The sequence below is a fragment of the Lytechinus variegatus genome, chromosome 13, assembly GCF_018143015.1.
Source record: "Lytechinus variegatus isolate NC3 chromosome 13, Lvar_3.0, whole genome shotgun sequence".
NCBI classification, from domain to species: domain Eukaryota; kingdom Metazoa; phylum Echinodermata; class Echinoidea; order Temnopleuroida; family Toxopneustidae; genus Lytechinus; species Lytechinus variegatus.
The window spans coordinates 3,834,940-3,907,028 of record NC_054752.1 but is presented as its reverse complement, the minus strand read 5'-3'; the positions used below and the strand labels follow the sequence as shown (position 1 = coordinate 3,907,028).

At 36.5% G+C, this 72,089-nt stretch overlaps 4 protein-coding genes across 5 annotated transcripts in view; 3 read left to right on the top strand and 1 right to left on the bottom strand.

Moving 5' to 3' along the window:
* Positions 1 to 23,179, top strand: part of LOC121426442 (hypoxanthine-guanine phosphoribosyltransferase-like) — a 27,993-nt gene extending 4,814 nt beyond the window's left edge. The window contains exons 1-7 of one of the 2 annotated variants that reach the window (XM_041622741.1): positions 3,420 to 3,527; positions 11,453 to 11,559; positions 12,859 to 13,045; positions 13,575 to 13,658; positions 17,666 to 17,795; positions 20,474 to 20,550; positions 21,472 to 23,179. In XM_041622741.1, coding sequence (XP_041478675.1) covers positions 3,453 to 3,527; positions 11,453 to 11,559; positions 12,859 to 13,045; positions 13,575 to 13,658; positions 17,666 to 17,795; positions 20,474 to 20,550; positions 21,472 to 21,519 — 708 coding nt within the window. In that variant the 5' untranslated portion in view covers positions 3,420 to 3,452 and the 3' untranslated portion in view covers positions 21,520 to 23,179. Of the gene's footprint in view, positions 1 to 3,419; positions 3,528 to 11,452; positions 11,560 to 12,858; positions 13,046 to 13,574; positions 13,659 to 17,665; positions 17,796 to 20,473; positions 20,551 to 21,471 lie in introns of those variants that run through there. The other variant, XM_041622742.1, reaches the window with a different exon arrangement.
* Positions 23,180 to 29,117: 5,938 nt separating this feature from the next.
* On the top strand, positions 29,118 to 31,562 carry LOC121426441. Its single transcript, XM_041622740.1, has 2 exons — positions 29,118 to 29,241; positions 31,280 to 31,562. The coding sequence occupies exons 1-2, from the start codon at positions 29,118 to 29,120 to the stop codon at positions 31,474 to 31,476; spliced, it is 321 nt and encodes a 106-aa protein (XP_041478674.1). The 3' UTR covers positions 31,477 to 31,562.
* Positions 31,563 to 34,860: 3,298 nt separating this feature from the next.
* Positions 34,861 to 47,777, bottom strand: LOC121426576. The gene is made up of 5 exons (XM_041622928.1): positions 47,622 to 47,777; positions 43,268 to 44,622; positions 41,861 to 41,920; positions 39,338 to 39,509; positions 34,861 to 36,521 (listed from the first exon to the last, which is right to left on the bottom strand). The coding sequence occupies exons 1-5, from the start codon at positions 47,775 to 47,777 to the stop codon at positions 35,040 to 35,042; spliced, it is 3,225 nt and encodes a 1,074-aa protein (XP_041478862.1). The 3' UTR covers positions 34,861 to 35,039.
* Positions 47,778 to 49,909: 2,132 nt separating this feature from the next.
* LOC121426439 (kelch-like protein 1) lies at positions 49,910 to 55,284 on the top strand. The gene is made up of 2 exons (XM_041622739.1): positions 49,910 to 50,048; positions 53,747 to 55,284. Exons 1-2 carry the CDS (start codon positions 50,025 to 50,027, stop codon positions 55,160 to 55,162), a joined length of 1,440 nt encoding a protein of 479 aa, XP_041478673.1. The 5' UTR covers positions 49,910 to 50,024; the 3' UTR covers positions 55,163 to 55,284.
* Positions 55,285 to 72,089: the final 16,805 nt, after the last annotated feature.

Below are 72,089 nucleotides of genomic sequence, written 5' to 3'. Positions count from 1 at the left end.
GCGTGCTATGGGGGAATGGATTCAAAACACATTTACATTGATTATTTCTTATTCAAAAAAAGGTTCATCAGAACAGTTTGTAATGCACATTTCAGTAGTCCGACACAAACAAACTTATTTCTTGATCGTAAAATATTGAAAATCTGTGACTTGGCTCTTATGCATACTTATATATTTATGTACAATTACCATTCAAATATCTTGCCAAATGTTTTTAATAATCTCTTCAACACAAATGCCTCTTACTATTCATACTTTACGCGTCATTCAGCAGATCTTCACCATTACCTTCCAAAAACTAAAATTACCCAAAACTCTACGTTGTAGAGGAATTAAGCTGTGGAATGATTTGAATAATGATATTAAACAAAGTAAAACCCTAAATAAGTTTTAAAACTTTTGAAAGATGAACTTTTCGCTCAGTATAAAAACTCCTGCCAATATAGCACACTGTAGGTCACTATGATACATAATCATTACTTCTAGTTTGCTTGTTTATTTCCCCTATATTAGCCCATTGTTTTTTTTATTGTATTTCAATGTTATTTGTTGTTCACTCTTTATGAATGTGTTATATTAATTTGTATTTAATTGTATCATGGTGGTGCCCCACCCACAATTTTTTTAAATGAAAACTTCTAGGGGTTCCCCGTGTTTTTACCTAATTTGTATATACCTGTATTTTTATGATTGATTTAAATAAATTTTGAATTGAATTTGAATTGAATTGAATATGAATTTGAATTGAAGTGATATTAAAAAGGGTTGTAGATTAAATGGGACAAACATCATGCACCATAGTCTTGGATGTGGAGGGGTAAATCTGAGAAAAGTTATTTGTTCTTTTTCAAGATCTACGTACCCCTCTGGGATTTACGTCCATGGGGTTTTCCCCGTTTATCTTGGGCTTATGTCGAAAGGGTGGGTGCTGTCGCGTTAGGGTGCGTCAACGCGAGCGCGAAGATTCGTCCAAAGGCCCCCCCCCCGGTTTGGCCGAAAGGGTGCGTTGGGAGCGCCACGTCGCTTCGCGTTCACTGGAACGCGCCCTTTCGTCCAAAGCCCCCCCCCCACCGGTTTGGACGAAAGGGTGTGTTTAATAATAATGAATAAATAAATACAAATATTTTATAAGAAAGCTGAATATAAGGTATTTTGTCAAACATTGCCAATTTGCACGTAAAATAGTGGATTTTCAATCATTTAAAGCATTGACAATTTGAGGAAAAGAAAGAAAAGCTCAACTAAGAATAATGATAATAATAATGATGATAATAATAATAATAATAATGATAATAAAATCAGATACCCACCCTTGCAATAAGCCACTTGGCGCCAATTTTTCACTCCAAATTCATTTCCATTCACTCTTTGGGGTGAAAATTATTATTATCATTATTATAAGTATTATTATTATTATTGTTATTATTTTTATTATTATAAGTATTATAATTATTATTATTATACAAACAACACGCACATATTATTATTATTATTATTATACACACAACACGCACACATACACAACAGATAAATCTCACAAAATATACTGAGGCAGGGTCTCAAGTGTAAAATATAGTAAGGTAGGGTCTGAAGATTTAAACGTTGTGAATGCTGACCCGACATCAATTTTGGCCTTGCCCTTCCAGGACACATCTGCCGTAAGTTTTATAATTTGGGGGACACCAAATATCTCCAGGTATACGAATGTTTTCCTTTGTAATAGAAAAACAAAACCCTGCAAAGTATAAAATTAAAGGTAAGTTACTTTTTTTATTTGAAAGAACCTTGAAATCAGTCATAATTTTTACATGTATCAATATTACACCATAAAACATTTCCACCGAAAAATCCTCATGCAGCATGCCGTCATAATAACAATGATTGTTTGTTTTTTTGGCTTAAAAAGAATGTTTGTGCCATATGATAATTTATGTTCCTATGCAAATTTCACATATCACTCGTCTTTTTTGTTTGTTCAGCTTTCTTATATTTGTATTTATTTATTCATTATTATCAAACACACCCTTTGGTCCAAACCGGGGGGGGGGGGGGGGGCTTTGGACGAAAGGGTGCGTTCCAGTGAACGCGACGTGGCGCTCCCAACGCACCCTTTCGGCCAAACCGGGGGGCTTTGGACGAATCTTCGCGTTCGCGTTGACGCACCCTAACGCGACAGCACCAACCCTTTCGAAATAAGCCTTTATCTTGCCACCCTTTTACTCCCGTTTATCTTTCCACCCTTTTGAATTAATTGATTTATTGAAATTAATTTATTCACCACTGGTAGGATGGAACACCCTATCAACAAAAGTTGTTTCTCGTCGGGGTCCTTTTATGCCATGTGTTAAAAATTATATACATAAACATTTCATTCTTTTTTTATCTTGAACCTCCACCCATCTGTTTAAAAGTCCTGGAAAAGAATTTTTTATTTAATAACAATAAACACAAATTGCGAGGGAAACAAACTGATTGATGGCATATACTATAATAATCACTATAATCATGATCAAACTTTTCATTTTTTCATCATCATTATTATAATTTTGTTACCGTAAATTATTGGGTGGGCGGTGATAATACAGGCCACCCCCTTGAAATATTTGGGGGATATATCCCCCCCCCCATTCCCCCCCCCCCCCCCCGTGAACGACACCTATGTGCTCACGGCACAAGTAAGAAATGAAGAAGAAGAAATCTAATTCAAAAAGTTTGAGTGGTAGTAACGGCGGGCTTTCAGAGAGAATCTAATATTGCGGAATAATATAGCTAGGCCTATACTACATGGAGCACCGCGGGATGCAGCAGAACTGCAGTCTCATTTTCCCGTCAAACAGGTTGTCAAGTGGATCGATCCGATCAACTTACCCCAGTCATGCTGGGGTATTAAAGTGGAATATGTCAAAAAAAAACAGATTTAAAACAAATTCTATAACAACTAATTGATAACGGTAAGAAATGCATCAAAACTTAATTAAAAAAATATATATAAAACTTTCTTCCTTGCTGGGTAATGGAAGTCGTAAGAATGATAATTTTGAGTACCAAAAATATATTTAATTCCTGAAGAGGACTGGGATGGGGAGGGGATTAATAGTTCTTGTTGAACTGATAGAAGCTGCAACTGAGAATGATCCGCGGTAGATATCGAGGCGAAAAGCGCGCGTAATGGACTTCCGGTTTTTAAGCACTGTAGGGCTTATTCCATTGTACAGGGGGGGAAATATGATATCAATGACAAAATATCTAAACTAAATTTGGGACAAAACAGATCACGAAAATAACAAATATTGACTGAATTAATCATAATGTATATTTCATGAATTAATGTCATTTAAAAAATTCAGGATAAGAAAAAATATCAACATCCTTTGTGTATCTAATAATTATACCCTACAAAAATGAAATCTCGCCGTAATTAGGTTCAAAGGTCAAAACATTTTATAAACACGATGAACGGGGAAACGCGCGAAAGATCTGACGGTGAGCCTGCAACCAAAATACGCAAAATGTCTACAATAATATCAGTAAGTTACTATGTCTTTGTGTGAAATGTACTTTTGTGACCATTTTGTCAGGTTTCTAAGGCGATTCCGGTCCAACTTATATTGATCCGAACTAAATTCTAGTTAAGCTCGGAAGCCTACTCGGAAAACAAGACCACATGATTTCGAACGGCGCGATCCTGGCTCTGCAGACTGTACACATACACAATGCAAGCAGCTAGCCGTAGCCATTCGGGTGGACGTGGACAATGCAATGTCATGAATGGGACTTTTCAATGATGATAATTGCAAATGCATTGCCATTGGCAATGGCAGATGTGATTATTGTTAACCATTCTTGCGTGCTACATGATGTAGGCCGTGCCATGTGCTAACTTAATGTCTTTTTTATGTCGGGTTAACTTGGGGCTGGCAATGGCATGGCATGGCCTGGGCTGGAACAGTGGAAGTGGAAGCTGTGCCTGTGGACAGTCACCAGTAGAGGCGCACGGCCAATATGGGAGACTCTCTCCAATAGGGGAGACAATCTCCCAGTTTTTGGAGACTTGCTTTGCAAAAGGACAAAAGAAACAACACCAACAAAAGCATGATTTTTTCCACCCAAAATTTTGTCTCGCTGAGGTCAGAAGCCCATTTGTTTCGTGTGTGATTGACAACAAAAATCCTTATCAAAACAAAAGTAGATGGTGAATTTTTAAAGTAGACAGTGAAAAGGGGTAATTTGTCATGAGGAATCTGCTTATCACATTTTTATTTGCCGCCAAGGTAATCCTTTTGCCGCAAATGTAAACAAAGGAAATTAGTCTCCAAAACTGGAGACTGTCTCTGAAATTGGATACCCAAATTCTTTACAAAAGTCTCTGATATTGGAGATAATTTCCCACGTTGGAGACAGTCTCCAATATTGGCCGTGCGCCTCTACTGGTCACAGTGCCAGTGGAAGCACTCATTCAATGAACAAGGTTATAATATAACCTTGTTCTCAGTTATATGTCCATGTGTGGCAAAATAAGGGTGGCAATGTTTGGCTTATTTTCTCTTTTTTTTTTGACAAATGCTTGATTTTTTTTACACTGACAGTTTCCGGCAACTTGGCTCTTAAGTAAATTTGATTCTTCATTTTTTTCTTAATTAAAAATAGAGATCAAAAAATGAAAATTTTCTTGCCATATTACTTTCCACCAATAGAGGGCATACACAAAAATATGCCTAAAATTCAAGTTTTTGAGTGCTCTGTGAATACAATAATTTTTCCCAAGTTACTAATGAAAAATAAATTGCAACTGTATGAAAATCAGTAATTTTGGTCACAAAAGTGATATTTTAATGATTTTTTAGAGTATGTGCTCAATACAGCATTGGCATGCCATAGTAGTCCTACCTGTAGTTTCTCCACAGGCAGAATGGTAGCAGTGAACAAGTGAGTGGAAGTAGACAGCTGGCAGCCGTCTGTTTTGAGGAGTTTTTTAACATTTCTTTTTTTAATTTCTCGTACACAGATGGCTCGCTATCCTGCAGCCACCATTAGCCTTAGGGGACTTGCAATGCAAAATCCCCCCTTCGGGGCCCTTCAATTTTTGTCTTTAATGAATAAAAAAAATTGACAATTATTGCGACCAAAAATGGCAAAATGCAAATTAATATTCCCTCTTGGCATGCTTGGCATTAATTGCCAAAAAACAGAAAAATCAAGTTAAAAGAAACAAAAACAGTGACTTACCTCGGCTGTCACGCAAATTCACTTCCCCGTTTTGTCCGATCTTAAGTACATAAACATATGGCCATTGAGTCCCCTGTACAGATCGCGCTAGAACTTCGGTCTCTGTATTTGGTGAGTGAAGCCAACGGAGTTCAGCTGAACAACCAGGGTGACCAGACGTCCCGTATTTTGTCCTTTGTCCCGGCGTCCCGACAAACCCTTCCCGGGACGCCTTTTTGTCCCGCATTTAAGAATATTGAACAAAATGTAGTTAATGCATTTAAAAGAAGTGAATTTTCATCAATAACCAACAGATGACGAAGCAGAGATAACAATGAAACTAATTTGGAGATGTAATTGGTGGAACAAATTATTGAGTTTTCATAACAAGATCTTGTTGTTTCAGCTTTCGATTTGAGTCTTGTTGTGTATGATGCCGCTATGTTTCATCTAATTTTTAATTTTGACAATGTTTCACTTTAAAATTTTACTCATTTCTAAATAATTGTAGTTTTTTACAATTCTGTAAATATATTAAAAAACACCAAACTTCATTATGATTTTTGTTAGATGACTTGATTTTTTTGTTTGCTTGAAGTTTGAACTTTTTTCCTCTTTCTTTTGTAACATTCTTTGTTCATCCTTATATCCTTCCTGCTTGCCCTTTTTTGTTCCATCTATCTTTATTTCCGATCTTTTGTTCCTGAACCTTTCTCTCTGTTCATTTGTCTTTCTTTCTGTTACTTTTCTTTATTAAATTTCCATTTTTTATTTCCTGAATTCATTCTTTCTTTCCTTAAACTTTTCTTTGCTTCCTTCTCCCTTCCTCTCTCTTTTTTGTTCTCTCCTTCCATTATTTTCTCTTTTTGTCATACTCTCATCTCTTCATTCTTTCCTCCTTTCTTTCATTCTTTATTTTATTTTTCCTTCCAATTCTTTTCCCTTATCATTTCTTTCCCTTCCTTCCTCCCTTCCTATTTTCTTCTTTCTTTGTTTCTTTCTTCCAAAGAATGAAGGAAAATATTTCTTTTCTTCATTCTTTCTTTCCTTCCCTTTTTTCTCACTTTCTTTTTTCCTTTCCTTTATTTTGTCTTTCACACATCTATTCATCTTCCCTTTCTTTTTTTGTCTTTCTATATTCATTTCAAAGAATGACGGAAACCTTTTTTCTCTCTTTTATTCTTTCTTTCATCCTTCTTTTATTCTAATTTTCTTTAATGTTTTCATTTTCCCCTTCAGTTCATATTTCCTTTCTTTCTTCATCTCTTTTCTTTTATCTTTTCTTTCTCTCCTTCATTCTTTCGTTTACCCTCACTTTCAGTTCTTTATATTTTTCACATTCATGTCTAACATTGTGTATCTTTGTTTATCTTTTTTGTTGATTGTCCCGTATTTCATTTTGTGAAATCTGGTCACCCTGTGAACAACCAACATAACAGAGACCGAAGCTTTTGGTCTACAGTGGAAGTAGCCTGGAGGCGTCTGGGGAGTGATGTTTAATACTCTACGTATATCACTCCCTTAACGCCTGGATTTGCTGTACATGCCTTTCTGTAGAGGCCAGGATTACCCGTGTTGAACCTAGACCTAAATCACCAATTTTAGTTTTAGTTTTTTGCCCAAAGTTATGTACATGGGCAAGTTTTATGTTTACTCCCATTTTTAAATTCTTTTGTAATTTTCATTCACTAAAAAGTATTAAAATTGAAAGAAGTTAAAGAGCAAGAGCGTTCACTTACCCCGTCTGTTTACGTCGCCATCTTTATTTCTTTTGTTATTGATACCTAGATACACACGCGGTAACACGCGTGCAGAGCTGCAACTTAGATTTAAAAATACTTGCATTTGCCAATTAAAATCACGATTCGTAAAATATTTGTTTCAGTTGATAAATATAAAGTAATTTATATGATATTTATTGATTAAAACAAATGTTTTGCGATTCCTGATATCTATCGGCAGATGCAAGTATTTTTTTAATCCAAGTTGGCAGTCTGTCGGTGAATGGGGATGACTAGAATGTCATAAATTGTTAAATAAGACAGTAACATTAAAACAAGTTAAATAGTGTATTACTGTTACTTAGTGTGAGCCTGCAATGCATGTGTAATCATGGGAATGAGGTCCACGAATACGGCAACTGGGTTTTGTCTAGGGATAGATCTAGGCCTAGATTTTTAATTTTTTGAATTGTTTTTGTTTATTCTAAATGACATTATCTTGAACGAAGGCCCACTATCCTTAGACTCTAATCTTTTGATATTATACATATTCCAAGAAAATATCTAAAACATACGTTACCAATGATTATTATTTAGGCCTATTCCTTATTTTTTAATTTTTCTGTCGGAGAGGAAGAAATGGCAGCCGTGTGTTGCTGCTCTTTACTACGTTCAATGAGTTATGCCTTTATCAAGGCTTTCCAATTAGAATTTTTGATATCCTGGCAAGTCAATGTGAGCGACAAGTTCCGAACGCACACACATCTACATGTTCAAGCACAAAGCAGCAGCACAAATCGCGATTTGATGTTATGTGATGAGACATATTTCTCAGTTATACACTCATTTACACAATCAATACTTCTACAGGAAGTAGATCTATAACAGGAAACTATATGTTTACCAATTCCAACTTTCTAAAGTCTCATTCATCTTCCACCTAAACTTCTTACGCACACACATTCTATGGGTTTCTATCTCACTACATTTCATGTTCTCCCTAAAAGGTCATCTCCCCAATTCAGAGTAAATTTATGACATACGGGTTGTTTTGATCAAGCGTCCAAGATTGACCAACTACTGTTTGGCTGTAACAGACCAATAAAGGGGTTCACTTCTGAACCCAAATCAGATTACAGAATGCAGAGCTGCCAAGTACATGTAGTACGGATTTTCAGTATTTAGTACTGAAAAATGAGAAGAATACTGATGGTTTCATGCAAAATACTGATTTCTCAAGGTTCAGTATTATGTGTTGTCCTATGGTATTTCTTTGAAAATACTGATTTCCTTGCCAAAATACTGATTTTCAGCTTTAAAAATACTGAAATGTTCTTGTTCAGGTTGGCAGCTCTGAGAATGGTTACAGAATAGAGAATAGAGATCAAAGTTTAGAGCCACAGAAAAGTATTCTGCATCAGTTTGCAGCATTTATATTATCTTCACATTCAGAGTATAGTCACCATCAGACTTACTCATGTATTTATCATCATCAAGTTATCTTTAATAAATTTTATGTGAACGCTACATCTTGCATTGATTCATATAATTTAAGTCTGGTTGAAAGTTAAAGTGCAATATCGATCCAATGACAACACAACATGGTTTTTTTCCCACATTTGCTTATAAAAGATATTGAAATATTTTGAATTTCACTTAAGATATTTCAAGTTGTATGAACTAATAAAATTTCACCATGATTTTGTTAGCATATTAGTGTATAAAAGAAAGCAAAAATTGATAACTGATTCTCTATACATGTATATTGCTATGAATTAATTCAGTTATTAGTATACATTCCATAAAGGTCGGACGTACATTCGGACACATTTATGAGCTGTATCTCCTTTAATTTGATAGCAGTGTTTATTTTCTTTTAGTATATCATAATACTTGACCTAGGTTATCATTACACTATGACAGGACCAGGCTGCAATATGAAGAATAGAAAATATGGGCAAAAATATGAGGGGTCGGACGTACATCAGACGAAAGCAGGTTTTATGCTTTTAGAGTTCATGTCAAAATCTCTGTGATTTTTGTGATGCAGGTACTAAAATTCTAATATGAGCTCTTAGCTAAAGGATGAATCTTAAAAGAAATGAAGCAAAGAAATTGATAGGCATTGCCTTGTTTTAGTTACAGGCTGATCTATTTGGGGTCGGACGTACACTTTGAAGGGGTCGGACGTACATTGTGCAAAATATTTGCACACTGTACGTCCGACCCCCTTTGAAGATCAGTTACACAAAACATAGACATTCTAAACTGGATTTATTTTCATATACATACTGTTTGGTTAGTTGTCTTTCACATAAGACAGAATTAACAAATGAATCTGATGCTGGTGAAGAGTTATGCTTGATTAAAGTTGACATGCATTCAGACAGTGTACGTCCGACCCCCATACTGATTTTCTTACAGTCAAGCAAAATGCTCCTCATATCTATTACAAATAAGTCAGTGGGGTTAAACTGTTTCCATTTTGATATCTACATTTTTAGATCACATCAATAATGAAACAACACAACTATTCACACAATGCAGGATATCTTTTTACTGTTAAACTTCAAGTAAAATGTATCTTTTTTAATGGTTTGCGAAGGACATCACAAAGAATTTCTTCAACATAAAAAAACTTGTCCTGTTACAAACTTTGTTTAAACAAGGTGGGTTACGAACCATGAGTCTTCCCTGATGTTGCAATCAATAAAACATGGAATATGACCTTTTGACCCCTAGATGACCTTTGATCTCTCCATCCTCAAGAACACATGTAATTTTTCCCACTGATCGTTTTGTTCCAAGTTTGGGCAAAATTAATGCAAAAATATGTCATTTGACATTTTTACCCCTAGATGACATTTGACCTCTCCATCCTCTTTAACAAATATGTGGTACTACCCACTGATAATTTGTTCCAAGTTCGAATACATTCGAATACAATACACATAAAAACTACCGGTATCAAAAGTTAACTATTGACCTTGAAATAACAAAATGAGCAAAAGTGACCTTTTGACCCCTGAATAACCTTAGAAATTTTGTGTTACAAGTTTGAACAATATTGATGCAAACAAAAAACTTAATTTGAACAAAATCTTTTTAAAAAATGACTGAATGGCCTCTTATCTTATGACCTTTTGACCCCTAGATGACCTTTGACCTCATCAACACACACATGGTATCAACCAAGGATCATTTGTACCAAGTTTGAACAAGGTTGATGCAGAAATAAAGAAATGAGAACAAGTCAAAATTAAATGAATAACCCTTCACATTTTCATAACTTACACCCCTATAGGCAAAAGTAGAATAGTCTAGACATCCATGTACATGTATGTATCATAGCAAATTGGCAGATCTATTTCCCATAGAGGGGCAATTGCTGTACCTGAGATTGAAGGAAGGGGCAATTTCTTCTTTAATATGGAACTTCTTTGTTTATTAAATTTCTCATGTATTTGTATATTTTTAATTTTGATTTTCTTTTTTAATTTCCTGCAGGCTATTATTCAGTCATAATTACCACTAAATTCATTAAGTTATGTGATAATTTGAGATGAAGGAAGGCAGTTTCCATTGAATATGCACACAAAACACAACTAAATCACCATTTCTTGAAGATGATATCATATAAAAAGCTACATATTGTCGAAGATGTGTGGTATTCTTTGTGAAATTGGTCTCAAAACTTGTGCAAGACTTCAAAGAAAAATACCTATGAAACTGTACAGCAATATCAAGGTGTGTTAAAGATCTATCATGCAAAATGTTAAAGATGGAAGGTGAATTTTGCCCCCGGTATTTGTTGGGTAAAGAAAATACAAAAAAGGTCATTTTAAACTAGGTTGAAATTGAAATTTGTATTCAATTTTGAAAGATTGATATGAGTAAAAGATGTTATGATATTAAACTGTTGCAAAAAACATCTAAGCAGTGCAAGATAACTTCATAAAAAAAAGTTTCAAAGGGGTCGGACGTACAAAAAAGTTGTACGTCCGACCCCCATTTAACTTGAAATCCCGGACTAGTGGTGAGCTACCTTCTGGTGTATATATTAAACAAACCGAGCTTGCTTTGCATCCGACTTTGGGAAAATTTATTTGCTTTTGTTTTGCTTGTAAGAAAAAAAGTGTATGTGGAAAGGGGTCGGACGTACATTTCGAAGTGCCTGCTTTTGATACATTTGGTTTAAAAAATATAAGAAAAATAGAAAAAACCTAACTCATTTTTTAGAAACCTGACGTAATAACAACTTGGACAACATCCAACTTTGATTATTTCAAAGCTTATGAAAGGTTTAAAATTTGTTGCAAACTTGACCTTTTAAAATAAGTAAAATTCTATTTTGTTGCTATGGTGACTTCAATGCCTTGCCAAAATGAAACGATACATTGTTTGAATGAAATTATTGTCTGAGCTTTCAAGTGATACCTAATTTGTTCTGTTTGTAGGATTTTAAAATTTTGACCAAAAGGTTTACTATTTGGTGAAACATTCCTTTCTATTTTGCTCTTTTGCAGATACCTGATGAGTATGAGGGCTATAGCCTCAACACATTTTGCGTTCCAAGGCATTATGAACAGGACCTGGAAAGGATTCTTGTTCCCCAGGGGGTCATCGCTGATAGGTAGGTTTATACCCCTTTCATAAACCCAATTATGCGGCTAATAGCAGCATAATTTGGTCATAAAATCCGAGGACAAGAGTTATCCGCATTATTTTGATGCTGCAATTATTCGCATAATAGCAGCATCGGGACCAGATTTGACCTTATGAACGCATTTCGAAAGTAATGCGGATAGTTGCCATGGAGCGGTCACAAGGTCACCCATTCCAACGCAACCGCATCGGAGGGGGTGTGTGCGGCTGCCATGAAGATTATCCTCCTTTTTCAGGACGGGCACTGGTAAAAATAGTGCGGATTATTTTCAGAGTTTATGAACGCAATTTTTATTGAAATATCCGCATTACTCTTAGGCGGCTAATTGGAGGATAGGTTTATGAAAGGGGTATTAGTGAGCTCTATAAGCCAGTTCACGGTTACCTCATGATCAACTTCTCTCAAATGACCTTTGTGATTTTTCATTAGGATGAGCGCTATCATTTTCAAATGTAGATGTTGCGTAAGCTTTACCAGTAGAGTATTCAAATTCTAAGAACAAAACGCAATGTATAGACCAGATGACTAGAATAGTACATGAGGGATAAAGTTTGGAAATCTTTTTTATTTGTGCCTTTGGCACATTTGACTATTGTTTAGGCTACTGCCAAATACCAGTGATTGTGAAGGCTCTATTACTCTTCAGCTTGGATGTGATAAAATGAATATTTTGAAAGGAATACACGAATAATCAAATCACAAATGCCTGTCAGTGAATTTGAAAGCCACCTTCATAGTTTATTTCCAATGGCCTTTTTCTGCCCGTGCACAGTTTACAATCGTGAACAGGCTTATAGTCCCAGTTTCTTAATGGACAAGTCTTCCCGAACAAAAAGTTGATTTGAATAAAAAGAGAAATATCCAACAAGCAGAACACGGTCATCAAAATCAGATTAAAATAAGTCTAATGACATTTTTAAAAGTTTCTCTATTTCACAAATTCTTGTTCCCCAGGGGGTCATCGCTGAGGTAGGTTTAGTAAGCTCTATAGTCCCAGTTTCTTAAAGGGCAAGTTCACCCCAGCAAAAATTTGATTTTAATTAAAAGAGAAGAATCCATTGAAAGTTTCATCAAAATCAGATAAATATGTTTTTTTAAGTTTCTCGTTATTTCACAAATCAGTTTTATGCACATGTTGGTCAGTATTCAAATGAGGGAATAGATGATATCCCCCACTCTACATCATGTTGAATGTGGGTCATTGTTGGGATGGTATTTTTCCAGACTTATTTCATTATATATTGATTTTACTTTATATCACACCAGGACAGAAAGGCTTGCCAGGGATATCTGGGATGACATGGGGGAAGCCTCGTCTCTCGTCGTCCTCTGCGTCTTGAAAGGAGGCTACAAGTTCTGCTCCGACCTTCTCAATTACGTGCAAGCCCTCAACCAGAACGCTGGACGTTCTGTGCAGCTGCGTGTTGACTTCATCCGCCTCAAGAGTTATGAGGTAAGTAATTACTCTACCAACTTTTTTCAAGATGAAAGAACGTATTTGCATTAAACAATTATTTCATGAAAAAGTGTTTAAGATCGAGGTTAATTTTCACCGTTATTATCATAGATTTGAAGCATGAATAATTTCACGAGAAAGTCTTTTAAATCAAGGTGTCGTAATATTATCATACATTAAAATCTGGTACATTAGTGTAAACTTATCTTTGTAAAGTCATGAAATCTTAGATCAAAATCCATAATTCTGATGATCAATAACACAGGAATGCATGTGTGGGACAGCAATTATATATTTCCTTCCAGAGCCATTTGGCAAATATTTTTTTATTTATGCTTACAAACACCTTGGTAGTCATTTTATTGGATTCTGTTCAAACTGTTAACCACAACTCGCATTTCTCTTTTAGACCACGGTACAATGCTATTTTGCGAGTTTGATGGAATTAAAATAAATAATGCTGGCTGCTGTTTGATACTGATGAGGCTGATTCATGATTTCTCCTTCCTGTTGATTTTTTTTCCAGAATGACAAGTCAACCGGTCAGATCCATGTCGTTGGAGGAGACAACCTTGAAAATCTTGAGGGGAAGAACATCCTCATAGTTGAGGTATGAAGGGGGTGGGGGCCATTTTTGTGCTTGTACATGCCAAGGTGACGGCACACCTTACGATTGGGCTGTAACTCAATTTTGGAATAAAACGTAGAATTTGATGCTGATATTAAGACTTGGAATATCTGACTGTGTAATGTTCAAAATCATTGTACGAATACCTCTGGGACCATGCTATCATCCTTAGAATAAAAACAAATTTAATATTTAGTCGTAATGACCTCATAGCAGTTGTACAATTGGCTACGATATGAAACTAATTTGGCCTTTACTCCAAAATAAAGGCTTGCAATCTTTCAAAATGGTTATCTTTCAATTGATTTAAATCTCAAATGATATGTTCCATTCACAATGTCAGAAAATGAGCAAAATGCGATTTGTTCCAAAATCGAATCGTGAACAGGTTTAAGGTGTGCGATGGCCTTAAGATTGAACTTTAATTTCTTAAAGGGGAAGTTCACCCTGACTAAAAGTTTATTGTAAAAATAACAGAAAAAATAATGAAAAATATTGCCGAAGGTTTGAGAAAAATTCATCAAAGAATTAAAAAGTTATTAGAATTTCAATTATTTGATTTGTGACGTCATATGCGAGCAGCATTCCTACATAGCGAATGGTAAAAAAATCAATGAAGTGTCATTTTCTCATAAAATTGAAAATGGTTTTTACTGTACCTTTTGTATATCACTAGACAAATCATTTCACACCCGATCATGAATAGAAACCAAAATCAAGTTATCAGGAACCATATAAAATTTGAAATTTATGCGTTTTATATTACATAACACATGGGGCAGCTGCTCGTTTATGACGTCACAAATCCAAAACTTTGAACTCTAATAACTTTCTTACTCTTTAACGGATTTTCCTCAAAATTCACCAATATTTTTTACTATTTTTTCTGCTATTTTTACAACAAAGTCTTCTTCAGGGTGAACTTCCCCTTTAATAGACCAGTTCGTAGTTACTTCATGGACAATTTTGGTCAAATGACCTTTCATTTCTTTCATTATGATAGGCAGATTTCAAAGCAAGATATTACGTAAGCTTGCCTTACATAGCAGGATGAAGAAATTGAATAGACCAGGTGACTAGAATAGCACACCAATGAACACTTTATGAAGGTATTTGTTGCATATCATAGCATGTTGCGCAATGTACTTGGCAAACTGAAATACCAGTCATTCGTGGACGCATTGTTGTTTTTTGTGGATGTAAATGAAAACCACAATTCAAAAGAATATATGAATAATCAAGACATGAAAGTTGGTGCTTATCTCATTAGATTTTAAACCACCATGTCACTTTAGTACAAATGACCTTCCTCTGATCATGCGTAGAATCTTTTGATCATGCGCAGAAAGGAACTACGAACTGGCTTATTGTTCCATATCAGGTTCAACGGATAGTTTTCTATAAACTGCAGATTTTAATTTTAATTATTGTGTTAAATATTTTAGTAGAATTTTGGCAAAATGTATACATTTTCTTGCAAGAAACGACTGCCTGTCATTTTCAGATTAAAGCAATGAATGCCTGCACACAAATCATGTAGGGAGTCGGCATTTGAGGCCTTTACATGACATGCCTGAAATACAATATTCTACCATTGTGACTCAATTTTTTGTCTCACCTGCGAAGCAAAGTGAGACTATAGGTGCCGCTTTTCCGACGGCGGCGGCGGCGTCAACATCAAATCTTAACCTGAGGTTAAAGTATATGGACCTGGTTAATAAAACTTGGCCATAAGGTTAATCAAGTATTACTGAACATCCTATTAGAGTTTCATGTCACATGACCAAGGTCAAAGGTCATTTAGGGTCAATAAACTTAGACCATGTTGGAGGAATCAACATCGAAATCTTAACCCGAGGTTAAGTTTTTGAAATGTCATCATAACTTAGAAAATATATGGACCTAGTTCATGAAACTTGGACATAAGGTTAATCAAGTATCACTGAACATCCTACATGAGGTTCATGTCACATGACCAAGGTCAAAGGTCATTTAGGGTCAATGAACTTTGGCCAAATTGGGGATATCTGTTGATTTCCCCTCATAACTTTGAAAGTTTATGGATCTGATTCATGAAACTTGGACATAATAGTAATCAAGCATCACTGAAAATTTTGTGCACGTTTGAGGTCTCATGATTAAGGTCAAAGGTCATTTAGGGTCAATGAACTTTGGCCGAATCGGGGGTATCTGTTGAATTACCATCATAACTTTGAAAGTTTATTGGTCTAGTTCATTAAACTTGGACATTAGAGTAATCAAGTATCACTGAACACCCTGTGCGCGTTTCAGGTCACATGGCCAAGGTCAAAGGTCAATGAACTTTGGCCGAATTGGGTGTATCTGTTGAATTACCATCATAACTTTGAAAGTTTATGGATCTGATTCATGAAACTTGTACATAAGAGTAATCAAGTATCACTGAACATCCTGTTCGAGTTTCAGGTCACATGATCAAGGTCAAAGGTCATGTAAGGTCAATGAATTTTGGCCATGTTGGGGTTTTTTGTTGAATAACCATCATATCTCTGTAAGTTTATTGGTCTAGTTCATAAAAAGTGGACATAAGAGTAACCATGTATCACTGAACATCTTGTGCGTGTTAGAGTAGTATTCAAAGTCAGCACTGCTGCTATATTGAACCGCGTGATGCAGGTGAGACGGCCAGAGGCATTCCACTTGTTTTCATTAAAATCTAGTCATTAATTGCAGCTGTAAAGTTTGTGGTCCTTGCATGTCTGTAAGTGATCAGATGAAGAGCATGGTGTAGACGTATCTTACAATCACAATTTTACAATGTTTATGATTAGTCTAGTCTTCAAGCTGTTTTTTATTATTTTTTTGGCTAAATCTTCTACCCTTAAAAGTGTCAGCAAAAGATTGTTTGACACTTAAAAAGCTGAGCTGTAAGGTCCTAATTATTTCCTGTGTCTGTGATATGTTTTCAAAAAAGAAAGAAATAAAAGGACTGACAAATTGCCACCTATTTTTTTGTGATAGCACTTGTACAGTACAACAAATTCAAATAATAGGAAGCCTCATTTCAATTATTCCTGGCAGAGATATGATGATTTAAGTCACAAATATCTTTTCGATATCTTGAAAGTACACAAATTGATAATTTTCTTTTTAAAATTTTTTCTTTGTTCATACTTGCCAACTGGCCCTTTTAATATGGACAGTCTCAATTTCCTTATTTTGTTGTTCAATAATTGTTTGTCCCTGTTTTATGGACTTGCAATGTTGACAGGTATGTGTCTATTTATTATTCTTAAAGAAATTGGGCCCTACAGTGACCATTTTATACCTCACATTATTTGAGTTTGACAAATGAAGATTAAAGAGATGCTCTGGGCTGAAAATATTTATATCTGAATAAATAGAGTAAAACTCACAGAGCAAAATGCTAAAAAATTGATCAATATCGGGTAACAGATAACAAAGTTATTGAATTTGAAAGATTTGCATTATTCCAGTGAAACAGTTCGAGACATGTCTTCATGAATATTCATTAGGTGGGCTAATGATGTCACATCCCCACTTTCCTTTTTCTTATGTTATTACATGAAATTGTAATTGTTTCATTAATAATGAAACATATGTAAATGATCTGTTGCCATTATTTTGAAATAAGTTGCAGCAAGAAACAACTAATGCACTTAATCAGTTATCAGTCCAATTGTTTAAGTTCTTGGTAGAAAAAATTTGAATAAACTTAATTTCCTGATAATAACAAAGGAACAAGTAGGGATATGCCATCATCAGCCCACCTGATGAATATTCATGAAGACATGCCTAGAACTGTTTCACCGCAATAATACAAATCTTAAAAAATCAATAACTTTGTTCGTTATCCGATTTTGATCAAATTAGACATTTTACTCTGTAAATTTTACTCTCTTCATTGAGATAGGAATATCTTTATCCTGGAGCATCCCTTTAATGTCAAGTTTCACTGCTAGTCACATGACCTCTCTCTTCCTTTCTAGGACATCATCGACACAGGTCACACCATGCAGAGGTTACTAAAGGTCGTCGGAGGTCACAATCCCAAGACAGTGAAAGTGTGCAGTCTATTAGTGAAGAGGACACCAAGGAGTATAGGCTATAGACCTGATTGTAAGTAAAAAATCAAATTTCTCCTTTTTCACAAGAATCACTGAGGCCGTTCTCATTACGCTTTCTTAAACTAGTTTACTGGAAGCCGATTCAGGAAACCAGTTTGGAAGATCGCTTTGCTAGCGTTCCCACTTGATCACACGAAAGTGGTTTTCGAAATCACTTCACGTAAAGCACTCTTGTTGCTATGGAAACGCTCTCAGTGGGGTGACACGTTTCGCGCAAAATTCGAAACCACAGCATGGGCATTCTACACCTGTCGTGTGGAGTAGCGCACCCAAAATGTGCGAAGATCGCTTCCCGAAGAACGGTTGTGTTCTCACTTATGCTAAAACCAGTTTAACGAGGCAAAGCAATCTTGAAAACTACATCGCGAGGTGGTTTTCCAAACTGGTTTAGAAGTTTGCTTCCAAGACAGCTTTGACCGTTCTCACTACACGTTAAACTAGTTTCCACTAAACTAGTATTAGGAGCATAGTGAGAACAGCCTCACTGATTCATCTGTAACTTGGTATTTGCAGTTTGTGCTGCATATGCTTTAACCCTTATCTAAAGGGGGGGGGGTTAATTTGATCCCTCCCCCCTCAAAAAATTTCATCACTATGCCATCGAGAGAAGGTTTTTGTCTCACCTGCGAAGCAGAGTGAGACTATAGGCGCCGCTTTTCCGACGGCGGCGGCGGCGTCAACATCAAATCTTAACCTGAGGTTAAGTTTTTGAAATGACATCATAACTTAGAAAGTATATGGACCTAGTTCATGAAACTTGGCCATAAGGTTAATCAAGTATTACTGAACATCCTATTAAAGTTTCATGTCACATGACCAAGGTCAAAGGTCATTTAGGGTCAATGAACTTAGACCATGTTGGAGGAATCAACATTGAAATCTTAACCTGAGGTTAAGTTTTTGAAATGTCATCATAACTTAGAAAATATATGGACCTAGTTCATGAAACTTGGACATAAGGTTAATCAAGTATCACTGAACATCTTGCATGAGTTTCACATCACATGACCAAGGTCAAAGGTCATTTAGGGTCAATGAACTTTGGCCGAATTGGGGATATCTGTTGAATTCCCATCATAACTTTGAAAGTTTATGGATCTGATTCATGAAACTTGGACATAATAGTAATCAAGCATCACTGAATATTTTGTGCAAGTTTCAGGTCTCATGATTAAGGTCAAAGGTCATTTAGGGTCAATGAACTTTGGCCAAATCGGGGTATCTGTTGAATTACCATCATAACTTTGAAAGTTTATTAGTCTAGTTCATTAAACTTGGACATATGAGTAATCAAATATCACTGAACATCCTGTGCGCGTTTCAGGTCACATGACCAAGGTCAAAGGTCAATGAACTTTGGCCGAAGTGGGTGTATCAGTTGAATTACCATCAAAACTTTGAAAGTTTATGGATCTGATTCATGAAACTTGTACATAAGAGTAATCAAGTATCACTGAACATCCTGTGCGAGTTTCAGGTCACATGATCAAGGTCAAAGGTCATGTAAGGTCAATGAACTTTGGCCATGTTGGGTTTTTTTGTTGAATAACCATCATATCTCTGTAAGTTTATTGGTCTAGTTCATAAAAAGTGGACATAAGAGTAACCATGTATCACTGAACATCTTGTGCGAGTTAGAGTAGTATTCAAAGTCAGCACTGCTGCTATATTGAACCGCGTGATGCAGGTGAGACGGCCAGAGGCATTCCACTTGTTGACTGAACCACTCGCTGACTTAAATTTTCAAGTCTTGTGCATCTTTTTAGACCAAATTTGCGACTCGGGTACACAGTTACAAAATTATGCAACATTTTGTAAGTGCATATCAGACCCAAAATTGCTCTAAAACATGATTCCATGTACGAAATCAATGCAAATTGTGTTTTTCAACAAAAAATCATTTATGTATGATTATTTTTTACTTTTGTCAATTGAAATGGATTTATTTTATGGTGTTTATGATTGCAAAAGGGTCCCTGACAAAGTTCATCGGAAAAAACAATAAAAACAAAGGTTTGAAAAATATATAAGAATTCAAAAAACAATAAAATACATAAGAAATTTGGGAATTTTTTGGTTGATATTTGTTTAAATGTAGGAATCGATACTCCACCAAAAATTAGCATTCTACTAGCTAAATGAAGTGAGTTAAAGGCAAAAACATTTATTAATAAAGAACAAATTAAGGGCAAATTTCATACGCCTTTAATTTGCATAATTATTTAAAAAATGTAAATTAATTTTGAAAATGTTACTGTACAGTCTTGCAGTTTACATCCAGCTTGGCATGCATGCAGATTTCGCGGCGATCGTGCAATCAGCGACCAAGATCCCCCCCTTCCGGTTTACCCTGGTCAGAATTAGCCCTGTTAAGATAGGGTTAAGAGAAAAATATTATTGTAAAATGTATTGTAATTAAGTGGGAAAGAATTGGGTGTTCTGTTTTTAAACCATGAAAATCGAAGAAAACATTGTCTCATTTTGCGGATAGTCACATGAACTAGACACAGAATTAAGTGGATGGGACTACTTACAAATGTCATTGCTCCAATGGTGTGTAAAAATAATTGTACTGCTTGACTGGTGGCAATTTCTTTTTAAGGCCTGGACAATCCAAATTCATTCCAATGCAATTTTTAATATGATTTTTATGTCTTGTTTTTTTTTTAGATTGCGGATTTGAGATACCTGACAAGTTTGTGGTTGGCTATGCTCTGGATTATAATGAATATTTCCGTGATTTAGGAGTAAGTATGAGATCCCTTGATTTCCCTTGTATATTATTCATATTTTTATTTTTTTCATTCATTTATTTGTTCATTCATTTATCATTTATTTACCTTTTTTTTCATCTATGTTTTTATTTACGTATTGTTTAATCAGTTACTGGTAGTTGTTGGAGGCCCTACATCATAATTACAAATATAACAAGCATTAAAAACAATTGAAGTTAAAACAAAATTTTTTTCGGCTAATGACAAGTAGAAGTAATTAACACAAAAACGGTTGCGTAACAAGTGTCCCTGGCTGATGGCAGAAGTTAGAATTCAATTTAATTCCTAAGTGTAGCCTTCTTCTTTGCATTTCTTCCTGTTCTTGCTGTATTTATCCATAATGGTCATTGCACTTTCTTTCTGAATAATTAACGCACAGTATATATTATGTATTTCCAATTGTCTGCATGTGCAATTGTGTATTGAATTGTGCCTTTTTTATTATTGTCAATAATCCAAATGAGATGGTAGCAATGAATTAACAAATAAATAAGATAAATTAGATATTACCAAGCTGGGTTTAAAGTAACCTTGTGTCCAAAGTTTTCTAATTAATTGGCTGAAATTCAATGTCACAATGGTTTAAAGTGTAATGTATTTTGATGAAATTTGGCTTGATAAGGTAAGATAGTTAGATGTGATTCAGGCACCGTAACACAGAGCTTAACAATGATCGTAGAACATATTTCTACGATGGATTACATTGGCTACAATGTACAATCAATCATTCAAATTAAGCGTACGATTAGTCGCTAACATTTGTGTTACAAGACGTTGGATACAAGTTTAAGCATTTGGCCTAGCCATGTAAAATTCGAAAGAAAATACAATTCTTTTGATTGAATACCAACTCTGGCCTGTCAAACTCAGATTCTTTCTCTTCTTTCCTTACAGCATATCTGCATAATCAATGAAGAAGGAAAGAAGAAATACGCCATCTGAGGTGGAGGAAGATGTGTGCTTGGCGAGAGGCTGGAGACTCGTGACATCATTATATGTTTATTCTACTGTGTAGAAATCTAGGGCGTTTCACAAAAGAGATTGACTGAAATTGCACTTCACTTTCTGTTTGTGTGTAATTGCATTGGTTTCTTGTGTACATAGGTACCTGTGTGTTCATGTGGACACATGGGTACTTATATACCTTTGTTATTTGGGTTAATCATTTACACATTCATTTGTACATGTTTATTTTATATTAAAATATATGCTTCTGTAAATTTTCAGTAAAAGATACATAAAAAGGTTATAAAGGAGACAGCAAGAAAAGCAAAAGACTATAAAAAGCTGCTAACTGGCTGCACTTGTTTATTCTAATGTACATAAGTTCTTATGTATAATGGGTTTTTACATAAGTTATGCACATGGGTACTGGTGTTTATGGGTAGTTATGCATTAGGTTCTTATTTATAATAGGGTTTCATTTTCATGCATTGGATACTACTCATGCCTATAACTTAAGGACCAACCTAGGATGTCCCTATACGGAAAAAATGTCTCCATCTCAAACTTTGGTCCTTAGAGGAAATATAATTTTTCTCAAGGCATAAGGAAACTTACTTTGTCCCGGAGATGACTCTGTCAAAGCTGTCGACAGCAGCAAGTAGCATGGACCGTCCACCATTTGTTGAAGTGCAATTTCAGTCAGTCAAAAGGGGCTTTCGCAAGAAAATATTTGCAATCAATTGCAAATTCATGCTGCAAATTTATGATTGATTGATTGATCAATCTTAGCTTTAGCAAATCGGACTAAATACAGGTTTGTTATGGGAACCAGATCAGGGCCCCGTCTTACAAAGTGTTACGATCAACCGTAAGTCTATAGAAATCCATCAGTGTCATAATTTTTTCTTCATAAAATTTTCAAAATGTCCTTTGTAAACAAAGGTGAACCCACCAAACTGTCAAGAAAACAATGAAATTATGTAATTTACGTCATATCTGGAAAACACTTTGAACATTCATGCATTTCAGATGTTGACATCGCCAGCCGTCCATAATTGTGATTGATCGGATCGATCGCAACTCTTTGTAAAACGAGCCCCTGGAATCTGTTGGAAATTTGCAGTTACTAGGAAGATATATGATTGATTTTGGATCCCAAATCAATTTGCAATGGATTGTAAAGTTTCTTGCAATGCCCCAATTGTTGTTGTGAAACACCTTTCTAAAAATGTAACCCCATGTACAGCCCACCCAGGACCCACCCTTGGCTGCCATCTTTAATCATGATTTCTGAACTTGTCTCGAGTGGCCATCGTGTAATTCTAAGTTCAGTGTTGTACCTTTCGATGTTGGTGTTTGACCAATAACTTGTCTTTAATAACCATTTGGGTAATTCCAAGTTCAGTGTTGACCTTTTGGTGTTGGTGTTGGACTTATTGCTACATGGGCATAGCACCAAACTTGGACAAATTTGGCTTGTCGTTGAATAATGGATAATGTGTTATGTATCATTCTTGAACACTGGCAAAATAGGTATTACTATTAGGGAAAGCAATATTGTTCTTCTAACACCGACACCTCACTTGAAATCATTCAATGTAGTTAAGATCTCCACTTGATGCCATATATTAACAGGTTTAGCAAATGTGATCTGTAGGATGAAGATACCATTAGAAATTACACTGCAAGAACTTCGTTGTTGATTGACCATTAGCCTCAAATGTATATATGTCCACAATGGAAAAATATTGAAGCAACACCCGTTTGGAATCAAACCGATGCTGTATTAATACTAATTGGTTTTATATGAAACACGTATCTGGTGTCTGACCAAAACCAAACTGCCATTGTCTAACCCTTCTCTGGTGTGGAAATATATAGATTCTGGTCTGGTGTTATATCAATACCATGCTTTTTCAGTGTATACCCTAAAAAATTCAGTACTGATGCCGATTTCTGGCCTTTTATATTATTAGTTTAAAACATGGATTCAAGTTTTTCTAGATCATTAAGAATCCGACTTGGCACCTGAGGTCGGGTCACCAGTAATGCTTGCACACTGCGAAAACTCCGGTTTTGATTAACCACCAGTCCGGAATCTGTATATGGTCTAACACCATATAGGTGTTTATATTACACCAATTACTATCAAGTAGTTTTCAAACAGCATCGGTTTGATTCCAAACTGGCGTTAAATCAACACTAGTTTTTGCAGTGCAGTCATGTATTACATATGAACAGCTTAATGAAACGCCACTGCACTATTAACTTGTTGACTTCTGAATTTTGGGATCCCACGAGCTTTGTAGAGGGATCACCCGGTTCTAGTATGCAATGGGTTAACCTGTTGACAACTAAATTCTGTAATATCCATAGGCTTTGTACAGAGATTACCTGCTTCAGGTAGGCAATGGGTTAACCTGTTAACTACTGAATGTTGTGACTCCCAAAGGTTATGTGCAGGGGTCACAGGGTTTCAGTTGGAAATGAGTACACCTGTTGACGTGCTGAATGTGGTAATCCCATTAAATTTGATACAGGAACCTTGTGTTTCGGGTTGGCAAGAGTGTTGGTTAGGACTTTGCCTAAGATCATCCCCAGCATTTTCATTTGGTCATTACAGACAGGTTGGCTATAAGCTCTATTATGCAGTGTGAATGACAAATATTACCCATCATGCAGCTGTGCCCATACCCTTTCCTAGTCAGATTCATCCTTTTGTATAGTAACCAGATGGCAGTATTATTAAGGGGGATGTTTCACAAAGACTCTAGTGTGAGTTGAGGAACACTTAAATTCCCAGTTGCATGCATCACCACATTGATCCGAGAACGCAATAAGTATCATTGTGCATGTCAGTACTAAGCATGTACGGTAACTCACACTTCGCTCTTTGTGAGAAAAAAATTGGGGACTCTTTCACAAAGCTTGAGTGTGGTCAACTTAGAGCTGTTCTAACTATGATGTGCAGACTATACTAGTAGTACGCAATCCCTGATCGCGATCTAACCAATGCAGTGATGTATTGTTTCCCACGTGCAACTTAAGTCAAAGTTGGGTCTGTGAAAATGCCCCCTGGATGAATGCCCATCCTGTTCAGCAGCTTCTCTATGTCGCCATAGAAACAGGAGATTGTGTGTATGTGTGTAGTGTTTCTACGCATAATTCTTTGTTAATGTGAATAGACCAAAATTATTGTCACCCTTGTTGCGACCTTTGACCCTCGTCACCCTACCTCCATTTTAATAGGGAAAAGGTTTTCCTAAAGGCCAGTTAGGGATACACTAGTGGTGTAATCCAATTAAAATCTGTATATATCAGCAGGAATGCAGTGGAGGCTAGCCTCTCGGCCACATTTGGCCGGCCACGGCCTCATGACTCGGAAGTACAAGCCTCGACTACATCCTTGCGTATCGTACCTGGTAAAATTGATTGTATCTCTCAAAATTTATTTTCGTTCTTAGTGAATCACCTTCAATAACTTTTAGTTTCAAACGCAACTATCAGAATCGTGCAAGTCTGGAATGCTTGCTTGTGATCGTTGAAAATCAAGTTTTGTTTTTCCCCTGAATAAACGTAATGATAATTAAAATGAATTCTTTTCTGAATTTAAGATCGATTTGTGCATGCTCAGTTTTGTGCAAACCATTTTCAAATGACTTGAGATATTTTGTCTTCAGAATATTTTCTGAGGAGACTTCCTTTTTTATATGTTCAGATTTATGTGCTGCATGCTAATTTTCATTTTGCCTAAAATGTATTTTTTTCCTTATTCATAGTGACATTATTTCTCAAAAATCGGACACTGTTTTGTGTTAATCCATTTGGAGAAAAAAAATATCTTGATTTCCCCCATTACATTCAGTTGTCTTTGTTCAGAAATATGCCAGGGAGACGTCAAGGGTGGTTGTTTTTTTAAGACATTTATTTATTTTTTACAAGTATACACTTCAAAAAGCTAAAACACCCAACGATTTTTCAACAGTTCAAATTTCGAAGGAATCTGCAAAGGGATTTAATGTGTAAATCGTCCACTCCATAGAAATCAGTGTATTGCCTTACGGATTTCATAGGCCTTCACATGAATATAAATATTGACGTTCAAAGTTGCACATTTTTAGGACCCGATGATTTTCATTAGCAATAAATTCGATGTTAGATTCATAAAGGCTACCATACCAACTTCCAGCATAGTATACAAATATATATTGTAGTCTTCATATCCTACCTCCACGTCGTTTTGTTGTAAACCTGATATGCTTTTTTCAGTCTTTATTTTGTTTTTCCTGGAATGTACTATTGATCTATGCGATGTAAATCATGAAGATAAACGTGTGTATGTGTAGCATATTAAGAAAAGTGTGGCAAAAAGCTATTAAAAAGATTGATGACGAAACTTAAAAACTATTTTTTAATAGTTATTTATATGATGTGGATGGGGATTGCAATGCTCATGGCCATTATGAGCATGATGGTCTGATGATCCTGATGTTATCGAAGATTATGGTTTATGATAATGGTGAGGAAGATGATTATAATTGTGATGATGGTAATCATAACTGATGATGGTGACGTCGATGAGGACGAAGATAATGGTGATGATAGTGAAGTGATGATGATGATGATTATGAAATGGTGACGATGGTGATGATGACGATGATGATTGTGATGGTGGTGGTGATTATGATGAAATGATGGCGGTGATGATGATTATGACGATGGTAATGATGGTGGTGATGATGATGATGTTGATGTTGATGAAGATAATGTTTATGGTGTTGACAATGATAAGTATGATAATAAACAATATGACAATGATGTTGACAAAGACGATGATGGTTATCAAAACTGGTGATAATATTGATTATGTTTATGGCGATGGTGGATAATATTGTAATTGTGGTCGTAATTTACCTCCTAAATTGGAAACATATTCCAATTCAGGAATTTCTGACATGGAAAATTATTTTAAAACAGTTATCTTTTAACTATGAAACTAACTTGAGTTCACCGAAAGCAATTTTGTTAACAAGTTCGATGGGGAAATATTGCACGTTTGTTCAGTTTATGTATCTGTTTTTGTTTTGGGAAAGTAAGGTTTATGTGTGTGAGGGTGTATGTGTGAGAGAGGGTTGTGTGCGTGATGATGTGTGAGAGAGAGAGAGTAGGGTGCGTGTGTTATGATGTGTGTGTTGGTGTGTTTTTTCTCTTTAGAAATCATTATTGTATTAATGAATGATCAAAGTAGAGAACAAAATACAGGGAAAACACAAACAGAAAAAACGATAAAACGAAAGGATATATAGGGAGATTGATAAGATGATGAATGGATGGATGGATGGATGGATGGATAGATAGATGAATATACAGTCAGATAGATAGATAGATAGATAGATAGATGGATAGATAGATAGATAGATAGATAGATGGATAGATGGATGGATGGATAGATAGATAGGTAGATAGATAGATGAATAGACAGACAGATATATATATAATTTAGATAGGTAGATAGATAGATGGATGGATGGATGGATGGATGGATGGATAGATAGATAGATAGATGGATGCTGTATAGGCCCACACATGACCGTGCGTTATTACTTCACCACCACAAAGTGGATTGAAAAATCAAAATCCTAAATGAATATAGATCCCTTTTATTGCAGTACGCTGAGTAATGATTTGAAATTGTTTATGCCACAGATGATCCTTGTATTTTATTCCCACGATTTGGTTTGTCCTTCGAACATAATGGCCATCGATCGATCGGCCAGCAACCTGCTTCTGCAGATAACGCCCAACGATTCGCGCGCTAAATTGTAAGTTTTTGTACTAATTATAACAATAATTATTGTGAAAGAACACTGCGCCTACAAGTAAATTCAGCAGATAATTTCTGGATAATACACAGCTTCTACGATGTAAGTTGATATAATTTTTTTGCATATTATTTCAATATCGAGAGATGATGATTCACGGAGTAAGCCCTAATCAGATTATGTATATTAAGTTAATATAAAGAGGCTTTAATGGGAGAAACAATAATTAGAAAACAAACTTTCGGCATTACTCCGTTGTGTTTTTTCTTTTTATTCCAGTTTATCGTGATTTAGCCGTGAACCAGAATAGCCTGGTGGTTAATAAGACGCTGCCCGGCAAGCAGTATAAATAGCAGGTGATATTCATTACAGATCAAGCATGCGATCTTAATAATGAGGCTTTGATAGGAAAAATTTATAATTTGAAAACAAATTTTCGGCATTACTCCTATTTTTTTTAATTCCAGTTTATCGTGATTTAGCCGTGAACCAGAATAGCCTGGTGGTTAATGAGTCGTTGTCGGCAAGCATTATAAATGGCAGGTTCGAATCCCACTGGTTCCAATCTTTTCTGACTCATGATTTTCATTACAGATCGAGCATGCGATCTTAAAACACATAGTAGTAATGCCGAAAATTTGTATATTAACTTGCATCAAACTGTACCATTTTGAAATCCTGAGTCATATTGCTATTGGCCTACTTCATGGTTTCGAGGAAAATAGGGAAATTCCCTTCTATATCGAATTTCAGCTTTGTGAAAGTGCCCTTAATGTAATTAAATGGAATTTCCCCTTGATACTAAAATGATATCTGTGAATGCATACAGTGGAAGAAACAGAGTGTTGAAAGTTTTAAAGAAATCGGACAAGAAAGACTAAATTTATGGCTGTTTGAAAAATGTAAATCCCTAGGAAAAGACATCGTTCATCAGAACAAATGGTCTGATAAAGATAATCTGGAACAGGCTTATTTTTTTATAGTAAATCAAAGGAAATTTAATTTACTGCATTGCCATTTGTTCTCTTCGCATATCACGTGTCGTAACGGATATAATAGAGCATTTTTAACACTTAAAATGAACACCAGTGCTCGGTTTTCTGAGAGGACTGAACACTCGGGTTTCGAACGTACACCATGCATGGTCAATGGTCTTTGAACATGAAACTAAATAATTGTTATGATAACATAATGTGTTTAATAACGCAAATGGATGAACGAACACTAGCGGTGCTGAGCTAAAATACAATGGCTCTATTCTGAATCCGGGTTCACTGTTTTTGCAGTGTTTGATATAACATTGAAAGGGCATGGATTGGGATTTTAATTGAGACAAGAGTTGGATATTATTATTGCAAAAAAAATGCCGTACGCAGCAAATGGGGGCAGCACCCCCCCCCCCCCCCTCATAAATTGCTTAAATGTTTTTTAGTGAAAAGTTTTGATAAAAATCACCAAAAGTGTGGACGAAATCCTTTAATTTCCTTTTGTAAATACAAATTTTCCCCTTAAGACGGGCTCGCTCCCTCGCGTTTGAATTATTTCAAACTTTTATGTGTCTTGCCACCCCCCCCCCCCAAAAAAAAAGGCATTATGTCTGCGGCCATGATGCTAATACATATTAGGCCTATATGTGACAGCATTTAACATGTATAACAATGTGTATATGAAATGTTACAAGCACGTGGTAAACACTGAGATGAAAGGGGAAAATCACTATAATAAGCCCTAATTAGATTTCCTGTTCTGATTTTTTTTATATATATCAGAAAAATGAAGGGAGCCCGGAGTATTCTGCTCTTGTTGCTTGGATTGATTTCAGCTTGGTCACCGACAGCTCGTTCCATGGAGAGTAATGGAATGACCGCACACGTCCGCACCGGACCGGGAGATTTAGGTATATTGATTGGATTTGTGTGTGAGGGAATGTGTGTAGGATGTGTGCGGAGGGGATGTGACGCGCGGGTCTGTGTTAGCGGGTGGGTGTGGGAAAGTGCAATGTCGTTGATGTGTGAGAGATGTGGGAGATGGTGAGAGATTGCAGGTGTGCGCGCAATGATAAGACATTTCTGACTGATGGTATGCGTCTGTGGTTCTAAAAAAGAAACAAAAATCTTACTGTGAACTTGTTCAGTGGCTCCTGGGGGCCGTTTCATAAAGCTGTTCGTAAGTTAAGAGCGATTTAAGAACGACCGGTGATCCTTTCTTACGGGCTAAACCATCGCCCATTCAATATACCACTTAACGCAAGAAAGGATCACCAGTCGTTCTTATAGTCGCTCTTAACTTACGTACAGCTTTATGAAACACCCACCTGGATGTTTTTAGCTGAATATATTAGGGGGGCTGAGGGGCGAGGATCGAACGTTGTTAACGTATATATAGTATCTCTTCTGCACAAAGGATTGTTGAACAGAATACCCCGGAGCCACTGAACTTAGTTACACAGTAAATATGCTGTTTAAAGTTTTATACACCCTTGTTTACTAAATGAACCTCAAAGTAGTTCAGTTTACACAACCACACTCTTAAAATGTAAGGCAACTTACTGTCCACACAACAGTTGGTTAAAAAAATTATTCAGCTCTGGGTAGTTTTCAACCAATACTGTCTAGTTTTCACCCAAAGCACCCATTATTGGTTATAAAACTACCCAGGATTGGATAAAATTTTAACCAATTGCTGTTTGGACAGGATGTTGCCCAAAATTTTTAAGAGTGCATGTTCAATTTCTTTATTGATAATTTAATATTAAAGAATGAAATATGATGCTTAAGATTTAAATACTTGTTTAAACCGAGAAAACTACAGTAAGACTCACGTGGACAACATTGTGTGAAAATCGTGGAATCTTTATTAGATGTTAACTCATTGAATACAAGTTCGTTCATTTCTTTTTGTAAACTTTTGAGCACGTGACTCCGAAACCTCAACGATTTTCATACACTCGCGGAAAGTGATTTTTGTGGGACTATATGCCTATAGTTTGGGCTTTTCATGCAGTCGTTCATTAAGTCACAAATTACATTTGAACAATCATACCGCATTCTATTTTTCTCTTGAATTTGGTCCAGTCGCATTAATTAAAATCTAAATTAAATAAAAACATACAGCCACGTTGGCACACATAAATATTTTTTTTCAAATAAAACTGTAATTCGGGATTAAACAAGAATTATTTAAGCTTGTCCGTAAGTTCACACTCAACCTATGTAATGAAAAGGGGGTTTTTCATCAATGTCATGGATCGTTTCAGAGGAATATATCTTTGATGTGCATTTTATATTTTCCTTTGAACAAAACATACCTTCCAGGAAAACAAATTATTTTAGAAATGGTTGTTCATCTAAAATCTACAACTACAAACACTTGGATGCAAAATTGATATTTTAACAGGTTTCAATGATGGAGCGTTGTGGCCCAGTGGATTAGTCTTCGGACTTTGAAACAGAGGGTCGTGGGTTCGAATCCCAGCCATGGCGTAATTTCCTTCAGCAAGAAATTTATCCACATTGTGCTGCACTCGACCCAGGTGAGGTGAATGGGTACCCGGTAGGATTTTTCCTTGAACGCTTTAGCGCCTATTAATATGGCGGCTCAGCTACAGCCGGGGTAATAATATGATACCAATTATCAAAGCGCAGTAGAGTATATGCACATAGTAGCTGCGCTATATAAATGGACCTATTATTATTATTATATTGATATGTTTATAGTTGCAAAATTGTATCTTAACTAGTCTAATATTTTCTGAAGCGTATACAGCAGATATGCCATAATTAGGGAAATAAAGTACCCCTCTTTTTCGTTAATCAAAAGTGAATATAAAGAAACATGCATTGTTCAATGGGTTTTCTTCTAAATAAGTAAGGATGATTTCTTGAAATTAATATTTACTTCTGGTGTTTCCTCTTTATCTTTGAAAATACCACCAGTTCGACTGGATTCGTTGCCTCGGTACGGTGTGAAGCAGCCGGAGACGCCCTCCGCCCACCCTATCTACATCAAGAGGAGCCTTATCTATACCAGGGAGGGGGCGTCGTACCAGACAGGGGCGATCCAGGAGGGGGCCCAAGAAGGCGTTCACCACCAGGGGCTAGTCGGAAAGAGGATCCAGAAGAGGACTATCTAAAGACATGACAGAGGGGCCTAGCTAGGATGAGCTTGATTTTTGGGAAGGTCCTTTCTTCGACAAAGTGAACGAACCATTCCAGTCAGGCGAAGAGAAGAAATGAAAACAGCAAATAGATTAGCTTGATGTTTTTTTAAAACGTTTTTTTTAAATAGAGAAGAAAGAACAAGTTGGCCATCTTTGAAGGGGTTATAACGTCTTTTTCTTTGCCTCATTCATGGACCTATAGTAAAGAAGTTCTAATCTTCTATCTTAAAATAAATATACGGACACTACACAGTAAAAGAAAAAAATTATACAACGCTGTTTACTATAATATGAACCTTTTAGTAATTCTTTAAACAGTTTAAACAAGTAGTTAAATCTTGAGCAACAAAGTTTAATTTTCAATATCTAATCTTTAATAAATTAAACATGATTGTTTAAACGGTTAAACAAATACTGTAAGATTCATTTAGTAAACAGCGTTGTGTAAAATCTTAAACAGCTTTTTTACTGTGTAGTATGATGCGCTGTTGGTAAACATTTTATTATAATCATTCACCCCAAAAAGCACAATATTTAAGCCCGTTACTCTAATTTTGTTAAAACTTGAAAGTAGTTGTTTTAAACTCTTTCAAACAACTTGTTTCAAAGTTTAAAGAGTAGTTGTTAGAGCTGGTGATGTGCTGAAGTTTTTAAACAGCGTTTCTTTAGTGCAAACTGATCATCAAAAAATTGTCAGCATTAATCTGTAAATCATAATTATTGGAGAATGTCAGTCATGGATTGAGGTCAGTGTAATTTTTCATCCAAACATTACAATGCTACTGGAGATGGTACATTGAATTTGCTTCGGCTCGACGGCTACGTACATACGCGCTCCCAAAATTACGACAAATTATAACTGGTGATCAATTATTTAAATACATTTTACGATGTCGACTTATATTCTTAGCTCGTAATAACAATCGTTCAAAAAGTTTCGATTTCTGATGAAAGCACTATCGCTTTCAACTAGTTGGTAGATATTGTTAAAGGAGAATGAAACCATTGAAACAAGATAGCTTGTGTGAAAACAGAAACATAAAAGAAACAGATCAACAAAAGTTAGAGAAAAATCGGACAAATAATGAGAAAACTATGAGCATTTGAATATTGCGATCACTAATGCTATGGAGATAGCAAATTGGCAATGCGACAAAGATGTGTGATGTCACTTGTGAACAACTCTCCTTATTACTTTCATATATATTTTACTTGAATTGCCTCTTTTATCACATCATGACTCATGAGGGCATGTATTACATATTTTTTTAAGAATACATCATGGATAGAGTTTGTATCATCATTAGAAAAAGCAAAAAGAGACATTTTGAGGGTATTTTATAGCCCACCAAAGGGAAAGTTGTTCATCAGTGACATCACACATCCTTGTCGCATTGCCAATGGGAGGATCTCCATAGCATTAGTGATTGCAATATTCAAATAATCATAACTTTCTCATTATTTGTCCGATTTTTCTCAAACTTTCTTTATTCTTATTCTTTGATTTTTTCTGTTTCTACACAAGTATATTTGTTCCAAAGGTTCCATTCCCCTTTAAGAGAAGACAACGACATAGTTGATGGTCTCTTTCTTATCTATTTTTTCACGCAGTATATATTCCTCCCGGACATTATGCATAAACGAGAAAGATAAAAGTAAACATTCCTATACATAACGCGACCTGTTTTGATGGAGTAGCAAAATTAAAAAAAATAAACGTTATCCCTATCTTTTATTAGACTTTAATAAAAAAAAAATATGCAAAGGGGCAAATATTCATTTTATAATGTGCACATGAGATAATTATGACTAGAAAGAGAGTTTGATGAATGTTACTATTGCCGGTTTGAAGATCAATGTATTTAAGCCTGTATCGATTAAAATCAATAGAATACACTGTAAAAACTGCGGTGTTAAAACTGACACCACTTGGTGTTAATAGAGGACCACACCCTTAGGTGTTAAACTTGCACCCTAGAGATTAAACATAACATCAAAGAATGTAAATGTAACAGCAAATGGTGTTGTAATAACACCTATAGGTGTAAAACTAATACCACCGATTTAACACCGGTGTAGAATATCTGGTGTGGTCATTTATGTACACCGGTTAACACCACAGTTTTTGCTGTGTACTAAACATCTCACGAAAAAAATGAATTGTAAACGATTTGTAAAGTTTCAGTAATAATGTCTAATATTAAATCATCATAATATTCTAATGATACAAAAGTTTAGTGGCTGTTACATTAGTTTTCACTGACTGATTTTAAATGGAATTTCCCCACCCTCCACGTATCCCCACCCCACCATCACTACCACCAATCAGGTCCGGTGTGTTCTTTCGCACCTGTTCCAGTTCAGTTTACTTATTTCAATCATACAAAATAAAGTTGCCAAAGTAAAAGAAAATTAATCTTAAATTCAGGAAATAAACGAAGAAAAGGGACTTGAATAAATTCTGCATATCATCTGAATATGAATATTTCCGTAACACATTTTCAATAGATTGCCTGAATCACATTTACAAATACATGATGTACTTTCTGTTATAGGCACAATTAAACCTGAAATATAGATCTGCAAAATACAAAAACAAAATATAAACACAAATACAAACACACACAAGCAAATTCAGTTACACACACATTGTTTGGACTTACAAATACAATACTCATTCATCAAATACACACAGCGAACTTATACTTACACACGCGCCACATTCTACGTTAATTAGTATACGTGCATTATAAAATGAAATACACACGCACACAAAACATGTTATTCGCATGTTAAAATACAACTGTATCTTCGATCGAATCTCTAATATGGTGAAAAAGGTGTGAATGAAATCGATTCATAAGATAATTCATTCCAAATACAGGGACCATTATTTCTGACCGTTGCGTATTAATGAGCCAAAAAATTGAAGGGCCAGACATGGCCTTAAGGGGCAAAATTTCAACAACAAAAACAAATGTGGAAGAGGGAAGCGAGCGAGAAAAAAAATTGACATTTTGTTTATACAAAAATGTAATATTGTAACAAATTCTTACTTTTTAATATTCAAATTTAACCCCTTTACTTTCACTTTTTCCTTTCTTCTTTTTTTATTGTTATTATTAGTTCTTTTTTGTGAAGGCGGGTTTCATGATCACCAAGCCCCTCCATCTGTACGCCAGTAATAACAAGTAAACTTACAACCAGGGGTGGGTTCATGAAACGGCTTGTCAGACGTTTATCCGACAAAATATATCATATCCGACACTTACAATTTTATTTATTTATTTATTCATGTTTTATTTATAACAAATGATAAAATGAGGTGGAGGGTAGTTCGGTTCAGTTATAAATTGACGTGTGCTTAACAGCCAATCAACCCCCCGAGACGAGGAGAGTTATCAGACCTGACAACTTGTCGGATGAAATGTGTCGATGATTAGAATTATTGGTGGAGTCTGATCTACAAGCCAAGTCCAGAAAAAAAGGCCTACTGGACTGGAGGAGGGTTTCGGGTTCTCTTCCGGAATATTTTCCTAAGTTTGCCCCTCGTGATGAACATGATGGATGACGGCAGACACCCTCAATTTGATATTCTGTAGACTTGCCCACGACCGTGTGTAGAACGATGTTTTGAAAGAGAAAATAGCCTTGCCATCTCTTCTTTGAAAATCTTTACGTTGGTCTACCATCGCTGCCGGAAGAAATTTCTTCGAAGAAATGATGTGACTAGATCCGTCTTCGTGCTTGATCTGAACTGCCACCTCGATATTCCGGTTGTGCGGGACATATCGAGATGAACATCCGATCCTCTCAACCACTGCACCAATGTCGTGATAATAAAGAACGTTACGGATTTCTTGGTCAGAATCCAGAAGAATGCTGATCATTAGTCCATACGATTGGTCTTGCTTTTCATCGCATCGAGGAAACGGTTTTACATCTATAAGCCATTTCTCCGCGTCATGGACTTTGTAATGATTCATAGTGCCCTCTTTTGTACCGTTAACTAAGATCTTTTTGAGAATGCTTCTCTTTGATGTCATAGGGGAACTCAAGTGCACCTCCACAAAACCTTCTTCGTCGTAAATCTGTCCTGCTGTACATTGAAACTTGCCAAAGACCTTTTCTGGGGGGTTCAGATAAAGCCGAGGAGCAGGTGTAGGTTGGATGAGCTCTTCAACAAATCCTTCTCGATAGAGGGAATGCTGCTCAAGGGCGTCTGCAAAAAAATCTGGGCTGACGTCTTCTAACCTCCCTTTGATATCAATCGACGCGACTGCTTTTAGCTGCAGAGCTGTCATGAAAGGAAAACGGATAGACTCTACGACGGTCTTGAAGGTCTCGTCGTCTGGGCAAGCAGATAACCAAGGTACCAATTTCTCCAGCAGGGAAAATTCGTCTTTGACGACTAGACTTTGGTCTTTGCAATTCAGTAATTCAACGATCAATGACGAGTCGAAGGCCTTCAACTGCTCTGCAGTTACAAGCTCGAGATTTGTGCGGACAACATTGATACATGATTTCACCATGTGCGCCATCTTGTACTTCATTGCCTGCGTGAGTACCGAGATTGCAGAGGAGACATCCATTTCCAGCGCTCCGATATAGCTGTCACAGAGCTTGATCAGTTCTCTAACTTTATACTTGTTGCTTAACTGCAGCAGAGGCAGGATGGTATCCTCTGTGATGCTTATCTCTCCAGTATACATGAACTTTAAAAAGGTATCGAACACCCTGCAGCAATCTGGCTCCTCATCCAGTTGGTACCTCTGTAAGCCACCATTTGCATGACCACCAGAAGCCCGGGCTCTATCTGGAATCTTGACAATATCTCTGAGAACACTGCTCCATGAAGAAAGAATGAGGCGATGGGCATAGAAAGAAGAAGCTCCAACAAGTAAGATTGTGTCGCTGTAGGTAGGTTGGTTGAAAAAGCACCCAAGGTCAGGCTCGGCTTTTGCTACGTGTAGCCCTAGGTTTGCTGAAAGACCCAACTGCCTCAAACGGCTTGCTTCCTGCAAGATAAAACCACGAGAATTATTGAATAGCTATTATTGACGTCACTTCCTTGCATGCGTTGATGACGGGGTTGATGATCTGCTGCTTGTGCTTCTCTAACAACTCCATTTACGTGTATTTACATGTATATAGACTCTGACGGAGGGCGCTATCAGATTATAACGTCACATGCATGAGGTCTATTGTGACATTAGAAGAATATGCATTAATTCTGATTCATTTCCAAATGCTTTAACCAAGTAGGTGAAAGGGTTGACACATAATGCATTCATAACTATTTGTTTTAAATATCAAGACTGGGGAATATTGTTGCTTTTCAGGTTCATTACTATTGTATATCAAAATAAATCAAAGAAATGTCATGTTTACCGATAAAAAAGGGCCAGGTATGTTTGTTATTCAAAGGAAAGTGTTTTCAATAATTGATGAATACAACTGAGGTAATAGTGACACATGCGGAATGATTTTGAATTGTTAATCTTTATTTCGCATGAGAACAGTCCATAATCACTAGGAATTACTTGGATAGAATGCTACTCCCAGTTTTTCGAAAATACCTTTTATTTTCATTATTATTGGAATGGAAATTATAGATGTAAAAAAGAAAATGATCTGCCCCAAATTCGCGTAATACTGTGTATTGTATTTTATATAATCCATGGGGAAATGGCAAGAACAGTTTTTGAAATTAATTTGATCTGAAATACAAATCCCATCGGAGAACAATATTTGCGCAATTTGATTAGTTCTACTTGTACTGATTCTTTGAAGCAAGAAAATAATCAATCGTATATTGTTCTCTTTGGAGTAGAGGGACATGATGTCCCCGAATGATTATTCGAGGCAACATCCGTTCCATTTTACAAGCCCCCTTTTAAATCTTTTAAAGCTATTTTCTCTCAAAAGGGTAAATATTTTGTTGCCCTTCTTTGCCATATTTCGTTTCAGATATCTATTGTGTAGGTAACCTGCAATAAGACTTTGGAACAGTTCATCATTTAACCACTTTTAGACACTCCTCTACTGATTCTTCGCTTGCATCATGAAAGAGCAGGAGTCAATGGAATATTTTGCATTGATTCCTACTTGCGAGTTATGGTAATTGGGGAAGTCTTGGAAGCTACCACCATTGAATCAGACTTGGATCCCCAATTGAGGACAATATGGAATAACGTAGCGCCGTGCTATCCTCACCAACCGAGGACAGTAAGCAAGTGCGGATGGATGTCGGTTTCAGACTTCGATCTTTCCTCTCTTACAGGGCCCTGTCCTGGGGCATTCCATCGGGCACCAGACCAACAAGATACTGCTTTTCACATTGCATTTCCTTAACCCCATACTATCCTTAACCCCGGACTATCCTTAACCCCATACTATCTTTTTTTTCGATTCACACTGTCTTTCTTAACCCCATACTATCTTTTTTTCGATTTACACTGTCTTTCTTAACCCCATACTATCTGCTCAACCGTGGATAATGCCGTAACCCCGGACTATCCCTTAGCTCATGAATACCGATGATTTTACCATACAGAGCGTGATTAACGTGCAATTCGACTTCTGTGATTGGTTAATGCTTAGTCCCACTTTCCTTAGCACTGTTTCGTTTTCACATTGCATCTCTTAGCACCGCAATTGTGGTGCTAGCACCACAATAAGCCGGCTAACCCTGCTTTTTTGCATTAGTGTGAAAACGAAGTGGGCTAAGCTTAACCCCGGGAAATTGGTGGGGCTTAGACCCCCCCCCCCCTTAGCCCCACCAATTTAGGACAAAAATTACAGTGTAGAGGGGTCATTGCTAGAGATGAATATGACCTTGCGAATTTCACCGAAATAGAACAGACATCAATATGGGAGATGCTGCGTCAATCAAAGAATGAGGTGCTCACGACAGGGGCAATACAACCGTCGGCATGGGCATTCCCTTCTTTCCTAGTTCGAAAACGGGACAGAGGAGTTGATTTATTTGGTGAATTGATTGTAGTCAGTAATGATGTCACCCCCTCCCCCCCCCCCCCAAAAAAAAAAAGACGTCTACCCCATGCCATGAATGATGGAATGCTTGCACACCCTTACCGGGAAGATATGTTTGTCCAAACTGGATGCCAGTAGTAGAAGAAGAATAAGAAGTCTTAAAGGTAGTAGTAGAAGAAGGTTTGCATGGTGGTATATGAACAATTGCGGAGGTGCTTTACGTACGGTACACCATGTGTAAAGTCCTGGAGGGCCAGACAGTGGCGGACCGTGAACCGGACGAGACAAAGCATTGGGGGGGGCACAGCATTGTTCACAAACAATACAGTGCCCCCATGCTTTGTCTCCTTCGGTTCACGGTCCGCCACTGGGGCCAGAGATAAGAGAACAGTGGATAGAAATGAGGAAAGACGAGAAAGTGGAGGTTTGAAAGAAGAGTATTTTTTCTAAATGCGTGTGTATATATATATAGTCCTTAAAAGGACTATAAACCAGAAGCAGTGGAAAGCTGAGTAGTATGCAGGCTTGGGTGGAAGGCTTGAGTAGGTGAGAGAAGACTTGGGTGGAAGGCTTGAGTCGACGAAATGGGTATTAGCAGGAGCGGGAGAGTAGACTCGACGTCTCGGGCAAGTTGACTGTCCCCTATTCCTATCTCACTCCCTCCAGGACTTTAAACACATGGTGTACCGTAAATCACTTCCGCGATAGAAGAAGGTGGTGATGAGGAAGAAGGAGAAAAGGATTGATAAGAAGGATATTGCTAATTTGTTATTGTGGAAATAATGGTGGTACCATTCTGGTTCTAGCTGTTACCTGTGGATGTTTTCTTTATGATTACCTCAATTTGCCGTGCTTCATTTTCTGTATCTTCTTCTTGATCATCACTTGGTCTGCATGCCATAGCAAAGGCGATCCTGTTTAATTGTTCCTGCATAATAGCTGCTCGGAGTAATTCCGCGGGAGAAAGGTATTGTTCATCTTCATCATCGTAACCCCACATTGTGCGTCTTCTATCCAAAAGTTAATGATAGAAAATGAAACCTGTGAGGCATTGATTTAAACATGATGGCCCGAATTCTGAAGTCGAGTTTAACTTAAACTCAGGTTTAAAGTTGTGGTTTAGGGATGGATATCCAATTGTTATATAAATCACTAACAGTAGAGAATGATGTCATATTTCAGCTCATTTGGCTCTCAAATCATTCATAATTGTCTAGGAAGTATAGAGGATTGTCTTCACCATCGATGAATCAGGATAGAGCACAGTAAACATAGGCATGATAAGACACAACTTAATGAAAATTTTGACACTTCTAGCTTCCCATAATTTTTGCACAGAGTTAGACCATGGTGTAAGTTAAACCTGACTTCAGAATACGGGCCTATGTAACTCAGCAATATGAAATTTCGATATTTTCAGTTGAACGGTTTAAGGGGGCACTGCTTGAAGAAAATAATAGATCTGAATAGGTAAAGTCAAGTCAGTCTGAACACTAAAATTTCAATCGCAATTGGACGAGGAATAACAAAGTTGTAATATTTTCTTTTTAATCTGGCATTTTTCAGTGAAATAGTTCTATGCTATCAGCCGGCTCATGATGATATCTTGCCATTAATTCATATATATAGGCTTGCATTTGATATTGTTATTATTTAAGAATGAAAAAATGGAATGGATCGAATACTGATTCTAAATAAGATAATCATTGCTGCAACATTGTTACAATGGAGACATATCATACAACCATGTATGAAAATATGAAATAATTTTTATTTCACTTAATAAAAAAAAGAAAAGTGGGGACATTTTCCAGCCCATGACGGCGTGCACACAATTATTTCCACAAACAATTATTATTTCCAGAAGCTCCGTTATTTGGTATCAGATTTTGAGGAAACGTTTCTACATTTTGCTCATTGGATTTTACTCCATTCGTTTAGACTCGATCGTTTTCACCCTAAGTACCTCAAAAACGTCTGTGTTTCATACAACACACGAGGAGCAGTTCCATGTTTCAAGATCGAGACATTTCTTTGATTTGCACTTCAGAATTATTTCAAGAATGAAAAATATATCGCAGAGTCAAATTGTAAAATGGTAAAGTTTACAAAGAAATGGTTTCAATTACGTGCCATGTTTACATGAGGTGATCTGTTCAGTTCCCTTTCCATGTACAATTATACTTATGAATATTATTGTTCATTTACTCCTCGCTTGTTTCTTAAATTGTTTACTATTATGTGAACCTGACAGTTCAATTTATATATTTGTTGCAATTACTGTTGTACTGTATTTCATTGTTATTAATTTGATTTGTCATTGAAAAGATATCTTGTTATGTTTGAATAATAATAAAATCCCTGTGGAGGGGAAACAAATTGAAAAAAAAAATTCTTTGATGTTCGACAATGATTATCACCACCATAGTTATTACCATCATCATCATCATCTCCGTTGTACCTCAGACAAATTTGCTCTACGGCGGCAGTACGGCGAGTCGAAAACAACCTTTTTACCTTTTTTGTACCACCTTGTCCAGCTACATAATATAGGTGGTTTGAATACAAATAAATAAAATGGCTGTTTTGGACTCGCCGTAAAGTAAATGTGACTGAGGTATGGCGTATCTAGGATAAACGGCGCCCGGGGCAAGTGCTAGAATCGCGCCCCTTTCAAAGTGTATGATATAATTATGTAACTTCACTTAGGAATCCCACGATCGGTCAAAATAGTAACATAACGATGCGAGTGCGAATATATTTTTCAATATCAAAACGTTAAGACTGGATTTTCTAAGTTGGATTTTTTGCAATCATAGACATGATTCGGCGTCTCAAGTTATTCCTTTGCATTTTCTCTTCAATTTTTGTTTTACTTTTCTTTATATGCCCCCTTCCGTTTTATTTTGCGCCCCTCTGAAAGAAGCGCTCGGGGCACGTGCCCCAGTTGTCCCTCTTTAGATACGCCACTACTATCTGCATCATTATCACCATCATCACCGGCATCATCATCACCATTCTTACCGCAACCATTTTCATCTTCATATCACTGATTATAATGCCCATTAATATGTTGAAAAAAAATACGAAAAGGTGAATTTTACACTCAATAATTGAATCAGCGAATATCATAAGTGGCTCAGGTGACCGCCCTTTTATTTTGTCAAGACGTGAAAAACAAGAAAGAAAAGAAATGGATATAAAATGGAAGTAGTTAGAGGATTGTTATTCTAGGATACAATAATTATTATTTTAAAAACATGTTATTTTACTGCTATTAGTCCTTTTTCTCTCTTGATTATATTGCCCTGGCGGCGGCCCTGTTAATAAAAAAGTGGTTATACAAAAATTTTCATATTACTTGTAGGGATGCTTGGCACAAACTGTTGAACTATGCTGAGCATTCCCGTTTCTCTTTGCGCTATAAAACGAAGTTCGGTCATAACGTTGTCACCATTTTAATATTGTGATGATCACAAAATGACAGCATTCTTCGTTTTAAAGTGAAACAATGAGTTTCATGTTTATATTAAAAGAAATCAGATGACGGTGAACCCACTGGAACGTACTCAAAAGATGTGCAGTAGTTAACTATAGCACATTAGTTCAATTCAGTTAAACATTCATTTATTCCGATTGGCATTTCATCAATGTTTAGAATATACAAATCAATCAATAATATCTTTAATATGATACAAATACAAAATCAATGTAATATACAGTATGCAAATTGTATAACGAAGTGTGTATTTCGAAACATATTTAGTATATTCAAAATCATAAAGATCAGGAATCATAAAAATGTGCACATTTTATATACAAACAGAGTAGGCTGTTCACAAAATTATCATAAACTAGACTAATAAATGACCAACAGTCACATGACAATACATCGTGGAAGAGTGAGTAAAGTGCGATATCAAATAAAACACAAACTGCTATAGACATTTACAATTATTAAGAAATTGTATTCCTTTGGGTTTCTTATGAAACATAACTGGATTAGGGTTAATTGTGTCACAATTTGTGGACACTTTTTCGTCGGGCACCTTATTCTCACCACTTACTGGTTATTCTTGCCAATCCATATCAAGATTTTTGAATTTCTGAATTTCATATTTATGACCCATGTAAGGAATTTAGAGTAATAAGCACGGCAAATGATCTGGGATTCTCGACAAGATGTCCTCACAATGGTAAATGGTACTATCCTTCCAACAACTTCTACAGCGAGGACACATACAAGGTATGTGAAAAAGTGACGAACATGTACTTATTGTCAGTATCCACTAGTGATCTTCTGCTTTCTTGCTGCTAAAGAAATATTTGCCAATCGATAAAAATGAAATTACCTAAAGAAGCTTAATCAGAAAATAGTTCCGAATCATTTATTTCACGACGTTCAGATAAATAGGGTATATGGATATGAATTGAAATAGGAATCACTGATCCCTTACATAATTATTATATTTCTGACTTACAATAAAGAGTTAGCGAGAATAGTTGCTGAAAATATTTACATTCTGATTTTTAGTGCGAGTGTCAACTGAATAGATTTGATTGAAATCGGATAATGAGCACAAGGTGGAGTTATTCTGATATCCTTGATTGAATATTGAAATTACATAACTTTAACTACTTTCTATCGATATCTCTTGGAAAATAATAAGGCAAAGCTAGAGTCTCTTCAACTTGACCATAGAAAAATTTCTAAATTGGGGGATATCAAAAACCCAACAAATTCAAGAAAAAAAACCCAAACACGGACTATTGGGTATTCCCATCCTCAATAACAGCTGTAACGTAGAATCTCCATGTCGCAGAATGAGATGTCGAGTTAGGAAGTATGAATTGTGCATTTCTCTTAGACGTGCTTGAGTATGAGTATGTCGAATGGTAAGGTGATGGGTGGACACCAGCTGCTTGCACTGGAGGAAGACATTTCGAAAAAAAGAAAGGGTCTCCTCGATCACAGTCATCTGCACGTACTCCCAAATGAACTCTTTTATTTGAGTTCATATCAGTTCCAATTTCAACATTGACTCTTCTTGATGATCCTGGAATCCGGGTAATCTTAATGTTAAGCCTAGAAGATCCCTTTTTGAAGATTTGATGTTGTCCTAGCCGCTTGCCAATCCAAGAAACGCATTTGTCATGTGTAAGCTCACCAATCCGTACTTTAATTGCCGATTGGCTAGGTTGATCGCTCGAGTACCCATCGAAGCTGGACGCATCGTTTGAATCCAGGTACAGTCTGGGCCATGGAAAGTTTTCTGGAAGATCCTCATAATTTTCCTCGTTATACAATGCCTGGTGCTGCCAAGATTCTCTGGGTAATTCTGGCATCATAACCTGTGCTCTGCAGAACGAGGGAGTCTCTCTGACTTTCCTCAGTTGTAGGGCATTCATATAGGGGAACCGAATGAGCTTCATGATACTGAGCAATGTTTCTCCGCTTTGACACTGGTCTAACCAAGGCTCAATCTTCTTGTAGAGAGTGTACTCATCATCAACCATCAGGTTTGGCCCACTGTCGAGAAGACTTCTAAGGTGCCCGCTTTCTAGACTTAGGATTTGATCTGATGTAAGAACACTAAAGTTGCATCGCAGACTGTTGAGGCAAAGTTCTACTGTTTCTGACATTCCAAATACCGCCGCCGAATGAATGAGATTGAGAACTTCCGAGACATCGTTTTGTATTTCCAGGATAAATTCATCGCATAGCTCTCTTAGCTCTTTCACCAAGTACTTGTCGGCGAGGAGACCCAAAGGCAGGACATTGTCTTTTGACAGGTCTGCCGATGCTGTGTAAAGAAACTTGATGAATTCCCCAAAGTGATCTTCGCAATATTGTTCCTCGACGAGATCCTGACATTGGGGGCGTGGCTGTCCGTTTGTGTCAGTGCGAAGCTCGTCAACATTCGGTTGCCAAGATGAATTACAAAACATCGTCTTGAACACATCGCTCCATGCACTGAGAACAAGGCGGTGGGCGTGGAACCTTCGTGTTCCTATGACCAAGGTGACGTCGCTGTAACGTTGATTACCATACAGGGTTCCTGTCGCTCTGCATAATCCATCTTCGCTGATACGCACTTGACGGAGTAGGTTTTGTTTAGCGTTCTGGGTAAGGAGGAGAAATTCATAGAGAAGAATAATTTCAGAAAACAATTTAAAAATGTGTCTACAATTCTTGCCCATCTTTTCAAAACCGATCTTTCTTAAAGGCTATATGCAGGACATAATTCAAAATTTCAGGTTTGGACTGCGGATGGGACACGCCCCTTTCTCGGATCACCGCTTGTGGTATTACCTACACTGTAGAAAATGAAGTGCTAATTTAGCACTTCATTCAGTGTTTGTAGAGTGACTGCACTACGAGTGCTGATATCCTAATCTAAATTTGAACTAGAAAATCAGCACTCGTAGTGCAGTCACATTACAAGCACTGTAGTTGCTAAATTAGCACTTAATTTTTACAGTGCATGGACCTATGGGAGATGGAAATTCATCGATTAGTTAATTGATTCATTTATATGTGACTGTCGTTGCGCTCTGAGTAACATTCTCTTCGTATTTTCTACTCTGTTCCTTCTGTCATGTCTGTGTTCCGCCGTCAATTAGGTCATGAGTTGAAACAAGCAGATCGTGGTCAGAGCTATGATATATCACTTAAATCCTGGAAAATTTATGTGCAGTTCTAGTTTAGCTCTGCTGACCTTAGTTCCATGTGTTTCATTTGAGAAAATACATGCATATTTCAAGATAGCGGCAATATTGTGATTGTTTATTATTCGTAAGTTTCGACCCCCCATCTGTGACCCCAGCGTAGCTACAAAACATTACTTCATCCCAAATCCTATGGTCAAATAGTAGATTCGAGACAAAGACCCCCAATCAAAACACGTTAAATGACACGTACTGTTTGAAGGGTAAAGGCCAATAGTTACCTGAAAATTCTCCTTATCTTTTCTAAATTTCTGTTCTTCTGCGGCCTGTTTAAGTTGATGCTGAAGGACGAATGATTCGTCGTCAATATCTTCGTCAATATCGTCGTCATCAAATTCAACGCTCTCATCTTCCCAGTCATAATACATCTTTGACTGCGCCGCGATGCCTTATCCTCTGTCCGTGTATCAGATCAAGAAAATCCCAAGCAAAAACCATCAATTTATGTTCAAGTGTCCTTTTTATCACGTCTGTTAGGGTGATAAGGCAACAACCCTGGTCAAATAGCTGGGGTTCCCGATCGTACTAGCTGGGTTACATTCACAAATAGGCCTGCACTGTAGGGGAAGGCGGGGTAAGTTGAGCATAGGGGCAAGTTGAGCCACCAGCCCCAGGCCAATAATGAATAAGTCAGACATTGTGGTGGTGTCATGTATTGATGACCCATAGCATAACCCCTAACCCCACCATATTGTTTTCAACTTTGAAACAAAAAGTAGTTTTTTAGAGGGAAAAATATGAATTTCAGCCAAAAAAGTAAAAAAGAGTGTGAAATAGATAAGTGCTTTATAAACACACACGTCTTTAAATATGATAAAGACATGATAACAACATTATTGGTCCAGGTATGGATCTTCATTCTTGTCATAGTCTTTTATATGATGGATTCATAATAAATGTGTGGATACAAAATTATCGCACTAAGTTCGGACTGGGGTAAGTTGAGCCAAACAGCATGGGGCAAGTTGAGCCATGGTAATTCCTATGGTAATGTATCTTAAAAAACAAACAAACCATAAAAATCGATTGAAATGCTGGCTGAAAGGAGCAAATTTACATGACTGCTCTTTTCCTTTTAAAGGATGTTAGTATTTAAAGAGAATTAGCAAGTGAAAAGACTTTAAACAAAAAAAATGACATGCTGGTTCTCCCCTCATACATTTTGTACATAGTTTTTGTGGCTCAACTTACCCCAGAAGGTGGCTCAAACTTACCCCATATATGGGGCAAGTTGAGCCATTTGACATCGTTTTTTTCAAAGGTCACGATGACTTTCAGTGTGGAGATAGAAAGTTATATATAGGTGGAAAATATTTCAGAAGAATTAAATTTCAAGGCAAGGTACTTATTTCGACAAGATTATTAATCATTTCAATTCTAACATGCAAAAAGCAAAAACTGTCACAACTTACCCCGCCTTCCCCTACTGCTTTGTCCCTTGATTTCTCAAATTATCTATCTCAGAGAATGTTTATAAAGCATGGCCGAAAATTCAATGGTAAATCGTTTTTATAATAAACCTTGTGAGACCATTGAAACAAGATTCTTTTAAAGATTTGGCATCATGGTCAAGATCATTCAACTTGTGTCAAAGTATACATATATTTTTTATGTTTCTTTTGCACCGAAATCCCTGGTCATCAATGTAATTATTCGGAGAGCGAGGTAAATTCTTTACACGTAGATGAATAGGACGCTGCATGTGATCAGTCATTGCTGTTTTATGCACTCAATCACTCTAAGAATTTATTTATTTTTGTACAAGGTAAAGATTCAGATTTATACAGCAAAATACAATCAAAGTGAATTAAAAGATAAGGCTGGTAAAATCAAGAACTTGCTAACCGCTCAAAGGATATATATCTAGGCCTATCCTTCTATGGGGCGACAAGCCACTGATAGAGCCACAATATGCGATAGAGAGTGACAGAATGGCTCGGTCTCTAGTTTATAAGTTCAATTAACAATGTTATTTCCACACTTACTGTCATACAATAGTTGCATTGAGTCACATTCATAGGTGATGTAAAATAGGCCTTATGCACATGCAACTTGACAATAAACTGAACAACGTTGTAATCTTTACCATTTATTTCTCGACATAGCAACTGCAGTATCAACAACAATTAGCACACATGTCATGTGATACAACACGTATCGGCGTGCATGCACACGTCCTTCTCAAATTACTCCAAAGAAATTCTGAGCGATCTGATATAATGTGTATATATATATATATATATATATATATATATATATATATATATATATATATATGAGAAATTATACATGTACAACAGCTTTGGCAACTCTTTTATTAAAATATTTTCTGAAAGAAATGAATGAAGAGAACAATTAGGTTCCCCAGAGCTATATAATATATATATTTTTACCTTTGTAAATCGTATACAATCAGAAATCAAGGGATATTGAATTACGAGGACTTCCAAGTTTAGATCCTCTTGCTGATGTAATGTAAAATATACTCTGAACATGTGCCGATGGCCCGAGATCCAGATCAGGAATAGGCAGTAGCCTGCATGGGTCATGCAGTCAATTGCAATCGTCAGCACTTTATTATAAATTAGTTATTGCGCAATGCTTACTGGGGAATACCACAGCATGGGGAAACCCAGAACTATTAAAGGGGAAGTTCAACATGAAAAAGGTTTGTTGTTAAAATTCCAGAAAATATGATAAGAAATGTTGGTGAAGTCTTGAGAAAATAGATCAAAGATTACGAAAGTTGACAAAATTTGATGTTTTTAATTTATGACACCATAATTTGTATTATATTACATAACAAATCGGGCATCTGCTCGTATAGATTATGGTGTCATAAATTAAAAGCATCAAATTTTGGCAACTTTCTTAATCGTTGATGTATTTTTCTCAAGCCTTCACCAACATTTCTTATCATATTTTCTGGAATTTAAATATAAACGCACTGTATTTGTATTTAATGTATTCTGTTTCTACTTCATTATGTTACATACATTGAAGTGCTATGATGTTGAGTTATTTGTTGAACTGCAGGGCGCATTTGGAAAGCACTTTTGCATAATTGAACAGGCCTACCCTGCAGTAGGTGGTTTTTTAATTCATGTTTAATGGTTTATGGCCAAGCCCACCCCAAGGAAATGCTGACTTGAATAAATAGAGAAAAATCAAACTAGCCTAGTACTGAAAATTTCATCAAAATCGGATGTAAAATAAGAAAGTTATGACATTTTTAAGTTTCGCTTATTTTCTCCAAACAGTGATATGCACATCTAGGTGAGTCAGTCGATGATGTCCATCAAAGAGGGTGAAATATTTTGGCTGTTGAACACCAAAGGTACAACATCGGCCATTTTCATTTTTTTTCCAATAATGACATTTCAATGACTTTACACTACATGACGATATGGGGAAGCTGCGTGCTTGCATGATTTTATGAAATCTCAAATCAAAATATTGAAAGTCTAATAACATTTGAATCTCTGATAGGTTTTCCTCAAAAACTGATATTTCTGATTACCTTTCTTTTGTTTCTTAATAATTTTTTGGCAGGGTAAACATCCCTTGTAAATGGAAATTCAATCTTGTTTTTTTTTGTAAATCAGAAGAGCAGATAAGTGATAGTTTGATCAGATTTTAATGTCTAGCTCAAAGGGAAGTTCACCTTGAAGAATGGAAGAAAACCCATCATGACAGACCTCTCGCTTTAATACTGCGAGTAGAATAACCTGTATAGGCCCTAACGGGGTCGCTTCCATGTATTTTGAGGGGCGGGGAGGCAGGGGATATCAATACGAAGTCATATTTTCTCAAAATGATCAATAAATGTATTACAATTCAATATAATTATCCGTCTATAAAAGCACGAACTAGTTGTTCTTGTTCAGTGGGGAAAACCAGTGGGGAAACCCAGCTGGGATTTCCAATGTCAGATGAATATTCATCCGCCTTCGACTGATATAGGTACCTGATCAGTTGCATTTCGGATTTCATATGCTTACAGTATACAGCAGTACTAATCAAATGAAATGTTGCAACTAGCACTGGTGTAAATCCTTGTTCACGGGTATAATCTATTGTTCCACCCCCCCCCCCGAACAATAGGTGTGATATGATGAAATGGTTTGATAGTTTATCATCTTGACGAATTCCATTATATCTTGCTTGATAATAACAAAGTCATTAATGCTGATGACTGAAAATAGCAGTCTAATTATAATGAAAACTAGTGTTTCTATTCCTGCTAATAATGCTACTAAAAAGATAATAACAATAAAAATGTTATCATTATATATCAAGAATATAATTATAATAATAATAACAATGATAACAACAATATAATGATAAAACTAATGATGATGAAATAATATCTTCATTTTATACACCTTCTATACTGTGTAAAAATTACATTTAACCTGTTCTCTATTGTCCTTAATTTTTAATTCTTGTCAAGTTGTGTTTTCCCCCTTCATTAATGCGTCACTTAAGTATGGTTGTAAAGATGGCCAACTTGCGTGTATTCATATGCCTTATTGTTATAAGCATCTATAGTATAAATTTGTATGGAGTAAGCTTTCACCCTTCATATTTTCATTTTGATGCGTCTTTTGTGTTCGCCTAAAGGAGAAGCTGAAATAACAGCGGCTAGCCTGGCTTCGCAATGGGACACATTTTTACCAAGGACATGATTTTCCCAATTATTCTACGACTACTACTCATTCAAACCATGGACCTACTTCATACGCATAACATTAAGAGCAGTTCATTTTGGTTCCAGAGCCGCTGTTGTAAAGGACATGGCTGAAACAACGGATCATAAGGTAAGCTGTGTTTTGGGGCCAAACCTGAATTTAAATACGAATCATTTTTGGTAGTTACATACAGTTGGTGTTCAAGTTCTATCAGAACTCTCGATTAAGATAAGACAGAAAGTTAAGAGCGTGATATACTTTCAGAACGTGTGTAAGATTATGGAATGAGGATTCTTGGCCCAAACAGGCAACATTAACTCTTTTTCTAAAAGCTCTGCTTTCGCCATCTTTGGCGTGATACTTTGGGCGCCACCGGTCACTACGTGAACTCGCATGAAGCTCCGGAGGGGGGGGGGGGGCACTTACATTGACGAGTGGATACCATGCGCGACCCAATAAAACACGTAAAAATGATGTCTTTTCCAAGATATGGCATGTTACGTTCGTAATGTAATAAGGGTGTCAAAACACTACAATAATGACAAAAGGGTATATATTTTCTTAGGAAAGCTACGTGTTGAGGGTCAAATTTGCGAGGGTAAAAAGACTAAAATGTTATATTACAGATATACTTTTTGCCCCAAAAGTGACTACGTGTTCAAAGTCTGATTTGCACGAGGCGTGGGAGGTGGAGCCGTACTAAACCTAATAATTCCCGACCTTTCGTTTGAGGACGCGAACGCTTATTTACAACGGTAGTTGACTTTGGAAGGGACTTTTTGGGCCCGTCATCATGGTCGTAAAACTCAGTCCTGCAATGCAAATTGTGTGACATGAGATTTTTTTTTTCGTTTCGCATCTGCGACGGAAACATTCAATATGCGTTTCGTGTGCAAAATTCTGGTTGCTACTATGGTAACAGCGATTTATCCGATTGAGGACGACTTTCCAAAGCCACATTTGACTCCTCCTAGAGCTCGAGAGGCCGCCCGGGGGGCCCACTTCCATTGATTAGTGGATACCAGTAGCGACCACCCGTAAAAGGGGACAGAGTGGGCAGGTACGTTACGTATATAGGCCTATGTAACGTTATAAGGGTGTCAAAACGATGTTTAAAATGCTGAAATAAGGGATATATATTCAATACTTGTAGGGTTTCACAAGCCAAATACTTGTTAAGAGATGCATTTTCATAATCTGGAAAAGAATTGCTTCCCTTGTTTAGCATGTTTAGGGTACTTTTCGAAACCCCATGGTCGTGCCTGGTATCCACTCATCAATGGAAGTGGTCCCCCCGGAATTTGAATCTAATCCCCATTTCTGGGGAATGTAAAACATAATGCCCCTCACATCGTGTGCGAGAGGCATATCGTTTGTGTATAAGGAGTAAACAAAAGAAACAAAGAAACAAAAGGAAACGAGTTCAAAGGTATCGCATATGATGTGTACATATCAACGCATGCGAAATGTTCGGCTGGAGAGGTTGATCTTATCCATGAAATCAATTGCCAGTGATCCACCAATAATCCACATTAAATGTAATATCGATTCGATGGACTGTAATGATCTATATTTAAGCCTTCATTCAGTAAGTTTTTCCTCACTCAATATGTTCTCGATTTGTTTGAAAAACCACTTTCTTCTCCATGTCATAAATCTATTTTAGGTCCTGCATTTTGAATATCTCCAGCCATCAGTCGTAATATACATGCATGTATGCGGTACGGGTGTCGCGGAAAGGGATTTTGCACACGAAAAGCAGATTTGTAGGGCCTGTAACCCCCCTGTTACACAAAGCTTAGCATTGATCGTAGAGCAGTTTTCTACGTTTGATTCTATTGACTGTAATGCACAATCAATCTTAAAAATCAAGTGTATGATTAAGCGTTAAGTTTTGTGTTAGGGGACCCTAATACTAGCGTCCGTGATGATTGCGAAAGGTCCCAAATGTAGGTAACGGTAACTAAAACCGACGTCCGTGACGTAATCGCTGTACTCATTGGTTCACTTCGGGGAATACCTGCCAAGGGTATCGTTATGTTTCCAATACTTCTTAAGGGTAGGGTTTCCCACGCCAATACTTGTTAAGGGATGCATTTTCAGAATATGGAAAATAATTGTATAGGGTTATTTTCGAGACCCCATGGTCGCGTATGGTATCCACTCGTCAATGTAAGTCCCCCCCCCCCCTCCCGATGAAGCTGCCAATCGCCCGTAATCTCATAGGCCGTATTCTAAAGTCAGGTTTAAATGTAAATGCTAGTTTTGGTAACGATAACAAAATGAGTTCGTACAGAATCCAATGAAATGACCACCAAAGTGTCTGTTTGTATAAATAAAACGCATGCGCCAAAGGATTCTGGAAGAAATTGTGCAATTGCTGAGAAATCATCAAATAAGCACAGGATTCGGGTAGAGCGTCGGGCCCAAGATTTCACAAAGTTCAGTTAATGTAACTGTACCAGATCTAGATCCTTGATGATACACTGACAATTAAGCCTTGTTTTACAGACTTTCTCATGAAATCAGCGTTTACTGCATCTACTGGAATTTCTCTTTAACTTAGAACATGGTCTAAGTCTGTGCTAAAATTATGGGGAGCCAAAAATTATCACATTCTGCTATTTTGCTTTCCTCCTTTCCTTTTGCTTTCATAATAATGAAAAATACTTCAAAGTACTTATGTTGTCATTCGAAGACAATTTGTGTGTCAAATGAGTGTACTGTTAGGGATTTGTGCCCCAATTGGCTCCCCATAGTTAAACCACAGCTATTAACCATGGTTTAATTTAAGCCCGAGTTTAGAATACGGGCCAAACAACTTCTTTTATAAAGACTCCCTAAGAAAATGTAACAAACACAGTTATCACCAAGAAAACAATGATGCCCCCATGTCTGTGTACCCTATAATTTTTTTTCATACTTCTGGGTATTCGGAGACAAATACCCTCTCTATAAAGCAATGGATGATATACAATGTTTTGTAGAGGCTAGGAATACAGGTAAACATAGTCGTCAGATATGCGCCAGCAGTTTGAAAAGTAAAGATAGAACCACTTCCGGTTGTCTCTGGCAGATATGTAAACCATCAAAGAAACATGAAGATTGTACATTATGCGATCTTCAATTAATTGGCGATGAATTCCACTGTATATTCGTTTTTCCTTCTTTTGCTAAAGAGAGAAATTTTTATCTTAAGAAATATTACACCGAAAGACAAAATACACTAAAAATTATCGGCTCTTTAATTGTGAGAAAACAGAAAACCATTCCAACCTTGTACAAATTTACGGGAATAATAATGCTTCGTTTCTAAACTTTGTTACACTCGAAATTAAATGTTTAATTATTTAATTTCAATAACTATATTTTTAAGCTTTAATGCATTTATCTACGATTTCAGCTGTAATCAACATTATTTTTTTTTTTGCTAAAGTGTATGTTTTATTTTTATTACACGATCATTTGAAAATTATTTGATGAAATATTAATGATAATTTCAACATTATGATTTTTTTTCCAATAGCCACTCTACGGGTGACTTGTGCATGAATGTCATTGTCATTTCTAGATCACTAACGAACGCGAAAGCAATGGAGTGCGGTTTGATGACGTCACGCATAAAAACATTTGCCTGTTCTATATGCGTGGATATTTTGGTCACCGCAATGTGCTTTATCATAAATACAATTCGATAATGTTGACTTATGCATATCCAATATCATTTTGTCTGACATGGGGAAGAATGTTCAATTGCCTGTTGCTACATGAATTTAAGTCAATAATCTTGACTTATAATGCATATCAAATATGATTTTATTTCATAGGGGAAGGGTATTGAACTGCCTGTTGCAATGGATTCAGGTCGAGGCTCTGAAGACGGTAAACGGGTCTACTCATGTCGCAGCGCCCTGTCTAAGAAACTCCTTCCTTTCCTCATCAATGAAGAGCTTACTGACATCCACATCAAGGTAGGCGGGAGGAAATTCGCTGCTCATCGAGTCGTGTTGGGTTCCTGGAGCGATGAACTGGGAAACCTTCTTGAGACTGCTTCCTCTGATAACATCATAGAGCTCGCTTCGAGTGCCACTGACAAGGAGATCGAAGTCTTTGAGATGGTCTTAAAGTTCCTCTACACAGGAGAGGTGAGTTTCTCATCGACTAACGTGAGAATGGTCATGAGTCTGGCCAAACAACTAGGACTCAAGAAGTTGAGTGAGATGGCCCAGGAGTGGGTAGGAGAAATGATCAATCAAGGGAGCATGGTCGGGGCCATTACATGGTTGAGGGATGCGGCAGAATGCGAATACCTTTCTGTGAAGAACGATTGCCTGCGTACACTCTCTCTGTATTTCCAGTACATCCCGGAGTCATCATGGTTAGGGCTTACCTTCGAAGAGCTTTGTAGTATCCTAGACAGGGACGATCTTGTTGCAGATAACGAATTAGAAATAATCGCACGAGTCGATGACTGGCTAAAGGGCAAAGGCAGCATAGAAGGCAATAAGGATCTTTATCTAAAAATAGTGCCTAAAATAAGATTTTCTTTCGTTCAAGTATCCGAGCTTTCGAACATCCAAGAGACGTCAGCTATCGTGAAATTCGCATCTGAATACTGCCCTGCGACATTGTCCGAGTCATACAAGTACAGAGCCCTTTCATACGAAGCTGGAGTGCGCGGCCAGTACGACCCCAGGAGTAATACTGACAATCCTCGAGCGGGTTATGATTCCCTCAAGAAACCCGACCTTCAACCACGACTCTATCTAAATTTCATGCCACCGGGTCTTACTACCCGCCAGTATGGAAGATCGCAGCGTCAAAATGAAGGCTTTAGAGAAGTCAGCTTTGATCAATACAGAACAGAGATGACGTGCGCGGTCAGAGACGAAACCGGAGCTTGGTCACTGGATTCTGAATCCCGTTACTTCAAGTTCGTGCTCAAAATAGAATCTACCAAGATCGGAGACTCTGAAGCATGGGCCGTAAAATACGAAATCGATTCACTTGATTCGCCACGATCTGATTCAACATACCGAATGGTTATTGTGACAAGGCCTCATGACAAAGACTCTGACTTCTACCTTCCCGAAAACCCCATAGTAATGACAAAGGAAGGCTCCTTGAACAAGTCAAGGACGCACAGTCCTTCTTCTACATTCAGCGTTACCACTCCTCCTGTCTTTGCTGGTAGGAAGCCGAGAAGAGTAGAAGTTGCCGCTATTGTATACATGATAAGATGAAGAGAGACTAGACACTGGGGTAGGCTACATCCTGGATAGTGCACATCACCTTCGATACGTAATATATTTGCAAATAATCGTTAATCCTGAGACTGAAGTTTTAAGGGGGTTATCTTTATTTCTACAAGACAAGATATACTAGTACTAGCTACATACTAGATTAAAAATGCGAGTCTGAAGCGTTAGATAATTTTGGGGAGAAAATGACCTGAAAATTAGATATTTTGGAGGACTCTTTTAATTTTCAGGGTTATTCCCTCTTTTAAAATTTTAATTGTCATTTAGTTTGCATTTTCTCTACTTATTTAATAAACCGGGAGAAAGAATACTACCAAAAATGAAATGATCTTCAAAAGTGTCGTAAAATGACCGGGGCACATCCCACGAACTTCGTAAATGATAAAAAGATAATGTCATGTATAGAAAGATGAACATGTTATTCTATTTCATCGTAGTTTTCTTTTCACTATCCATCTGTTTTTCTCAATATCTGAAACGAATGGTTTCAATCAAGGACAGTAAATCAGAAAATTTCGAGAAAAATTTGATGGTCATCATGCGCATTACGATTGATATTACTATCATGATCATCATACTCCCTCCTTTTCATAATGATCATACTTGTCATGTGATTCATCATCAATATTATGATGTTCGACCATAAATTATTGAGGGGGGATGACAGAGGCCATAATAGTAAAAATTAAACATTACACTTACACTCGTTTATATATATATATGAATTCACCCAATAGTAGTAAACAAAAATAGCACGCTGTTTAAGCCTGTCACTCTAACAACAGGTTGTTTAAACTGTTTTATAATTGTTTAAACTTTTTAAACAACTGTTTAAAATGTTCAAACAGTTGTTTAAAAAGTCTGAACATTTGTTTAAAAAGTTTAAACAGTAGTTGTTAGAGTGACGGGCTTAAACAACGTGCTAAAAATTTTAAACAGCGTTTTTACAGTATAGGGTTTTTTTCCTAAAGAACCAGAACGAAGTAGAATATAGTTTAGCAAAGAAGAAAAATAAACTCCCCATTCATTTTCAAAAATGGAGACAGGATTTGTGATGCTAAATCTTTAGAATTAGATATTATGTTTATCCTGCATCCACGACTTTTTTTTTTTAATTATCGTATACAATCAATATTAGTTATTATGTGATAATGATATTTCAAAAGAAAATTCACCTAAATCTACAATGTATAGTAAAGAAACACCAATCAATATTGAATCGTTTAAAAGTGATCTTGCGATTGAGGAATGGTTAGATGTATTTAATGAGTCAAATTCAGATATTGCTTACACAAATTTTAACAAAAAAATGCAGAAATATTACGATAAAAATTTTCCTCTATCACCTATCAAAAAAAGAAAAGCAAAAATGCCATGGATCACTAAAGCTATTCTACGATCCATACACACCCGAAATAAACTATACAAGACATTTTTAAAGAACCCTTCTATTCAAAACAAAAATAAATATAAAACTTATAGAAATAGACTAACCAATATAATTCGGGCTTCTCGCAAATTGTTTTATTCCCAGAAACTTAACAAAGTTAAATCAAACATGAAAGCCACATGGGAGATAATCAATGATTTGATTGGCAAGAAACCCAAAGTATTACCTAAAGACAATTTCACAGTTCATGCTGCTGCAATAAATTCAGATGATGTAGCTGATACCTTTAATTCCTTTTTCGTTAACATAGGACCCTCTTTGGCTAACAACCTTGCCAGACCAAACCAAAGTTTTGCAAAATTTCTTCCCACACCCATCAATTCTTCCCTATTCTTTAACCCCACAAATGTTCAGGAAATAATTGAAATAACAAAAAATCTCAAATCCAGCAAATCACAGGGATATGATAGAATTAGTACTTTCCTTCTTAAGCAGATCATACATTATATTGTCTCTCCATTGTGTCATATTTTTAATCTGTCGATCAGCACCGGTAAATGTCCAGATTCCCTAAAAATTGCAAAGGTAAATCCTGTTTTAAAAAAAGACAATCCACACGAAATAACAAATTATAGGCCTATTTCTATTCTCCCCAGCATATCCAAAATATTAGAGAAGATTATTTACAAAAGACTTTATAAGTTCCTAGATACTTTTCAGTTTCTAAATTCAAACCAATATGGATTCAGGAAAGGGCATTCAACTGATCAGGCTTTAATACAAATATACGATAAAATTACAAATGCAATGACAAATAAAGAACACATAATAGGAGTATTCATGGACCTAAGCAAAGCATTCGACACTCTTGACCACCAGATTTTACTTAAAAAACTTGAAAATTATGGAATTCGGGGAATCGCACTATCATGGTTTGAGAGTTATTTGTCTGATAGAAAACAATATGTCACTCACAACAATATTTCTTCTAACTTTCAGTCAATAAAATGCGGAGTTCCACAAGGATCGATCCTTGGCCCCTTACTTTTCCTTATATATATTAATGATTTGACTACTGTAACGCCTTTATTATCATTTGTATTATTTGCCGATGACACAAACATTTTTTGTTCAAACACTAGCTTAGAAACTTTAGTAGATACATTTAATCGTGAATTACCTAAACTATCTTTATGGTTTAAATGTAATAGGCTCTCACTTAATATAGACAAAACAAACTTTATGTATTTTACGCATACAAGTTCACATATTACTGAGTTTCCATACGACATAAGCATAGATAATATTCCACTCAAAAGGAAAAAAGAAACAAAGTTTTTAGGTGTCACAATAGATGAACATTTAAATTGGAATGAACATATACGTTGTATAACTACTAACATCTCCAGAAACGTAGGTGTACTTTACAAAATGAAAAACATAATTCCTCATACTACACTCGTTCTACTATACAATTCATTAATATTGCCGTATATATCGTACTGCAATATAGTTTGGGCAACGTGTGCAAAAACTAAAATTAATATAATATACTTATTACAGAAAAAAGCAATTCGAATTTGTACTAATTCGCAATATTTATCACACACAAATCCATTATTCCATAAACTAAAGACTCTAACTATTTTTGACATAAACTCATTTCAAAGCTTACTGCTTATGTTCAAATACGTAAATAACATGCTCCCACCTTCATTTCACAATTTTTATACTATGAACACATCTATCCATTCATACCCTACGCGGAACTCTTCTAATTTCCATTTAATCAACCCCAAATTGCTTATTGCGCAGAGATCCATAAGACACCATGGTCCTGATTTGTGGAACTCTCTACCTGAATCTATAAAAAGATCCACGTCTCTTTACTCATTTAAGGCAAACGTTAAATCTATGTTGATATCAGAATATTTGAAGTAAAATTTCTGTGTCGATGTGTCATCATTAAAGCATCATCACCATCATCCTCTCCATCGCCTTCATCTTCACCATTTCACCATCATCTTCATCCTTATCATCTCCATCTTCATTGCTCAAATTACATTACTGCTGTTTTTCATGAAATGAACTGTTTATCGATTCTGCTGTATTAATGTATTATATTAATCAATGAGTTCTAACCTGGGGTGTCATTTTTTCAAGCAATCTGCTTATGATGACAATCCTTCTCCTGCAAATTGTAAATGTTAACTAATTTGGTATGAGATCAGTTTTGTTTGTAATGATAATTTTAGTACATTTAGTTATGATTCATGCCAAAAAAGTTCTCAATATACTATGTTTGTTATGTTATGGAAAATGTATTATATACGAATGATGTAATTGCAGAAGTAAACAATAAAATCAAATCAAATCAAAATACCTTACCGCGCTGTGCTGTATTACTATCAATTTGAGCCATGAATGTGTTTAATTTATAGTTGCGAAAGTAATTTTAGATTTTTTGTTATCCTATTCTCTTAACTTGTTTCCCTATTTTCCCATGCAATTGTTTATGTTGCACTATTGTATTCAATTTTATGTAAATTTACATATCATGATTATTGTTGATACAACGTTAGGGAATATTTTTAGACATGTCAGTCGGCTGTTCATATGCTAGTTATTCTTGGGGGTGTTGCAGGAAAATATTTGCGGTCGATTGGAAAGAATTTCAGATGCATATTTAGAAATGATAGATCAATTTTAACTGAAGCAAATCAATTTATATTTGTTGATGGAAGAACAAGATCCTCAATCAGTTGCAAATTTTAGTGAAATGCAAGACTTTCAATCGGTTTGGGGACCTGACATTGACTTTCGATCAATTGCAAGTTTCCTGCAACAGTCCATTAAAGTCGTGTGTAACCTCACCACGAACTTTAACAACAATGCCATAGTTGCATTTATCGCATAGATGATTATGTCCTTTAGCATAAGTCATTTTGTCATTAATTACTTCAGTACTGTTATTTGTGTATTATTTTGTATAGAGATGAACTATTCATTGTTTAAAGCGGATTCAGACTTCTTTGAAAATATTTTGCTAGTTGCTATTTTATTCGTCTTCTGGAACTATGAAAATCAATGATTTCGAACGCCTGCTATTGAATAGCATTGCATTGCCATTGTGTGATAATGTATATTGAGATAATTTATTTTGTTTTATTCTCTTGATCATTTTTCATTAATTCATTCTGACTTGACTCGTCTTTAAGTTTTATCACGCTTATTCATTTTTTCAGTAGCTTAGATATATCTTCATTTATTTTTAACATGACCCTACTTATTTCTTCTTTGCAGGTTAAAAAAACTGCTTAAGGCTTAAAAGTGTGTTCTTTAAGCCCGTCATTCTGACAACACTTTAAAAACATTGTTTAAAGTTTTGAGCGTGTTGTTTAAGCCCGTCACTGTAACAAATACTGTTTAAACTTTTTAAACAAGTTGTTTAAAAAGTTTAAACAACTTGTTAGAGTGGCAGGCTTGAACACCGTGATATTTTTTTCTACAGAATGAGTCAGAAAAAATATCCCACTTTTGTAAAGTTGAATTGTTTAAAACATGAATATTTAATCATTAGTTTCATGATATGTCTTGAAAGAGGTATCCTCCAAGTACATTCAGGTACCATTTCCATTTGATCCCGTGCACGCATGACTGACCAGCGGACAATTTTTAGAAAACTGTCAGATCTCACTTGCGCCAAGTTACTGGGTGATGAATAAAACAGTGCTTTAGACAAAGACAGTCAGACAGACAGACTGGCATGCTCACACACACAAACACACCCTTGCACACGCACTGACAGGCCCACTCAAACATGCACACACAAGCACACGCACACACAGACACACAAACACACAATTACTGCAAACGTCGGTGAATAAAAACACAAACAACTGCTGGGACACCGAACATCTGGGTAACGTCGGCGAAACCCTTGCAAAACAACTGCAACACTCTGAGTCCTTGCATACTCGGTGACCATAAATTACCTATGTTGTGGTGTGAATTGAGGACGAACCATGATTAGTGTACTTTGCTACTGTAAAAAGATGCTCAAGTGACTGCTGCCGAATCAGGCAAGCCCTTTTATAGGCAAGTGCAACAAAAGCACAGACATCCATTGTAAATTTTCATTGTTAACCAACAAAAGACATAAGCAGCATATTGGATTTATGTGCACTTGATGATGATGATGAAGATCAAGATCAAGATGATGACAATGAGGATGATGATGATGATGATATGATGGTGGTAGTGAATGTGTTTTAAGGGGAAAGATTGTCGGGAATTGCCACTTAAACATTCAGCGATCTTGCTAAAAATCAATGCTTAATCAGAAAAGAGAAAATTATGAACCAGTTATTACCATGTGTGTTGTGTGTATTGATGTGTGGGTGTGTGTGTTTCAGTCTGTCGGATGTCTTTGTTCAAAAAAGTTTTTTATTCCCCCACCCTGTAACTTGGCGCAAGTGACATCTGACAGTCTTCTAAAGATTGTCCGCTGTTCAGTCATGCGTGCAGGGGATCAAATGAAAATAGTACCTGAATGTACTTGGAGGATACCTCTATCAAGACATATCATGAAACTAATGATTAAATATTCATATTTTAAACAATTCAACTTTACAAAAGTGGGACATTTTTTCTGACTCACTCTGTATTGTGAAGAATGTTTTTAGACTTTAAAACGATTTTTTTATCTTTTACACTGTTTAAACCTTTTAAAGTATTTGTATAAACTTTAAACAACTTGAATGTATAATTTTACACAAAGATATGCAGCCGAGAGAATAAGTGAGTGAAACCGAAAACAAATGGAGAAAAAAAAAGAAAAAAAAAAGGTTCTGAGAGAGATGGGAAGGGGGGTCGCAAGTTTGAAGGTGAGTAGATCGAACGGGGTCATTAAGCTGGATGGAACCCGATGAAGTCAAATAAAAAGTAAGAGCGATGGAGAACACCGCCATGCCAGAGACCCTCGGACAATGCTTTATAGTAAAGGGATTAGGACATATTATCAACCATGACTGCTTCATCTACATCTACGTACTTTTGCTTTTCCTTGGGGTTAGCAATGTAATTAATGGACAACGTTAGAAAACGAATCAATCGTGTAAGACACTATATAATTTTTTTTTAGTTGTCATCAGATGTATTTACTACATTAGAATCAATAAAAGAAACAACGTATATTGGTTTCACATGCCATTGATTTCCTTGTACTGTTTTCCTGTTATTTTGATCTACCACTCTTTTCTAGAAACATCAAATTAATTTCAAAATCTATCTTGAGTTATGCGAATGGGAAACTTTCGTTCCGCGACGTACGGAGGGCTCGATAACAGAGGAAATGTATTAGGCAAATCCCTTTCATGACAAAAAGCAACCAAAAAGTCTTTGTCGAAAATTGGGAATCAACAGAGCAGTTTCGTTCTTGACTCTGGACAAACGACATAAATATTTGAAATTTTTCATCAGCTCCGGAACTTAAGGTTCAACTGTCATTCCGGTTCACCAATTGTCGAGAAAGGCCTCCCAGTTATTCACTGTCATTTGATGAACACTTTCAATTTACTGTATTCTTGAATCGCTGATGAATCATTAATTTTTAAGGAGAACACTAATCACTTTGGCCGAGGAAGAGCCATCGACCCCATTTATAGAGAATGAATAAATACATAATAAATAAATAGATAAATAAATAAATGAATAAATAAATCTTTAAAAAATAATCAAATGTTGTGTTCAGTCTTGAGGCTTCTCGCTTTTTTTAAGACGGTTTAAGATATCCATCAGAATCAAGATTCTCTTCAGAAGAAAATGATCTTGTGAGACAATCCAATACCTCCTGATAACTCTCTCCATTATCACCATCGTGAACATTATCACCATTACCATCACCAGTTTCTATTCCTCCTTCCTGTGGGCGAACATCCACAGCTGCCTGAATCTGGTTTTCTGTAATCAAAACTCGCATTCTTCGCTCATACTGCAAGCATATAACCACGAGAATGATTACTAATATGGTTATGGCAAATTCTGAGGTAACGCCAACGATGATGATGATCTTTGTATCCATCTGAACTTGGTGTCCAACATGTTTATTGGTAACGCCTTGGTGAGGATCCATGGTGAAGATACGGTTGCTATTACCATCCATTGCAGGCGATAATTTGGGCTGTGTTGAAGTAACATCTGAAAAGTAATTACAAATATACTTGATACTTCAAAGATGATCCCTTAAAAGTGCTGACGATGTCATAAACTTACGATTTTGTACTCACATATGAATTATCACTATTGTTCTCAACTTGTTCTCGATTGAATTCTTGGTTGAAATCCCTTTCTAAAATTAATTAGTCAAAAAATGATTAGATGAAATAAAAGTTAAGAAGAGGCAAGTGTTATTTTAGTCATATCTGGGTATTACCGAGTCGAATTTGACCAGAAGACCAGAAAATGGCAATAAAATGCGACTATATGCTTGACTCACTTTGACTACCTTATTATGAAAGACTTCAGGGGCGTAGATAGCGGGGGGATGGGGGGGATGCATCCCCCCCAGAATTTTAGGTGGGGGGGATGGTGTGTACAATCATCCCCCCCCCCCCAGGTTTCTGTGGGGGAAGAAGCAAAACTATACAGTAATAAAGCAATGAATGCTAGTTAAAATCAATCAATAATAGCAGTAATAATCATAACGTACAGCAATGACAAACATGATCAAAATTGGACTTTTATTCAGAATCAATCATCTTATGCATTTACAACTTGCAAGTTTTAAGTAATAACAACTGTCTTGCGTCGTCATATACATTTAAGGATCGTTATTCAGAGTTTCACCAAGTACATTTCCTTATAATAATTATGTATTTGCAAAGGAGATAAGTTCAAAATATTTCATTACAGATTTAAGAAAGTGTCGCTTAATCACTCCCTTTCAGAGCAATTGCTTTCATAACACATTAACACTGTTCAAACGAATTAATAAGAAATTACCTATACATATACACTGACCCTTTTCCCTGCTGGCCATGTCCTCAACCCCTACTTTGCAAAGGAAAGGTGAAAATTTTCAGTCTCTAAGGAGCGAATTAGTAAATGAATGATTTTGGAATGAAAGTGCAAATTTTGGATGGCCTCAGTGATATCCGAGGTTTTTTCACTCAATATTCACTCTTTCATATATTCACTCCTTAAAGAGTGAACTATTTCACTAATTTTTTTCAGAGTACTTTGCGCTTTTCAAAGAAGGTAGAATCATCCAATATATAGACATGCCTTAATTCACGAAGGCAGATTGAATCAATCCATGGATAAGATTAATTTATGGTCTAAGTTAGCGTTCATACTTTTGTACTTATACATGTACTGATTATTGAATCGTTCAAGAGAATAGGAACTTAGCAAGTATGTTCCTTTCGAGCGTGTTACCTGATACTGCCATATGAAGCATTAGTATGCCTGTTTTTCCTTCATGTTGGGCATTATAATCCTTTACTGTTAAGGACTGTTTTGCATAACTATATTGGGTGAAAATAAACGTCTTCCAGTTTCAAGAAGAAGTAAGTCGAGGCGCAATGTATTTTGGAATTACTTATACCAGTGATTTCTGTACGTGCGCAGTCTTCTAGGTTTGAAGGTTATAAACTGTTACATTTCCTTACCTATGTTTTTATCATAATCATCATAACAAGGTACATAATAAGAAATGAATCGAAATTATAACAAGTTACTATCTATACAGTTTACTTCCGACAACCCGGTGAGGTTTATTTCATTTCCATACTTAATTCAATCAAGCCTTTGTAATCATGGTAATTTTAAACAGAGTGTGCTTATCATTTTAGTTTCCGCATATCTGCACGTGGAAAAGAAATATAATGTTGAGCTTTTTTTACTTTACCCCTATTACTATAATTGTAATTGATATGTTTTTAGTTATTTGGCTGTTTATTTGTTTATTTTTTTAGTTGTTGATTCATTCGTTTGATCATTAACAATATCGCTACTTTTAAAAGAGTATACTACTATACTAGTAAAATAAGGAATACTAGTTATTCTAGATCATGTTTAGCAGGACTGTCATGACCAAGATGATAACTAGACATCCGACAAATGACATTTCTCTTATGATCATCTTTACTCATTGTCATTAATCAAACAAAAGATTACTGCCATGAAAAATGTGCAAGGAAGTTTGTTTATTACTGGATGCCCTGTTTATTGCTGAAAGCAAAGTGATTAAAAGACACACGAGATAATCCATGAGGCAGATCGTGTTATTTTGTTATCTTTAACTCGTCTGCTTTGGCCCATGATATATTTTTTTATCGAGTACGTTATCTCCTTCATTCTTTATATTTATATATTAATTATATATATATATATATATATATATATATATATACATATATATATATATATATATATATAAAGTATGACCCAGCTAGGGATCATCCCCCCAGGTCTATGGACCTGTCTACGCCACTGAGAAAGTACATATTGGTTGCGATGTTGATTTTTTAAAAGGGAATCAGATCATGTTTTTCATAAGGAGTTCTTAAACATACACACACTTGTATCGATAATACATGATTTTTTTCATATTCATTTTGATGTGAGATAAAAAGAAAAATTGTAGATAAAGTTCCTTGCTCAAGGGCATGCAGTTCCAGGAATCGAACCCCGGCCAGACTTCCGTTGAGTAATTGGACGCCTTTTACTCGGCCACTACTTCTTGGCAAAAGGGGGCACTGTGACACCCCACCCTTCCCCCTCCGCGAAACAAAGAAGAGGCGTACATATGTTTATATATATATGCAGTCATTCTACTCAAGCAATCAATTAATTTTGTTAAATCTTTATGCTCTTGAAACTTTAAAACTCTCTTAGCTGTATTGGGTTTATGAAAAAGCACTCTAGCGACACTGTGTTACAACCGTTTGCGAATTGGACTAATTTCCAAACGCTATCACTGTTTGCTGATAACTCGCAAGTTTGTTATGCAACGAGTGCAACTTTTAAAAACTAAAAGATGTTTCACCATATATCATGTATTTCTAGACCCCTTCTCCTATATTTACCCGTATAAACTTGAACGTAGCCGCTCCCACCGCATGGTAAAAATTCTATGGCATTTTGCAAGCATGGTATACCACAAAAAGAATTACATTTCCTCTTCTCAGAATGAATATCCGCGCAGAGGAAGTTTCCGCAGTAACATAGATGACCAAATTCCAAAGCAGCAAAGTGGTAAGTTTCGTTTTTGCAAGGGGCCGTGCACTCGTCGATGGTCGTTATGTTAAATGAAGTATCCTTCTGGAAGCAATCGTCCTCAAAACACCCGACATACTGCAAATCTGAATCAAAGATAAGGGTTAAGAAAGATTAATACACGAATGATCTGAAGAATATAGATATGAATTAAAACAGAAAGTGACGTATACGAAAAGGTGGATAATAAAGAGCGTCAGATAGAAATGGCCTTGAAATAAATAAAGCAATGTCTCATTAACGAACATGTAACCAAAAAGGTAATGATAAAAATTGCAACAGTTACATTGGCAATTAATTGAAATGAATATTTTTCAGGAGTAGCACAGACTAATTTCAAATGGGGGAAAAGACCACCCAAATTTCGCCTTCCCCTCCATTTCCCCTTCTTTCCATTCATTTTCCTAAAATACCCCCCCCCCCCCCTCCTGTAGGGCAATTTCTGTTTGCCCTATACTTCACGGGAAAAGGTGATCATCGAATGTCATTATAGATGCAAAAGGACCAGTAGATACCCATCTTTTATTTCCCATGAAATTATTCACATCATACTCAGAATCTCCATATCTACAATAAACATTAAAGATCTACAATAAACATTAAAGATCTACAATAAACATTAAAGTTCAGCAAATTGTTCACCATTCTACTATACATTTTATCTGAAAATACTTGCCAAAATGGCGACCCCGGAGGCACGGCCGAATCTAGACTTGTACGCCAATCATAAATCGAAACAGGCCTGGGGCCCATTGCAGAAAGAGTTGCAATAAATCGCAACTCTAAAAATCATAAGCGCAACTTGATTTTCAACCAATCAACAGCGCGCATTTGGGACTTGCGATTGATTTTTTGACTTGCGTTTAAACGCAACTCTTTCTGCAACGGACCCTAGTAGTCCTACCTGGCCAAATTTGATGACTTAAAACCATGGATCCTACTAGGATCCATGTTTTAACCTAACTGGGGCCCGTTGCAGACAGAGTTGCAATCAATTGCAACTCTAAAAATCATGTGCAAGTCCCAAATTCGCGTTGTTGATTGGTCGCAAATCAAGTTGCGCATGATTTTCAGAGTTGCGATTGATTGCAACTCTTTCTGCAACGGGCCCCAGTCCATATTGAGCCCTATCATAGCCTCCCTTGAAGTGTCCTTTCGTTCAATTCTCAATGAGCAAACAGTATTAGAGTGAAATTTCTTGTTTCATGAGAAAATATATTATCACCCAAAAGTGATTAACAGAATTAGAGAATATAAAATTACCTACTGATCTCCATCTTGTATTGTTACTGTCTGTACAAATGACATCTGTATTATTCGTCGAATTGCCAGCATTTGCACTCAAGAATTCCCATAGTAGAGGTAGTATCAACCGTACTTTGTACGCCATGTTGAAATAAGACCAGAAGTTGATCTTCACACAATGTCATTTGTGTCACTAAAAACTGATTAAAATGATTAATGGCCGTTCAGAATCGAGAGCAATATTCGTAGCTATGATAACATAATTCATCATTTCAATTTCCAATTGTACTTTCAATCCTACTTTTAATAGCATACTCCGAGTTTTATGGTGTGAATCAAGTTAGCAATTAGGGGATAGGGGTGGGTATAGAGCCAGGTGCCTCTTCAAGAATTCAATTCAATAATGGTTTATTTAAAACATGCCTCGCAGCCAAATGCTGAATAAAAACGTGTACAATTAACAATAGAAAAATACTTAAATACAAACATGCAATGACATAAAATTACTAGAACTTCTTATTGTAATGCAAGGAAATAAATTGTTGAAAGTAAATTAAATCATAATTGTATCGAACATAATAAATATTAAGTATGCAAATTATAAACACTGTAATGAGGCACATTGTACATGCATGAATGAAAAGTATTAGAAAAGAGACACCATAGGGAGACAGACAGAAAAAGTGAGTAAGGGGAAAGGGTAATTAAACGGAGATATAAATAGAAAGTACAGAGAGAGGATTGGGCCAGAAAGATGAAGATTAAACAAAAGGTATGCATGTATGACAAGAAATTATGTACAGAGTAGACTGAGTGGGCCAAGGCGTAGAATGAGGATGACTATCCTAGCAAATAAAGAAAACTATATCAATCATATCGTCGGGGGGCAACAAATTTATCTAGTTCTCGTTTAGTAAATCTATGAAGTAGGGGATGGGACTATTTCGGAATCGGCTGGTTTTGCATTTGAATTGATTGTACTTAGGGATTTTCCTTAGCGAAATGTCTAGCCTTTTGGGAGGAGGGAGCCAAGTTCTGCAGTGTGGATTAATTGTAAGAGATTTAGCGAATTTTTCAGCAAGAATTTTCCGTCTAGAATCCAGAGTTTCAAGGTTGATTGTTTGGCAAGCATCTTCATACGACGAGTAATTACGTCCTAGTATAATTCTGCAGACTCTTTTCTGTACTCTTTCTAGGTCAGCGATCTGTTGTTTGGTCAAAGCCCCATTGAAAACCGGTGTGCAATATTCTAATAAGGGACGGATATATCCAACAAAGACAGTTTTTAGATCTTCAACTGGCATTCCATATTGCTTGAGTGATCTGAACATATAGTTTCCTATTACACTTCTTAAGAATTTCACCTACATGTTCATTCCATTTCAAATTCGACTGTATTGTTACACCCAGTATCTTGGCGGAAGTGACGAATGCTATTACAGATTCACCAATGTGTAGGTCATTACGAACAGGGGGTGTTTTCATGAAAGTTACATTCATACCAAAGCACTTGGAGGGATTCAATTTCATATGGTTATTTGTCGACCAATTTTGCAATTCATTGAGACATTCTTGTATTTTGGGGGGTGATGATATTACTCTACATTCTGCCAAAGTTAGGTCATCAACATATTTGAAGTAAGGAATAGTTGAAGAATTACATGCGTCATTGATCATAATCAGAAATAGTAACGGACCTAGTTTTGTACCTTGCGGTACTCCTGCATTATTTTCCAAACATTGAGATATTTTACCCTGATACTTAACACACTGTTGACGACACTGTAGGAAATCAACAACCCACTGAATTAAGCATGGTCGTACATCAAGATCAATCATTTTACGGATAAGGATTGTATGGTCAAGCCTGTCAAAGGCTTTACTAAAATCAGTACACACAATGGTAGAAATTGATTTACTTTTTTCTGCATTTTCAAAAAGACAATGAAGAAGTTGTACCAAATAGTGAGTAGTGGAAAGTCCAGTCCTATTACCAAACTGACGTGAATCAATGTGTTTTTCAATGTCTTGCAAAAGCCATTTTGCCACAAAACATTCAGCTATTTTGGCAAAGTTACTTGTGAGAGCGATTGGTCGAATTTTGTCAATAGACGCGGGCAGTGCCTTAGGTATCGGGGTGATCTGGGAAAGCTTCCATTGATGTGGTACAACCCCAAGTTGGAACGAAGTGTTCAAGATATCAGTAAGGGGCACAGACAATTCAAGAGCAAATTCCTTTACAACTCTAACAGGTATGTCATCCTTGATCCCTGCTTTGGAAGAATTTAAGTGTTTAAGCTTTCGAAGTACTTCCCATGGTTGGACGAGGGGGCACTGACTTGGAGATGGTAAGTACGCAGGAAGGGAACCTCTGTCAAGAGGAGGGAGATCAGCTGCTATGGAAATGAGATGTTTGTTGATAGTAGCAGCTGCTTCTTGGTGGAGTGAAGAGTCATTGGCGTCAATACCAGGAATCGCAATGGGTGTTGGTGCATCATCTCGGTGGGTAAGAACTTTGATTTGTCGATACCACCCTGCTGGGTTTTCTTTCTTGAGGTTACGAACACGCGTGTTGTAATACTGACGCTTAGCATTACGGATAGAACGAATGACCTCATTCCTTAGGCGACGCCAGGTGAAAAGGTCACTTCTAGCGAAAGCTTCCTGCCTTCTGATAATTGTTGACTTGATAGCTGGGGTCATCCAGGGCTTGTCTGTGCTGTGGAGCCGAACTTCTTTTACAGGTAGGTGTTGGTCTAGTTCTGACATGATCGTAGTATGCAATATATTACACTTTTCTGATGGATCTTTTGTTTGCAAGAGCTCATCCCAAGACTGATGTGTGAGCCATTGGCCAAAAGATCGTATTCCACTGTCTTTCAAAGGTCTGACTAGCTTTCGCCGAACTGTGTTCTGTGGTCGATCGTGGTAGGTATAGATGGGAGACCACAAAACACTATTGTGGTCACTCATGCCGACAGGGGAAACCAATGTTACTGGAGAGTAGAACTGATGACAGTTGGTGATAATCTTATCTAGTATGTTAGCTCCTCTCGTTGGCTGGGTAACAACTTGTTTGAAGCGGGTGTTATACAAAAGCGGTCGAATATCAAGGTCGTTGAAGTCTCCAACTAGCGAGATTCCAGAATCTGGATAGTTCATCAGTAGATTATCTATTGTAGAGGTGTAGTGATCTAAATATTCGTCAGCATTCGGCTTTCCGGGTGGATAGTACGTAACACATACTATTATACAAGATATTCGTCGTGGTAAACGCGGAGGGCGGAGCATTATCCACAAGGCCTCAACATCATCTGGAACATCAACTTGTAGAATTCGTGGATTTAGTCTATGTCGTGCGTAAAGAGCAACTCCTCCTCCTTGCCTTCCTATCCTAGGTCTAGAAAACATAGTGTAACCTGGTATCAACAACATTTTGAGTGGTGCATCCCGGGTTATCCAGGTAACAATTAAGTGTGTGTAATTACTCAGATGTTCGAGCAAAATGGGGGTGTATAGTTGATGCGGATCTTTATTCATAATATATGAATAATGAATGTTTATGAGTGCAATGCAATGGACAGAATACTTTATTCGGCGAAAGATGAATAATCCAATGGATCATTTTATCTTTCACCTCATGAAGAATTCTGTCCATTGCACGAATAAAACATTCATTATTTGGTTTACATGTACATGACACCTAAAATTTATAAATTTCGATGCCAACTTTGTTCATCTGCAGTGCGGGCCCGGTCTGTTGATTGTTGCGTACCGCATACATTCGTAATTCCGAAGGTTCGTATTTCCGAAGGTTCGTAATTCCGAAGGTTCGTTAATCCGAAAACAAAATAAGGTTCGTAATTCCGAAGGTTCGTTAATCCGAAAACGAAATAAGGTTCGTTAATCCGAAAATTGAATAAGGTTCGTATTTCCGAAAATGAAAATTATTCATTTTGGTAACAAACACGGATAATAATAATAATAGCTGGGAGAACAGTTTTCAGAACTGAAGTGGCTTCCCTGGGTAAATAATATAATTTTTATCATTTTAGGCCTACATGAAATTTCCAAAAGTTTGAGCACGTGATTCGCTGGCAACATCTCACAAGGATGCCCTTTTAACAGTAATTGACCAAATAGGCGAATTTTACATTTTCCCCAAAACCGCTTGCTCGCTACGCTCGCAGAAATGAAACGTAATATATAACTTACCAATCAGAGATCACTTAATTTTTTGCTCAACTTAATTACTACAAAACACACAACCTCTTTACACAGATGATAATCTTATGGCGAAAATATCCGTTTGCACCAAAATGCCCCTATTGGCCCCTTTTTTGGCTCCCCCCTCCAAAGGAAAATACGTTCCGCCGCCACTGGTTGAAACACGCATCGTCTTCATGGCTAACTGCAAAAAGTTCTTAAAATGTCCCCTTTAGATCAGGTCAGAGCTTATATTTAAAATTTCTGTTCGCGCTTCTTGCTCGCAGTTATTATCTAGTTACATAGGCATCTCGTTTTGAAGATCACAAACATATTGCCCATCATATTAAAAAAAAAATATAGCTCGCGCTCGCATTATTTAAAAAGGGTTTATCATGTTATTACATATTTACTTTATTTTATAAGTATAAAGCTAATTATTGACTGTTAGGACTACCCTTTCAAAAAACAAACAAAAATCAACTTTAAGCTGCCGATCGAGGAAAATATGGCCGAAAAAAATTCCCCCCCCCCCATTTGACAAAAGTTGGATCCGCCGGGAGGGAGGCAGGGGGCACTTGCACCCCAAAAATGAAAAAAAAACAGGGAAATGCATATTTTTCCAAAAATGGGAAAGATCCTTTTTCAAAAATAAATATGCTGTTTTTCATGTTTTCGAAATAAAAATACTCTTTTTAAAGTAAAGTTTTCAGGCTGAAATATTGCAAATTTTCAGCTTGCGCTTCGCACTCTCAGTTATTCGATTGGTGAAATATGTATCCTAAAGAG

Excerpts from the sequence above, each read along its gene's own strand:
- LOC121426439 (XM_041622739.1), top strand. The coding sequence starts at position 50,025 with ATGGCTGAAACAACGGATCATAAG. Across the intron at positions 50,049-53,746 it reads CTGAAACAACGGATCATAAG|GGGAAGGGTATTGAACTGCC; the intron begins GTAAGCTGTGTT and ends TTTATTTCATAG.
- LOC121426441 (XM_041622740.1), top strand. The coding sequence starts at position 29,118 with ATGAAGGGAGCCCGGAGTATTCTGCTCTTGTTGCTTGGATTGATTTCA. Across the intron at positions 29,242-31,279 it reads CACCGGACCGGGAGATTTAG|TTCGACTGGATTCGTTGCCT; the intron begins GTATATTGATTG and ends AAATACCACCAG.
- LOC121426576 (XM_041622928.1), bottom strand. The coding sequence starts at position 47,777 with ATGACCCATGCAGGCTACTGCCTATTCCTGATCTGGATCTCGGGCCAT. Across the intron at positions 39,510-41,860 it reads TGTGCCAAGCATCCCTACAA|AAGACGCACAATGTGGGGTT; the intron begins GTAATATGAAAA and ends ACTTTTGGATAG. Across the intron at positions 36,522-39,337 it reads ATGAAGCACGGCAAATTGAG|GAAGCAAGCCGTTTGAGGCA; the intron begins GTAATCATAAAG and ends TTTATCTTGCAG.